The 72,089-nt window shown below is 37.8% G+C and overlaps 1 protein-coding gene across 1 annotated transcript; it reads right to left on the bottom strand.

Annotated features, from left to right (window-relative positions):
• Positions 1–25,739: 25,739 nt before the first annotated feature.
• Positions 25,740–69,745, bottom strand: LOC137236284 (putative nuclease HARBI1). Its single transcript, XM_067758833.1, has 4 exons — positions 69,196–69,745; positions 26,156–26,475; positions 25,991–26,094; positions 25,740–25,934 (listed from the first exon to the last, which is right to left on the bottom strand). The coding sequence occupies exons 1-4, from the start codon at positions 69,207–69,209 to the stop codon at positions 25,740–25,742; spliced, it is 633 nt and encodes a 210-aa protein (XP_067614934.1). The 5' UTR covers positions 69,210–69,745.
• Between the last annotated feature and the right edge of the window lie 2,344 nt (positions 69,746–72,089).

The following is a 72,089-nucleotide window of genomic DNA, read 5'->3' as shown; positions in this document are numbered from 1 at the left end:
TTTGAAATTTTCTTTTATTTTTGTATTTTGTTGCATCATATCATTACAGGAGTTGAATTTTGACTTAATTTACTTATATACAGTAAAGATTGTAAATTTTTTGTTAAAATTTGAATTTAAAAAATTTTTTTTTAAAAAGTGGGCGTGTTCTTCATCCAATTTTGCCAATTTGTATTTAGCACATATATAGCAATAGTAGTAGCGTTCCTACCAAATTTCATCATGATATCTTCAACGACTGCCAAATTACAGCTTGCAAAACTTTTAAATTACCTTCTTGTAAAAGTGGGCGGTGCCACGCCCATTGTCCAAAATCTTACTAATTTTCTATTGTGCGTCATAACGTCAACCCATCTACCAAGTTTCTTCCCTTTAACCGCCTTTGGCAATGAATTATCGCATTTTTTCGGTTTTTCGAAATTTTCGATATCGAAAAAGTGGGCGTGGTTATAGTCCGATATCGTTCATTTTAAATAGCGATCTGAGATGAGTGCCCAGGAATCTACATACCAAATTTCATCAAGATACCTCACAATTTACTCAAGTTATCGTGTTAACGGACAGACGGACGGACGGACGGACTAACGGACATGGCTCAATCAAAATTTTTTTCGATACTGATGATTTTGATATATGGAAGTCTATATCTATCTCGATTCCTTTATACATGTACAACCAACCGTTATCCAATCAAAGTTAATATACTCTGTGAGCTCTGCTCAACTGAGTATAAAAACAAGTAACGAAGGCTAAAGCGCCAAATACACGACACGAACATTTCCGCGAACATTCCCGTTATGTCATGTTTCTGCGACCTTTGCTGTCGTGTATGGTGGTGTTTGCCAGTTCGCGCAAATGTTCGCCAAAAATCAAAATATTTCAATTTTTGGCGAACATTTGCGCGATCTGTTCGTGCGTGTATGGCGAAATAGCTCATAATCGTAGTAATTTCTGAACGGAACAGACGTGCGCGGAAAAGTAAAATGGACAATAAAAAATTTCTGAGTGAATTTATTGAAATGTATAAATTTTTTTTACGCTTAATTGCCACAACGAGCAATATTGCTGCAGCACAATTGTTGTCCGTATTCATCGCTGTCTGAAAGAGAACTAATGTTCGGCCAAAAGTTCGTATGGTGTATGGCCAAAGCTGCGCACAAGATTGCGGAATGTTCGCGGAAATGTTCGTGTCGTGTATTTGGCGCTTAAGTTTGGGTGTAACCGAACATTGCATACTCAGCTGAGAGCTTTGGAGACAAAATAAGGGAAAATCACCATGTAGGAAAATGAACGTAGGGTAACACTGGAATGTGTTTGTATGACATGGGTATCAAATGGAAGGTATTAAAGGGTATTTTAAAAGGGAGTGGGCCATAGTTCTATAGGTGGATGCCTTTTCGAGATATCGCCATAAAGGTGGACCAGGGGTGAATCTAGAATGTGTTTTTGTACGATATGGGTATCAAGTTCAAGGTATTTATGGAGGTTTTAAAAGGGAGTGGCCCTTAGTTGTATATGTGAAGACGTTTTCGAGATATCGACCAAAATGTGGACCAGGGTGACCCAGACCATCATCTGTCGGGTACCGCTAATTTATTTATATATGTAATACCACGAACAATATTCCTGCCAATATTCCAAAGCTTTTGATTTCGCCCTGCAGAACTTTTTCATTTTCTTCTACTTCATATGGTAGGTGTCACACCCATTTAAAAAATTTTATTTTAAAGGTATATTTTGCGTCATTAAACCAATCCAATTACCATGTTTCATCCCTTTTTTCGTATTTGGTATAGAATTGTGGCATTTTTTCATTTTTCGTAATTTTCCATATCGAAGAAGTGGGCGTGGTCATAGCCGGATTTCGGCCATTTTTTATACCAAGATAAAGTGAGTTCAGATAAGTACGTGAACTAAGTAAAAATATATAGAGTTTTGCTCAATTTATCGTGTTAAAGGCCAAGCGGAAGGACGGACGGGCAGACGGACGGACGGATATGGCTCAATCAATTTTTTTTTCGATACTGATGATTTTGATATATGGAAGTATATATCTATCTCGATTACTTTATATCTGTACATCAACCGTTATCCAATCAAAGTTAATATACTCTATGTGCAAAGCACGCTGAGTATAAAAACTGTAAGCACTTCCTTTATATAAACGGACACAAATCAGCGAAAAATGTCTCCTTATATAAAGAAATATTGTTGCTTCTTGGAGCGCGCATTACTTGGATTGGAAAGTTGGTAGGAAAGGGAATATTATTAGTCAATCAATTTGAGGTATCTTGATGAAATTTGGTATGTAGGTTCCTGGGCACTCATCTCAGATCGCTATTTAAAATGAAAAACATCGGACTATAACCACGCCCACTTTTTCGATATCGAAAATTACGAAAAATGAAAAAATGCCATAATTCTATACCAAATACAAAAAAAGGGATGAAACATGATAATTGGATTGGTTTATTATTATTATTATTTATTTACGGTCTTGTAGACCTAAATTAGGTACATGTATGTATGAGACATTATCTAAATGGTAGTGCTTTGCAATAGTTATATAATAATTTCTTAAATTTATTGATATTTGGACATTGTTTTATTTCAGATGGTAGATCGTTGTACTCTCTCAATCCCTCGAAGTATATATTGTTCTTGTCGAATTCTGTTCGAACAGCTGGCAGACGAAAGTTATTCCTGTTTCTTGTGTGGTAGTCATGAACCTCGCTGTTGTATGTTACTCCGTCATTTAAATATTTCGGCAGGTTGCCTAGTTTCATGTTGTGTATGAATTTTAGAGTGTAGTATACAATGAGTTGCTTTACACTCAGCCAATTTAAACTTTCTAGCATTTCATGTATTGGGGTATCATATCGTTTTCTAAGAATAAACCGCATTGCTTTATTTTGTTTCACCTGTAGTTTTGCGATGTTCGAGTCGGCTAACATGAATAATATCGTAGGGCAGTATATGAAATGAGGTTCTATAATGGACCTATAAACCATAATTTTACAATATTTGCTGACGTGCTTGCATATCCAGAACATACATAAATCCAATTTTTTTTTTTATTTTTGCCTCTGTATATTTAAGATGCTTATCGAACTTAAGTTTCTCATCAATTATAATTCCTAGGTATTTAATTTCTTTGACTTTTTGTATGGTACTATTTGCTATTTTCAAGGCTATATTATTTTCTTCTGCATTCTTTCTTCTCATGGTCATCCATTTCGTTTTTTCAATATTTATTTTAAGCTTATTTTGACACAACCAGTTATAAACAGCATTCAAATCTGCTTGCATTTTAGATATAGCTTCTATCTCCGACGAACAACTTATTGTCAATAATGCATCAATTGCGAAGAGTCGTATCTTGCAGTGGCTAAGACAGCTCTTTATATCGTTTATATATACAATGAATAATATTGCAGCAAGAATAGATCCTTGTGGAAGACCTATGTCAACATCAACTTCCGGCGACGATGTGCTTCTAATTATGGTTTTCTGTTTTCTGCCAGAAAGGTAGCTTTTAAACCACCGCAGTGCTGTATTACGTACTCCAATGTTATGCAATTTCCTCAGTAGGATGACCCTGTCGATGGTTTCAAATGCCCTTTTTAGGTACAGGAAGACCGACACTGTTACTAACTTGTTTGATAGGCTTTCTTTTCATTCCGCTATAACCAGGTTTAGAGCGCTTTCACAAGAGTGTTTGGTTCTGAACTCTGATTGTTCACATATAATAATTTGATTTTTATTCAGGTAATCGAGAAGCTGGTCTTTTACGATTTTCTCTAAAATCTTTTCATCACTAGGCAACGTATTAATAGGCCGTATTTCCTCTGGTTTTTCAGTCCCTTTAACTTTTTCAACTGGTATCACTGTCGATGTTTTCCAGCATGCTGGGACTACACCTTCTCTAAAGCTCTCATTAACAATATATGTATAAGCGTATCCCAAATAATCCATACTGTCTTTATATACACCTCCTGTTACCAGTTTTTTTCTTCCATACTTATTTTTTAAATTAGTTGCTGTTCTCAACAGCTGTTCCACATTTATGTGCTTCAGTTTCAACTATAAGTCCTATATCACATTTATTCAGTTCCGATATATTGTAATTCCTAAGGAGAGCAACCAGACTTTCCTTTGTATAATTATCCCAGCATACGCGGTTTTCATATATTCTCATTTTGTGTCTTTCTTGAACGGGAATTTTGAAGCAGATCGTTTCATGGTCTGATATTCTATGGTTTTCTAGATTTTTTATTTCAATTTTATCATTGTTACTATAAAGAAGGTCTATTTTTGTCTGTAACACTTCTGTTACCCTTGTATTAAACTTAATTAGTTGGTGCATTGATGCTATCGCGAATGTATGATTTAGCTGGTTTGTGTACGTTGACTGTACATTCACATTTATGTTAAAATCGCCTATAATAATACTGTTTTCAGTTTCACAAAAATATTCTTCTAGCACCTCGCCCATATGGTTTATAAATTCAGCATCGCTTGTGTTTGGTAAGTGGTATACTACAACAATTTTCCATTTAATCGTATTTTTTAGGGTTTTAATCACAATACACCATAGGTTATTATTAATACTGTTATTAAATACTACTTTAAATTCGATCGATTTATGAATGTATATAAGGACACCACCTGTGTGTCGGCTATGCAAATCGCATCTAACGTGATTATATCCAATAATATTTATTTCTGTTTCCCTTATATTCTCTGTGGTGTGGGTCTCAGCACATAACACAATACTGGGATTTTCTTCTTCAACCTTTCTTTGGACTTCGGCATTGTTTGCCGTAATACTATTAGTATTGAGGTATATACACTTCAACTCTGCTTTCTCTTTATTTTGTACTTTTATATTGGTACCTTCATTATTTCTTAATTGCTAATAACCGAGCTTCTGTTTTTATACTCAGTTGAGCAGAGATCACAGAGTATATTAAGTTTGATTGGATAACGGTTGATTGTACATATATAAAGGAATCGAGATAGATATAGACTTCCATATATCAAAATAATCAGGATCGAAAAAAAATTTGATTGAGCCATGTCCGTCCGTCCGTTAACACGATAACTTGAGTAAATTTTGAGATATCTTGATGAAATTTGGTATGTAAGTTCCTGAGCACTCATCTCAGATCGCTATTTAAAATGAACGATATCGGACTATAACCATGCCCACTTTTTCGATATCGAAAATTTCGAAAAACCGAAAAAGTGCGGATAATTCATTACAAAAGACAGATAAAGCGACGAAACTTGGTAGATGGGTTGAGCTTATGACGCAGAATAGAAAATTAGTAAAATTTTGGACAATGGGCGTGGCAACGCACACTTTTAAAAGAAGGTAATTTAAAATTTTGCAAGCTGTAATTTGGCAGTCGTTGAAGGTATCATGATGAAATTTGGCAGGAACGTTACTCCTATTACTATATGTACGCTTAATAAAAATTAGCAAAATCGGAGAAGGACCACGCCCACTTTAAAAAAAAAAATTTTTTTTAAGTGAAATTTTAACAAAACATTTAATATCTTTACAGTATATAAGTAAATTATTTCAACATTCAACTCCAGTAATGATATAGTGCAACCAAATACAAAAATAAAAGAAAATTTCAAAATGGGCGTGGCTCCGCCCTTTTTCATTCAAAATGGGCGAAATCGGTTGATGCCACGCCCAGTTTTTATACACACTCGTCCGTCTGTCCTTCCGCATGGCCGTTAACACGATAAGTTGAGCAAAAATCGACATATCTTTAATGAACTTAGTTCACGTGCTTACTTGAACTAACTTTATCTTTGTATGAAAAATGAACGAAATCCGACTATGACCACGCCCAATTTTTCGATATCGAAAATTACGAAAAATGAAAAAAATGCCATAATTCTATACCAAATACGAAAAAAGGGATGAAACATGGTAAGGTACTTGGATTGTTTTATTGACGCGAAATATAACTTTAGAAAAAACTTTATAAAATGGTTGTAACACCTACCATATTAAGTAGAAGAAAATGAAAAAGTTCTGCAGGGCGAAATAAAAAACCCTTAAAATCTTGGCAGGTATTACATATATAAATAAATTAGCGGTATCCAACAGATGATGTTCTGGGTCACCCTGGTCCACATTTTGGTCGATATCTGGAAAACGCCTTCACATATACAACTACCACCACTCCCTTTTAAAACTCTCATTAATACCTTTAATTCGATACCCATATCGTACAAACTTATTCTAGAGTCACCCCTGGTCCACCTTTATGGCGATATCTCGAAAAGGCGTCCACCTATAGAACTAAGCCCCACGCCCTTTTAAAATGCTCATTAACGCCTTTCATTTGATACCCATATCGTACAAACATATTTTAAAGTCACCCCTGGTCCACCTTTATGGCGATATCTCGAAAAGGCGAACACCTATAGAACGAAAGCCCACTCCCTTTTAAAATACTCATTAACACCTTTCGTTTGATACCCATATTGCACAAACAAACTCTAGAGTCACCCCTGGCCCACCTTTATGGCGATATCTCGAAACGGCGTCCACCTATGGAACTAAGGATTACTCCCTTTTAAAAAACTCATTAACACCTTTCTTTTGATACCCATATTGTACAAACAAATTCTAGGGTCACCCCTGGTCCACCTTTATGGCGATATCTCGAAAATGCGACCACCTATACAGCAACCACCACTCCCTTTTAAAACCCTCATTAATACCTTTAATTTGATACCCATATTGTACAAACAAATTCTAGGGTCACCCCTGGTCCACCTTTATGGCGATATCTCGAAAATGCGACCACCTATACAACAACCACCACTCCCTTTTAAAACCCTCATTAATACCTTTAATTTGATACCCATATCGTACAAACTTATTCTAGAGTCACCCCTGGTCCACCTTTATGGCGATATCTTGAAAAGGCGTCCACCTATAGAACTAAGCCCCACGCCCTTTTAAAATACTCATTAACACCTTTCATTTGATACCCATATCGTACAAACATATTTTAAAGTCACCCCTGGTCCACCTTTATGGCGATATCTCGAAAAGGCGTCCACCTATAGAACTAAGCCCCACGCCCTTTTAAAATGCTCATTAACGCCTTTCATTTGATACCCATATCGTACAAACATATTTTAAAGTCACCCCTGGTCCACCTTTATGGCGATATCTCGAAAAGGCGTCCACCTATAGAACTAAGCCCCACGCCCTTTTAAAATGCTCATTAACGCCTTTCATTTGATACCCATATCGTACAAACATATTTTAAAGTCACCCCTGGTCCACCTTTATGGCGATATCTCGAAAAGGCGAACACCTATAGAACGAAAGCCCACTCCCTTTTAAAATACTCATTAACACCTTTCGTTTGATACCCATATTGCACAAACAAATTCTAGGGTCACCCCTGGTCCACCTTTATGGCGATATCTCGAAAATGCGACCACCTATACAGCAACCACCACTCCCTTTTAAAACCCTCATTAATACCTTTAATTTGATACCCATATTGTACAAACAAATTCTAGGGTCACCCCTGGTCCACCTTTATGGCGATATCTCGAAAATGCGACCACCTATACAACAACCACCACTCCCTTTTAAAACCCTCATTAATACCTTTAATTTGATACCCATATCGTACAAACTTATTCTAGAGTCACCCCTGGTCCACCTTTATGGCGATATCTTGAAAAGGCGTCCACCTATAGAACTAAGCCCCACGCCCTTTTAAAATACTCATTAACACCTTTCATTTGATACCCATATCGTACAAACATATTTTAAAGTCACCCCTGGTCCACCTTTATGGCGATATCTCGAAAAGGCGTCCACCTATAGAACTAAGCCCCACGCCCTTTTAAAATGCTCATTAACGCCTTTCATTTGATACCCATATCGTACAAACATATTTTAAAGTCACCCCTGGTCCACCTTTATGGCGATATCTCGAAAAGGCGAACACCTATAGAACGAAAGCCCACTCCCTTTTAAAATACTCATTAACACCTTTCGTTTGATACCCATATTGCACAAACAAATTCTAGGGTCACCCCTGGTCCACCTTTATGGCGATATCTCGAAAATGCGACCACCTATACAGCAACCACCACTCCCTTTTAAAACCCTCATTAATACCTTTAATTTGATACCCATATTGTACAAACAAATTCTAGGGTCACCCCTGGCCCACCTTTATGGCGATATCTCGAAAAGGCGAACACCTATACAACAACCTCCACTCCCTTTTAAAACCCTCATTAATACCTTTAATTTGATACCCATATCGTACAAACATATTCTAGAGTCACCCCTGGCCCACCTTTATGGCGATATCTAGAAAAGGCGAACACCTATAGAACGAAGGCCCACTCCCTTTTAAAAATACTCATTAACACCTTTCGTTTGATATCAATATTGCACAAACAAATTCTAGAGTCACCCCTGGCCCACCTTTATGGCGATATCTCCAAACGGCGTCCACCTATGGAACTAAGGATTATTCCCTTTTAAAAAACTTATTAACACCTTTCTTTTGACACCCATATTGTACAAACAAATTTTAGGGTCACCCCTGCTCCACCTTTATGGCAATATCTCGAAACGGTGTCCACCTATGGAACTAAGGATTACTCCCTTTTAAAATACTCATTAACACCTTTCTCATATTGTACAAACAAATTCTAGGGTCACCCCTGGTCCACCTTTATGGCGATATCTCGAAAATGCGACCACCTATACAACAACCACCACTCCCTTTTAAAACCCTCATTAATACCTTTAATTTGATACCCATATCGTACAAACACATTCCAGAGTCACCCCTGGTCCACCTTTATGGCGATATTTCGAAACGGCATCCACCTATAGAACTATGGCCCACTCCCTTTTAAAATACTCATTAACACCATTCGTTTGATGCCCATATTGTACAAACAAATTCTAGGGTCACCCCTGGTCCATCTTTATGGCGATATCTCGAAACGGCGTCCACCTATGGAACTAAGGATTAAAAATAAAAATAAATGTAAGGCGCAATAACCTCCGAAGAGATCTAAGGCCGAGCTTCTCTTCCAATTTGCGTCGTGCTCCTCTTGATTTTCCCTACAAATTGGCCGGACGGGACCTACATGTTTTATGCCGACTCCGAACGGCATCTGCAAGGCAGATGAGTTTTCACTGAGAGCTTTTCATGGCAGAAATACACCCGGAGCGCTTGCCAAACACTGCCGAGGGGCGACCCCGCTTAGAAAAATTTTCTTATAATTGAAAAACATTATTTCTAAAATTTTGATGTTGCTTTGCCCGGGAGTTGAACCCAGGGCATACGGTGTGATAGGCGGAGCACGCTACCATCACACCACGGTGGCCGCGGGAACTAAGGATTACTCCCTTTTAAAATACTCATTAACACCTTTCGTTTGATACCCATATCGTACAAACGCATTCTAGAGTCAACCCTGATCCACCTTTATGGCTATATCCCTAAATGGCGTCCACCTATAGAACTATGGCCCACTCCCTCATAAAATACACTGTATTACCTTTCATTTGATACACATGTCATACAAACACATTCCAGGGTTACCTCGGTTCATTTTCCTACATGGTTATTTTCCCTTATGCTGTCACCATAGCTCTCAACTGAGTATGTAATGTTCGGTTACACCCGAACTTAACCTTCCTTACTTGTTTTATTATACTCAGTTGAGCAGAGCTCACAGAGTATATTAAGTTTGATTGGATAACGGTTGGTTGTACATATATAAAGGAATCGAGATAGATATAGACTTCCATATATCAAAATAATCAGGATCGAAAAAAAATTTGATTGAGCCATGTCCTTCCGTCCGTCCGTCCGTCCGCCCGTTAACACGATAACTTGAGTAAATTTTGAGATATCTTGATGAAATTTGGTATGTAGGTTCCTGAGCACTCATCTCAGATCGCTATTTAAAATGAACGAAATCGGACTATAACCACGCCCACTTCTTCGATATCGAAAATTTCGAAAAACCGAAAAAGTGCGATAATTCATTACAAAAGACAGATAAAGCGACGAAACTTGGCAGATGGGTTGAGCTTATGACGCAGAATAGAAAATTAGTAAAATTTTGGACAATGGGCGTGGCAACGCCCACTTTTAAAAGAAGGTAATTTAAAAATTTTGCAAGCTGTAATTTGGCAGTCGTTGAAGGTATCATGATGAAATTTGGTTATTATAATGATACTCATATTGTAATGATATGGTGCAACAAAATACAAAAATAAAAGAAAATTTCAAATGGCTGCGCCTTTTTCATTTAATTCGTCTAGAATACTCTTAATGCCATAAGTCGAACAAAAATTTACCAATCCTTGTGAAATTTGGTAGGGGCATAGATCCTATGACGATAACTCTTTTATGTGAAAAAGGGCGAAATCGGTTGAAGCCACGCCCTGTTTTTATAATCAGTCGACCGTCGGTCCTTCCGTTCGGCCGTCAACACGATAACTTGAGCAAAAATCGATATAAAAAAAATAAATAAATAAATGTAAGGCGCGATAACCTCCGAAGAGATCTAAGGCCGAGCTTCTCTTCCAATTTGCGTCGTGCTCCTCTTGATTTTCCCTACAAATTGGCCGGACGGGACCTACATGTTTTATGCCGTCTCCGAACGGCATCTGCAAGGCAGATGAGTTTTCACTGAGAGCTTTTCATGGCAGAAATACACCCGGAGCGCTTGCCAAACACTGCCGAGGGGCAACCCCGCTTAGAAAAATTTTCTTCTAATTTAAAAACCTTATTTCTAAAATTTTTGATGTTGCTTTACCCAGGGCATACGGTGTGATAGGCGGAGCACGCTACCATTACACCACGGTGGCCGCCAAAAAATCGATATATCTTTACTAAACTCAGTTCACGTACTTATCTGAACTCACTTTATCTTGGTATAAAAAATGGCCGAAATCGGACTATAACCACGCTCACTTTTTCGATATCGAAAATTACGAAAAATTAAAAAAATGCCACAATTTGATAATTTAAAAATTTTGCAAGCTGTAATTTGGCAGTCGTTGAAGGTATCATGATGAAATTTGGTTATTATAATGATACTCATATTGTAATGATATGGTGCAACAAAATACAAAAATAAAAGAAAATTTCAAATGGCTGCGCCTTTTTCATTTAATTCGTCTAGAATACTCTTAATGCCATAAGTCGAACAAAAATTTACCAATCCTTGTGAAATTTGGTAGGGGCATAGATCCTATGACGATAACTCTTTTATGTGAAAAAGGGCGAAATCGGTTGAAGCCACGCCCTGTTTTTATAATCAGTCGACCGTCGGTCCTTCCGTTCGGCCGTCAACACGATAACTTGAGCAAAAATCGATATAAAAAAAATAAATAAATAAATGTAAGGCGCGATAACCTCCGAAGAGATCTAAGGCCGAGCTTCTCTTCCAATTTGCGTCGTGCTCCTCTTGATTTTCCCTACAAATTGGCCGGACGGGACCTACATGTTTTATGCCGTCTCCGAACGGCATCTGCAAGGCAGATGAGTTTTCACTGAGAGCTTTTCATGGCAGAAATACACCCGGAGCGCTTGCCAAACACTGCCGAGGGGCAACCCCGCTTAGAAAAATTTTCTTCTAATTTAAAAACCTTATTTCTAAAATTTTTGATGTTGCTTTACCCAGGGCATACGGTGTGATAGGCGGAGCACGCTACCATTACACCACGGTGGCCGCCAAAAAATCGATATATCTTTACTAAACTCAGTTCACGTACTTATCTGAACTCACTTTATCTTGGTATAAAAAATGGCCGAAATCGGACTATAACCACGCTCACTTTTTCGATATCGAAAATTACGAAAAATTAAAAAAATGCCACAATTTCATATCAAATATGAAACAAGTAAGGAAGGCTACATTTGTCTTTAATATTGATACAAAGATCGAAAGTATATTGATGCAATGCAACTCTGCTCTTCCTGCTGTCCTGCAGTCCACTCCATTCGACTGTCTTTATTTACTGCCTTTCACTCTATATTATCCGTCATCCCGTCGCAAAGATCCTGAGCCAGATAAATAATTTTGCATGTAAATGCAACAACAACGATTTAAGCCAAATAAATCCAGATAATTTGTTTATTTCTTGCCTTTTCTTGTACTTTTTCAAAAATATATGTCGCTGTTTGGCCTCTAGCCGCATGTGTTAGATGAAACACAACTGTGACTTCTGCCTATCACAACTCATGTGTACATAAATATCACGACCTCTACTTATCAAGTCTCCCAATAATCCAGAGCATTCCCGTGAATATTGAGCGTGATATGGAGCTAGAAAACTGACTGGATGATGGCTTATATTTCCATTGAAATATAAATAATAGGGGATTTGTGGCTTCCAACAAACGTACGGAAAACAAAATCGATTTAAACTATATTGTGAAAAAACCAGGAGAAACTTAACAATAACAGTAACATCGGAGATACTAGGACGACGAAGACTATCTCATCAGCCTCTGTCGGTATTGTGCTAGCTTAGTTATTCTTCGGCATAAATGTAACCAATAAGACCCAGGAAACATGTTGTTTCGACGAGTTGGGTTTAGAATGGTAAAGTTTGATTTCGGGGACATGGAAGGGTTATATAGTTCCATGACGAATTGGGTCGCCAGCTAATGTAACAGGACTCACCATGAGTAGGTAAGGTTTACAATTCGAGAAGTTATAAATTTCGCTGGGAACCCCTTGAAAGGGTCCTTTTCCGGATACAGATATGGATCAGTTACGTTCCGGTAACAAGCACTATTAAGGTACCAACCAGCCCGATCATCTGGGGAAACTTTAATATGACTACGTTCAATATTCTAAGGATCTTCGGTATTCGGTATGGTACGCTCAGCACACTGCCTCTATACCAGGGTTGCCGGTTTAACAATAACATTTATATTCATGTCCCCAGGGAGATTTATTTTGGAGACTCTTTTTCTGTCGATCATGTTATAACTAACGAGTTCATTAGAATTAACAACTGAATGACTTTCGTCACAACTTTTGTATTCAGCAAGAATATTTATTATTTATTTATGACTACATATTCTCATCTCTTTATTCATAAAAATTTAAATATGTTTATCAAGATTTTGTTATTGCAAATTCGTATGGAAATGTTATTTTGAAAAATTGTATACATCTTTACTGTTAGTTGTGTGGATTATACATTCATTTTTTTACACCGCCGAGCAGGTATTCCATTGTAAATAAACGTATTATACGCGATATATCTTCCGTAACATCGTACTCAATTATTGACTCGTTATCTTCTTTAGTAGATACGCGTGGGCCAAGCTCTGGTGTTAAGTGCATTATTGGTACGTTCTGTTGTAGGAATGGTTTATTATTACCCTCTCGAAAATGAGAAACTATTGGATTATTTCCAAAGTAGGGCTCTGGCTTTTTGCAATGTAACATATTGGCCTTTGACAAACGTTTTTCCAACGATATAAAACAATTAAACCATGTATTAGTATCTTCAAAGAAACTACGCAATGTCGTATCGGCTAAACCAATCATATCCAGTTCTACTAATACATATATCCCATTTATCTAAAGTACCATTCGCCTTAAAAATGTCAGCTAAATGATGCGCCCCATAAAGGTAATCGCTCCCGTCCCAGTTCTTTGTAGGCTCTCTTCCATCAAAGAAAATAAACATTAAACTGAGTTTTGTTCTACGAAACGGTTCAAGAGCGTCTTGTAAAACGTGCGCCATATTAGGTAGCATAGCGCATGGTACTGCGTCTAAAGCGCCTAGTAATATATGATATTCACAATATTGGCTATCATCGTGGCAGGCTAGCACAAGAAACCGTTCGCATTTGGATTCAGTTTTGCAATTATGTTATGAAAACGTACTTTGACCGCCGCATTATATTCATCATTCTCAACAGACCATCCCATCTGATGTAAACTATCAGTGATGTATTTTCGTACTCGCTTATGCCACAACGTGCCAACCGCACGTGGTATAAGTATTTTTATACTCAGTTGAGCAGAGCCCACTGAGTATATTAACTTTGATTGGATAACGGTTGGTTGTACAGGTATAAAGGAATCGAGATAGATATAGACTTCCATATATCAAAATCATCAGGATCGACAAAAAATTTGGTTAAGCCATGTCCGTCCGTCCGTCCGTTAACACGATAACTTGAGTAAATTTTGAGGTAACTTGATGAAATTTGGTATGTAGGTTCCTGAGCACTCATTTAAAATGAACGATGAAATGAACACACGCTATTTAAAATGACGATATCGGACTATAACCACGCCCACTTTTTCGATATCGAAAATTTCGAAAAACCGAAAAAGTGCGATAATTCATTGCCAAAGACGGATAAAGCAATGAAACTTGGTAGGTGAGTTGAACTTATGACGCAGAATAGAAAATTAGTAAAATTTTGGACAATGGGCGTGGCACCGCCCACTTTTAAAAGAAGGTAATTTAAAACTTTTGCAAGCTGTAATTTGGCAGTCGTTGAAGATATTGTCCCGGATATTAGCATCACTAAGCTATACCATTACTAAGGCGATGCTAAGGCCATGCTAAGCGATATTTACGTCAATAATCATATCATGTATACACATATATAAGGCAGCCGAGAGATGTCACACACAGATGCATTTACTTATACGCCTATGTGTGCGCGAGAGACTGTAAACCACAAACATTCACATCAATAATTCAATCAATATGTCCACACATATGTAGGTACACGCAGCTGAGAAGCAAGGCACAACCGTATGCAGACATCTTATTTGAGATGCTCCTAAATGTAGGCAATTATAATTGTGGAAGTGTCGCTCACACATACAAGCATGGGGTATGAGAGAAGCTATAAAATCGTGCAATTTTAAGCTGGAGACATTGGTGCTTTATCGGTAACCGTATCAGTAACCTTTTAACAGCTGATTCGACCAACCTTATGAGAATCAATGCAATCGATTATTGGTGCCGCTAAAGTCGTAACCGTATCGTAGCCAACCAATTGGGTTTTGGTTTACCGTCGTAACGATAAACAGCTGATTACGTTAGGGATACGGATACAGCGATACGACATACGGCACCAATGACTCCAGCTTTAGTTATAGCTGAGAAGAGAGCTCATGGACAATGCTAGTAGATTCTAGAAGATGCGAACGAGAAAACCAGAAAGTATAAAAGGCCGCAGATGTTGAGGCGCTGGAATTCAGTTTGATTTGAGTTGTGAAGCAGTTACGACTAAGACGATATCTAGCGAGCAATAGCAGTATTATTTTGAAAGTCAGTTTCATTTAAGCTATCAGTTTGGTTATTAAGCTATTCGTTGCACAGTTTGAGTGTTATTGTGAAGTATTTTAATAAAGGCCATTTTTCCATTATTCAATATTGGAGTTATTTATTCAACCGTTTAGCGATACGAACCTAGCAAAAGGGCAAATAAGAGGATTTGCACCAAATTCGTTACAATTGGTTTCAGAAGAGGAATTGTTGAATAAATTCCGAAGATTGGGAATACAACTTGGACATGGCAAAGTTCAGTGAATTGAAGATCCAGCAACTGAAAAAGGAGTTGGAGAACCGTGGATTAAATACAACCGGCAATAAGATCGAACTTCAAGCACGGCTACGAGAGGTAATGGAGTCGCAAGGAATTGATGTGGACGAGTTTGTCTTTTATCCTGATGGGGACGAAACAACAACAAAAATTGAAGAGAAAAACGAAACATCGCAGACAGTTACGAGCACAGACTTGAACATGATATTGGCTGCAATAACTGCTCAAACATCGACAGTGGCATCTCAGCTGGAATCGCAGGAGACACGTTTAACATCCAAGATGGAAGAACAGAAAACGTATATGTCATCACAGATGGAATCCCAAGAGACACGAAGATTGGAGCACAAGAAACGCGTATGTCAGAAATGTCGACACAGATTACATCGAAGATGGAAGCACAAGAAACGCGTATATCCGAAATGTCGTCGCAAATGTCATCTCAGCTGGAATCGCAGGAGAACCGTATAACACCGAAGATTGAAGCACAAGAGGCACGGATATCCGAAATGTTGGCTCAAATTTCAGCACAGATATCATCGCAGATCTCTGCTCAAGTTGGAGGCGCAAGATACAAAAATTTTACAGTTTGAAGAAAAAATCGAGGCCGAGGTGGATCCTTTGAGAGGACGTATCGAGCAGTTGCAACTAAATCGCCCAGCAGTTTCAACTAGTAATCCAAAGGTAAAAACACCATCCTTTGACGGTTCTGTTCCTTTCCAGGTCTTTAAGCTACAATTTGAGAAGACCGCAGCAGCGAACGACTGGAATGCTGAAGATAAAGTTGCTGCATTGTTCGTAGCTTTAAAAGGACCAGCTGCGCAAATCTTACAGACCATCCCAGAGTACGATCAGAACAACTACGAAACATTGATGAGCGCTTTAGAGAGACGTTACGGAAGCGAGCATAGGAAACAGATATTCCAAATTGAGTTGCAAAACCGTCACCAAAGAGCTAACGAGACTTTGCAGGAGTTTGCCTCAGATGTTGAAAGGTTGGCTCATCTCGCAAATGCGGACGCACACGTGGAATACACCGAGAGGGTAAAAATCCAGAGTTTTATAAATGGCATACGGGACGTGGAAACGAAGCGAGCTACATACGCAAACCCAAAGCTGACATTTGCTGAAACGGTATCACATGCATTGACTCAGGAAACGGCATCACTATTGAGTAAACCAGCATACAAAGCTCATCGTGTGGAAGTGGAAAGACCAGATTGGGTAGACACAATTTTGGAAACACTGAAGGGATCACAACAGAAAAACGCCGGAGTTATTAAATGTTTCAAGTGCGGCAACCCAGGTCATATTGCACGACATTGCAGCAGCGGTTCGAATAGCTCCAACAATGTGGGTAGCCGTAAACGCAGAGCTGAAGGAGATGAGCAAATTCCAAGTCCACTCAATCGTTAAACTAAAGCGAGTCAGCCGCAAGGGGCGACAGCTGGCTCCCGCAATTGAATGCCCCATAATCTCTATCTCACAAATTGGAAGAAGGTCAAACAATCTTACTGTCGGAGGACATGTGGATGGAAAGGAACGTTTACTGACTGTAGATACGGGTGCATCTCATTCCATCATTCGAGCGGATTTAGTCAACAAAAAGATAAGACCATTGCTGGGAGCAAGATTACGTACAGCCACGGGAGAGGACACCCAGGTAATTGGAGAAGTATAATGTGAAGTAGCAATTGGGAACATCACGGTACTACACAATTTTATAGTGGCAGGTATTGTTGATGAAATCATAATTAGAGTGGACTTATTAATCAACCAAGGCATCAAAATCGATATGCAAAGCAAGACGATGCGATATAAGAACAATTCGGCTACGAGAGAGGCTACAGCAGTAAACGAGTGCTGGTGGAAGAGAATCAGCAAATACCACCAAAATCAGAAGCAGTCATCTGGGCAAAGTGGGACAAACAAATTGTGGGTTGTTGAAGCAGCAAATAAATCAGCACTTAACATACTTGTAGGAAAAACCCTGGCTATGACAAAACAAGATGGACATATTCCGGTAAGAGTACTCAGTGAGTTCAAGTCACCATTCAATTTGACCAAAGGAGCTATTTTGGGAAGATGCCAAGAGGCCGAAGTAGTTACTAACTGTGAACAGCTCCAGGAACACGTTTCATCTAGTAATACTGATCTTTCAAATGACATCACGGCATCGACGCATGGGCTAGAGGAAGCCTATCAGAGTAAGGCAAAACAACTGCTCATAAAGTACGCGAACATATTTGACCAGGATGGTTTCAAACCAGGCCGCACCAACGTTGTGAAACATAAAATTCACACTGGAGATGTGAGGCCGATACGTCAAGCTCCACGTAGTGTTCCACTGGCGAAGCGGGAGTCAAATCATACAAGAAATGAGCGATAGCGGCGTCATCGAACCATCAGCTAGTCCATGGAGCTCACCGGTAGTACTTGTAAAGAAGAAGGATGGAAAAATGAGGTTTTACGTGGGTTACCGGAAGTTGAATGACGTTACGAAAAAGGATAGCTTCCCATTGCCAAGAATTGACGACACTCTGGACTCACTATCTGGTACGAAATGGTTTTCCACATTGGACTTGAAAAGCGGCTACTGGCAAGTTGAGGTGAAGGAGGAAGATAAAGAGAAAACAGCCTTCAGGGTCGGTGATGGTCTTTGGCAATTTACAGTGATGCCTTTTGGACTTTGTAATGCACCAGCTACTTTTGAGAGACTCATGGACCAGGTACTGAAAGGACTACATTGGAAAACATGCTCGGTGTACCTGGACGACATCATCGTATTGGGCAAGAATTTTGATGAACATCTTAAGAACTTGGAGGAAGTTTTCCAGAGAATAGCTGGCGCTGGTCTGAAGTTAAGTCCCAAAACGTGTACGCTGTTTAAAAAGGAAGTAAATTATTTGGGCCACAAGGTAACGACAGAAGGTATCTGTACAGCGAATGAAAAGATAGAGGCAGTAAAGGATTGGCCAAGACCACAGAATCTGCATGAATTGAGAAGTTTCCTTGGGCTGTGCACATATTACCGCCGATTTGTACCAAATTTTGCCAGCGTAGCCCATAGTCTCCACGAGCTAACAAGAAAAAATAAAGCTTTTGAATGGAAGAAGGAGCAAGAAGTAGCTTTCCAAACATTGAAGGAGCGTTTGTGCACTGCCCCAATTTTAGCATATCCGATTCCAGGAGCAACATTTATTCTAGATACAGATGCGAGTGGATATGCTATAGGAGGCGTTTTATCACAACTGGTCTATGGACAGGAGAAGGTAGTTGCATATTACAGCCGTTCGATTGAAAAACCAGAGAGGAACTACTGTGTTACGCGGAGAGAGCTGTTGGTATTGGTGGAGTGCATTAAACATTTTCACAAATACCTCTACGGCCAGCGATTCCGTGTCAGGACAGATCACGCAGCGTTGAAATGGCTTCTGCAGTTCCGTAATCCGGAAGGACAATTGGCACGGTGGATCGAGCGACTACAAAGCTATGACTTTTCCATTGAGCATCGAAAAGGTAGTACCCATGGAAATGCCGATGCAATGTCACGAAGGCCATGTAGTTTGGAATGCAAGCACTGTTCAAAGGCCGAGGCTAAAGAAGACATTATAGATGTCCGGCTAATGACTATAACGTGTACGGATGAATGGGACAAGGAACAACTAAGAAAGTGTCAGCTGGAAGATACAGATCTGTCACATGTTATGCAAGGGCTCGAACGAAACGAAAGACCAAGCAGAGAGGAGATGTCAGCAAGAGAGTCCCATTGCGAAGTCATATTGGGCACAGTGGAACAGTTTAGAATTGATATCCGGTTGCTTGCATCGAGTATGGGAGAGTGAGGATGGTCAATGCAAGAAGAAACTGATAGTTGTTCCCAGAAAGAGGATTCCTGACGTGGTCAGCGAGCTGCACAATGGTCCAAGTGGAGGTCATCTTGGAATCACGAAGACACTCAAGAAAATTAAGCAGAGATTCTATTGGGTTGGTTGCCGTCAGTCGGTCACCGAGTGGATTGCCAATTGCGAGGTATGCAACAGAGCGAAAGGGCCCAAAAGCCGAAGTCATGGCCAGATGAAGCAGTATATTTCAGGTGCACCATTTGAAAGGATCGCCATGGATGTCGCAGGTCCATTTCCTACTAGCAACCGCGGAAACAAATACGTACTGGTGGTTATGGATTATTTCAGTAAATGGCCAGAGGTATACCCAATCCCAAACCAAGAAACAGAAACAGTAGTGGTTAAAAACGAATGGGTTGCAAGGTATGGTGTACCAATAGAGTTACATTCTGAACAAGGCAGGAATTTTGAATCAGCTGTGTTCCAAGAAATGTGCAAGAGGTTGGGCATTCGAAAACCACGTACAACTGCATTGCATCCTCAGTCTGATGGTATGGTGGAACGTTTCAATAGAACATTGGAGGAGCATTTAAGGAAAGTTGTAGACAAGTACCATAAGGACTGGGATACACACATATCATTATTATTGATGGCATACCGATCGGCAGTACATGACACAACGGACCAAACTCCCGCAAAGGTAATTTTTGGCAATGACCTTCGACTGCCAGCTGATTTGAAGTATGGGATAGATGCCGATGCGGAGAGGAATGTCAAGAAATCCACTGGTGTCTTGGAAGAAGAGCTGAGAGAGAGTGACAAGATGAAAGCGAGGTACGATAAAGCAATTAATTCAGAAGGGTTTCAGGAAGGAGATTTGGTGCTGCTATACAACCCACAACGAAAAAAAAGGTTTGTCCACGAAATTGCAGTGTAAATGGGAAGGCCCATACAAAGTTGTAAAACGGATCAACGATGTAGTGTACCGCATACAAACCACTACCAAACCACGAACTAAAATGAAAGTGGTTCATTTGGAGAGATTAGCAGCATTTAGATCGAGAGATTTGTCTGATCGGGACGATCAGACTTAGGTGGAGGGCAGTGTCACGGATATTAGCATCACTAAGCTATACCATCACTAAGGCGATGCTAAGCGCTATTTACGTCAATAATCAAATCATGTATACACATATATAAGGTAGCCGAGAGATGTCACACACAGATGCATTTACTTATACACCTATGTGTGCGCGAGAGACTGTAAACTACAAACATTCACATCAATAATTCAATCATTATGTCCACACATATGTAGGTACACGCAGCTGAGAAGCAAGACACAACTATATGCAGACATCTTATTTGAGATGCTCCTAAATGTAGTCAATTATAATTGTGGAAATGTCGCTCACGCATGGGGTATGAGAGAAGCTATAAAATCGTGCAATTTTAGTTATAGCTGAGAAGAGAGCTCATGGACAATGCTAGTATATTCTAGAAGATGCGAACGAGAAAACCAGAAAGTATAAAAGGCTGCAGATGTAGAGGCGCTGGAATTCAGTTTGATTTGAGTTGTCAAGCAGTTACGACTACGATGATATCTAGCGAGCAATAGCAGTATTATTTTGAAAGTCAGTTTCATTTAAGCTATCAGTTTGGTTATTAAGCTATTCGTTGCACAGTTTGAGTGTTATTGTGAAGTATTTTAATAAAGGCCATTTTTCCATTATTCAATATTGGAGTTATTTATTCAACAGTTAAGCGATAGGAACCTAGCAAAAGGGCAAATAAGAGGATTTGCACCAAATTCGTTACAATATCATGATGAAATTTGGCAGGAACGATACTCCTATTACTATATGTATGCTTAATAAAAATTAGCAAAATAGGAGAACGCCCACGCCCACTTAAAAAAAAAGTTTTTTTAAAGTAAAATTTTAACAAAAAATTTAATATCTTTACAGTATATAACTAAATTATGTCAACATTCAACTCCAGTAATGATGTGGTGCAACAAAATACAAAAATAAAAGAAAATATCGTCGATCCGCCCTTTTTCATTTAATTTGTCTAGGATAATTTTAATGCCACAAGTCTAACAAAAATTTACCAATCCTTGTGAAATTTGGTAGGGGCTTAGATTCTAGGACGATAGCTTATTTCTGTGAAAAAGGGCGAAATCGGTTGAAGCCACGCCCAGTTTTTATACACAGTCGACCGTCTGTCCTTCCGCTCGGCCGTTAACACGATAAATTGAGCAAAAATCGATATATCTTTACTAAACTCAGTTCGCGAACTTATCCGAACTCACTTTGAATTGGTATAAAAAATGGCCGAAATCGGACTATGACCACGCCCACTTTTTCGATATCGAAAATTTGGAAAAATGAAAAAACTTCCATAATTCTATACCAAATACGAAAGAAGGGATGAAACATGGTAATTGGATTGGTTTATTGACGCAAAATATAACTTTAGAAAAAAACTTTGTAAAATGGGTGTGACACCTACCATATTAAGTAGAAGAAAATGAAAAAGTTCTGCAGGGCGAAATAAAAAACCCTTGAAATCTTGACAGGAATACTGTTCGTGGTATTACATATATAAATAAATTAGCGGTATCCAACAGATGATGTTCTGGGTCACCCTGGTCCACATTTTGGTCGATATCTGGAAAACGCCTTCACACATACAACTACCACCCCTCCCTTTTAAAACCCTCATTAATACCTTTAATTTGATACCCATATCGTACAAACAAATTCTAGAGTCATCCCTGGTCTTTAATTTGATACCCATATCGTACAAAGTCTAGAGTCAACCCTGGTCCACCTTTATGGCGATATCTCGAAAAGGCGTCCACCTATAGAACTAAGATCCGCTCCCTTTTATAATACTCATTAGCACCTTTCGTTTGATACCCATATTGTACAAACGCATTCTAGAGTCAACCCTGGTCCACCTTTATGGCGATATCTCGAAAAGGCCACCACCTATACAACTACCACCACCCCCTTTTAAAACCCTCATTAATATCTTTAATTTGATACCCATATCGTACAAACACATTCTAGAGTCACCCCTGGTCCACCTTTATGGCGATATCCCGAAAAGGCGTCCACCTATATAACTAAGGCCCACTCCTTTTTAAAATACTCATTAACCCCTTTCATTTCATACACATATCGTACAAACAAATTCTAGAGTCAACCCTGATCCACCCTTATGGCGATATCTCTAAATGGCGTCCACCTATAAAACTATGGCCCACTCCCTCATAAAGTACTTATTTATTTACTTTCCCTTATGTTGTCACCATAGCTCTCAACTGGGTATGTAATGTTCGGTTACACCCGAATTTAACCTTCCTTACTTGTTATCACTACTTTACGTAAATGTTCCTCGTCTTCAGGTATTCGATATTCTAAGAATTCTGATTCAGATAGCAAGTTAACTGGATGCATTATCTTTAAGTAAACATTTTAGTTAGTCAGTGTCCTAATTTAAATGGTAATAGTATAGAAAAAGAGTCGACTACTAATACGCGTCAACAAATATCGAGATAGGTGTCAAAAGGCACGTATTGACCTCGACAACGATAATCTGAAAAACCGACAACAAAACAACAAAAACCGAAAAATTACCCCGGAGTGGGATCCATAGAATTTTTGCGCAGACCACCTTTCTGCGTTGGCGGCCTTCGGCTGCGCTTATAAACAATTGCCCTGGCCAGTCGACCAATGGGGTGGGATCAAAATTAAATGCGTGCAAAATCCCTTTGTATACAAAATTTTTTTCAGTGCACATTACAACAACCATATGAAAATTGCCAGCTTCAACTGCAAATATATCCGGACAGAGATGAACATTTTCTTTTCCGCCTTCGGATTATTGCTTTCGAGATTAATACGCGTCTTTTAACACCTCTCTATATATTAGCAGTCGACTACTGCTCAATAAAAAAGTCTCAGTGCAACATATTTCATAATAGGTCGGACACGTAAGCAGTTTTTCATATAGATGAGTTTAACACATGCTTATTTATGCATTATGAGTAGATTTCAAGAATTTTTATGGAGAACGGTAGAATGACCGACACTGGCGCCATCTGATTCTGAAAAGTAGCCAACTCCCCAAGTTTGTTCCAAGCAAATCATAAGAAGAAGAATTTGACATTTGCTTTGGCTAAGGGTGCTGGCACACTCTGCAAGTGAAACTATTTTTCCCACTGGTTGGTAAAATTTCTAAAAAATTTTCGCAATTGAAAACTGCAATATAACAATCGAATACTACATAAAATATGCTAGCAAGTATTTTTGTTGTATAGGGAGAATGTTTACAACATTGCTTCGCGAAATTTTGTATGTGAGTGGGCAAGGTGTAATAAACTTCAATTGCCAAGTCTGAAGTTCCTTCATATTTACAAACGCAACATCTTGGTTGATTGTGGCGATGTTATTGGAATGCATAAGCTTGTGTTAAACGCATCTATATGAAAAATGTCGTTGTGTCACCGCCTTTAAGTAGAGCTCTTATTTCATTGATTATTACCTGACAGCGTCCCACAGGATAGCCATTATTCAAATTCTGCTGTGTAGCACATACACTGATGCTTAGTATGAAGAAGGTGATAAAATTTGGGCTGCCTGCCATGTTGAAGCTTATTTCTTAAATAGTTTTAAGTACTTTGTCACAGTTGAAAATGGTTAACTAAACTTGCTATTTTCTTTAATTATATGAAGGTAAATGTTTGCCCCACAGAAGCAGCAAGTCGTTTGTGTAAACATTTTTTTTTTGATTTTTTCCGTTTTATAACGTTTTTCTTCGGGTTCCTTATATGCTTGTTTATTTGGTTAGTATTCGTGTGCATATTGCTTGTTATCGTTTTTATACTCAGTTGATCAGAGCTCACAGAGTATATTAACTTTGATTGGATAACGGTTGGTTGTACAGGTATAAAGGAATCGAGATAGATATAGACTTCCATATATCAAAATCATCAGGGCCCGAATCGCCACATACGCTATCGTATAACTCGTCACGCAAAAACTTGTTTTTCGGATTTTGACATACGTGATCGTACGATCCGTCACGTAAAATGTCACTTTTTTGGATTACTACATACGTGAACGTATTTTGCGGATCGTAAATCGGTATCGCGACAACCGTGAACGAGAGACAATTGCACCCGATCGTTCGTATTGTTATTCGATTACAAACCGGCAACCAAAAGCGAGTACAAATATATAAATATACAAAAATTTAATACAAATATAAGAGAAAATGTAAGTTATTTCTCAAATATGTGTTTATATTATTGTTGAACTATATTTTATTATTTAAGGACGAATTTTAACAAGCTAAACCCAAATCAAAAGGAGTGCATGGCACAGTTTATGGCGGAACACCCGAACTTGGCGAAAAATAAATTTCCCAATTCCGCACAAGGTAGAGCAACGTCCAATAGACTGTGGGAGGAGCTTTTCAAGCATTTAAATGCTGACGGGCCACCAGTCAAAGACGCCAAGATGTGGAGGAAGGTATATATATATATATATATATAAAAGTGCAACCATGGTACTTATAAATATTTGCTTGTAGTTTTTCGCGGATCAAAAATATTAGGCGAAGAAGAAACTTTCCCACAATAAATTGTCCAAAAGACAAACTGGAGGAGGTGCTTCTAACGAAATTCCCATCAGTGCAACTGAGGAGTTAATTATAGAGGCAGCCGGACTTGAGGTTGCAGTGGACGGGAATAGTCCCGTTCGCACTTTTGGAAATTCACCCACTCAAGGAAGCAGCACCGAAAATAGTGTTAGTGGGAGCAATAGTGATGGTGGAACAAGTAGCGCATCAGCCAACGCTTTTCCTGGGCCATCTAGGTGGGTTACTAACCCAACACCACGAGTAACCTCTCGGAGCAATACTCCATGGCGAGTAAGTAAGGGTGCCGAGAAATAGTCCCTGCTCCAACAAAATTTAAGTAAAGTGTCTGATTTTCAACGCGATTTGGGGGAGAAGATTGACCGGTTGGTGCAGGTGCAGGAGAGGTTATTGGAAGTGCAGGAAAAGATGCTAACTATTAAGGAGGAGAAGCATGGACTGCAACGAACTTCCCATGGACTTGATTTACAAATCAAAAATTTTGAATTAGAGTCTCTAGCAATAAGTGTAAATAGAAAAAGGAGAAATTAAAATTTTAAGTTAGTTTGAACAAGTTTGTACCTGAATTTTTTTTATTTTTGTAATTTCAAGCAATTCAACGAATATCCATTTCATTTAACCACAAAGCATACACTTTCGTACCTAATAGCCACGCATTGCTCCGCCTATTAAGTTCAAACCGCTCTTGCAATACCCGTCTTTGATCTGAATGCCTCCAAACGAAGGAATCATGAGCCGCACCACCGTATTGACAGTTGATGGCCAGAATTTTATAGGTGTGATCGCACATCTGCAAAATATTTATATAGTTAGTACAAAGAATACCGAAGATGAGCAACAACTCACTATCATGGCATTGATACTATGGTATCCTTTCCTATTAAAGTACGTATGCTCATCCACAGATGGTATTTGCAAGCCGTTGTGTGTGCCATCAATGCAACCGATCACTGTAAAATAGATATTTAATTAAAAAACTTAATTTATAAATGTAATTGAACGTTTGCCTACCTCCAGGTTGTTTGTATTTATCCATAAACCATTGCCTGCATTCCGAAGTTTCGATTACATGAAATTGTATATATTGCGGACACAACTTGGTCTCCATTTCGAGAAGAACGTGGGATGTTATCTTTGACACAGTACTCTGGCACATTCCAACCAAATAATCACTGCCAACACAATGCTGATATCCGCCACTTCCTAGAAGAGAAAGTGTGGCAGCTAGTTGTAGAACTGGAGGCACCGCTTTTGCAGCTGACTGCTTCAAATCTAAGACATCAAGTACAAACTGGAAAGCCTCTTTGGATAATCTAAATCGTTTCAAGAATCTGCAAAATAAACATTTTTGTATATATGTAAAACTTTATTTGCCACATACTTACGCAGTTTGTGGTAAAGCTAAAGGATCACTTTTATCTCAAAGTAACCTCCGTGCTATGGTTTCATCTTCCTCACTATCGCTTGAATATATATATATATATAGAAAAGTAACTACACATCCATTTTGAAATTTCGTTTGTTTATTACAATTTTTAAATATTTTGACATTTCCACATCTTTTGTGACATAAAAATTAAATCCACAGTGATGTGGACCTTAAAATCTATTGTGAATTGAGAATGAATTACGATACGAAAGCTTTCGTATGTGGTAATGCCAATCGACCCATACGTCTGACGTATCACGTAATTGTCTTTCGTATAGTTTTCGATCCGTGATCGTATGTGGCGATTCGGGCCCAGGATCGAAAAAAAATGTGATTGAGCCATGTCCGTCCGTCCGTCCGTCAGTTAACACGATTACTTGAGTAAATTTTGAGGTATCTAGATGAAATTTGGTATGTAGGTTCCTGAGCACTCATCTCAGATCGCTATTTAAAATGAACAATATCGGACTATAACCACGCCCACTTTTTCGATATCGAAAATTTCGAAAAACCGAAAAAGTGCGATAATTCATTACCAAAGACGAATAAAGCGATGAAACTTGGTAGGTGAGTGAGGATGACGCAGAATAGAAAATTAGTAAAATTTTGGACAATGGGCGTGGCACCGCCCACTTTTAAAAGAAGGTAATTTAAAAGTTTTGCAAGCTGTAATTTGGCAGTCGTTGATGATATCATGATGAAATTTGGCAGAAACGTTACCCTTTTTACTGTATGTATGCTTAATAAAAATTAGCAAAATCGGAGAACGACCACGCCCACTTTTAAAAAATTTTTTTTTAAAGTCAAATTTTAACAAAAAATTTAATATCTTTACAGTATATAAGTAAATTATGTCAAAATTCAACTCCAGTAATGATATGGTGCAACAAAATGCAAAAAAAAAGAAAATTTCAAAATGGGCGAGGCTCCGCCCTTTTTCATTTAACTTGTCTAGGATACTTTTAATGCCATAAGTCGAACAAAAATTTACCAATCCTTGTGAAATTTGGTAGGGGCTTAGATTCTGGGACGATAACTTATTTATGTGAAAAAGGGCGAAATCGGTTGAAGCCACAGCCAATTTTTATACACAGTCGGCCGTCTGTTCTTCCGCTCGGCCGTTAACACGATAACTTGAGCAAAAATCGATATATCTTTATTAAACTAAGTTCACGTATTTGTAGCATTAGCAAATTATAATAAGGTATCTTATGTGGTTGGGGCTTCAGTGGTACTTGACAGGCGCACGCAGTGGCAACACGCATGTCAAGTAAAACTGCAACCAACGTCACACAAAACAACATGTAGATAAGATAGATAAAAGAAACGAGTGACATTACAATTTTGACCGCCTTTGACATCGCGCACAGTCCTTTCTAAAATAAATTAAAACCAAGTGGAAAAAAGTTGTGGTTTCTTTGTTCCTATCTCGGAAGCAGTGAGTATTTGATGTTCTGGAGGAGAAGGCCCCCTCGGCGGATATAATTACCTAAACCCAAAATAGCAACAATTTGGAGGCAGCGCCCTCCAAAAGCAAGCAGCATTTAAGAAGGTAACGTCAAATAGCGGACACAAAGAAGGCTTCCATTTTGGAACGCCACATGGCGACCGTGAGGCTGGAGCCTCCCTCGGTCATTTGAAATTTGGCAGTCTAAATGTGAGTAGAGTGGAGTGAAAAAGTGAAAAGTGGTGGTGCAGTAAAATAAAATTTACAATATACAATAAAATTTAACACAACTTAATACATTTAAAATAATCAAAAATAATAATACCAACGACTAAATTTTACAGAAATAAAAGAATATAAATTAATCTATAATATAGAAACCTAAATTCTACGGAGATAATCAAAAAAATTAATACCAACGACTAAATTTTACAGGAATAAAAGAATATAAATTAATCTATAATATACAAAAAACCTAAATTCTACGGAGATAATCAAAATTTTACAAAACTAAAGTACAAAATCTATGTACGGCAGAAATAAGCCAATTATAAACGAAATCTTTAATGAGAAAGGAGGTAACAAAATTTAACAAAAGAGTAAAACCATAATACAAAATTTTAATTGAAACGGAAATAACACAAAATCTTCGATATAACAAAACCAAATAAAACAAACAGAGATAATACAAAATTAAGAAAAGCAGAAAAATTTTCAATATTAATTTAAGAATACGAAAATAATTCGCAAACTGTACCACCAGTCACCAAATTTCATAACGGCACTCCTCCACTTGCTCACATAGCGGTACAAAAACCACGCCATATACATAAATACATATAGACGCATAACGGCGCGAAAACGACGCCATATAAAATTTGTACACCAGCAGCGCAGTATCAGCAGCAGGACCAACATCGGGGCAGCAGCGCAGCAGAAAAAGCAGCGGCGGCTAAGGCAGAACCTCGGAAACAGCACTTAAGTATATTACTTTCATATGTATATGTAGTTTTTGTGCAAATTTTTTTCTACATACACACATTTACGTATATACATAAATTATTTTGGATTTCGATTAAAACGGTGGTACTGTTGAACAACCAAATACATTTTTTGATTAAAGCGGTGCGTCCGTCTAAACTTAACAATTAATACTTTTTCAGTTTTCAACAATTCTAAAATTTTAGAACCATTTTATAAAATTCAACATTTGCATATTTACATTTAAATTTCTTTCTCAAGTTTCAACTTATTTTACGAATCCACATTTTCTTCAAATTTTTAATATTTTCAAATTTCTAATTTAAAAGCTTATCAATTCATTTTACAAATTTCCATACTCTCAAGCTTCAATTTTAATTTCAAATTTTCAAATCATTTCACACATTTTTCATTCAAAGTTTCACATGTCTGTATTTCCATTTCTCAAATTTTCATTATACTTCAGTTTTTTAATACGTACATTCTCCAAAAAATTCTTTTTCACCATATAAGACTCAGTGAACTAGATAAACAGTTCACGTGTAATCTATAAATTTTGGAATTTTGATATAAATGTTGGTTTGTGGAAAACCAATTGAATTTTTTTGATATAAACGGTGGTTACCTAAAAACCAAATGAGATTTTTTTAAACAAAGCGGTGCGTCCGTGATTACCACATTACTGAGATTTTTTGCCATTCATACTTTTAAATTTTTGAGCCCATTCTAAATTCAATTTCTTCTTTCAGCTTTCTAGTATCAATATTTTTGTTTCAATTAGATTCTCCAGTAAATTACAAATATTTCGTTAGCGACAATTCACTGTCCCTTTCCAATTTTTTTTTTTCCTTTCAACATTTCAGCTTCAAGTATACACCCAATAAGTGCTTCATTAATTTCATAGTAGTTTAAACTTAATGCTTTTGCTCTTCTTATAACTACATGTACAACCTTAGAGATAGGAAGGGAGTTCACAAAACTTCAGATTCAGAACCAGATTCCAATAAATTAACGTCAAGCTCGGAAAGTTTAACTTCATCGTCGACCGAAAAAGTTGCAAAACAGGAAAATAAATCAACTTTGTCAGCAGATTTCCCAGGCTTCGAAGATTCTTCTAGCAAAAATTTAACTTCTAATTTAGAGTCAAATCTCAACGATTCCAATAGTGCAAAATTAACTTCAACTTCTTCTCACTTAAACCCAGATTTTAACGATCCAATTAGTCCAAACATTGCCTCAACTTCTTCTAATTCAGCTTCAGATCTTAACGATCAAATCATGGCAACACTCGAGCAAAAGAGATCTTTCATTACCATGTGTGCTACTTCTATTAGAGAAAACTACAGCGGCGATCCGTTAGCACTTGAGTCCTTTATAGACAAAATTGAATTACTTGAAGAGTTCGCCGATGAAAATTTAACTGGTACTTTCATATCGTTTCTAAAATCGAAGCTCGAGGGTAAAGCACGCGAAGCAATTCCAACTGAGGTAAATTCCGTTAGTCAAATTAAAGCCGCGTTACGAAGTAGAATTAAACCCGACAATTCAAAAGTTGTCGCGGGTAAAATCGCGTCTTTACATGTGGTAAACAATAACTACTCGGAATTTGCCAAGCGTGTTGAAGAATTGTCAGACTCATTAGAGCGTTCCCTGATCATTGAAGGTATGACGCAAGCGAAAGCTCACGAAATGGCTGTAGAGCAAAGTCAATTTTAGCATCAACTACTTTCAGCGACTCAAAGGACGTAGTTGCAAAAATGATAGTAGAACGTAATAATGAGGTTAAAGAACGTCAAGTGCTAGCGTTTCAGTCGCGTGTTAATAGGGCAAATAGTTTTCGAGGCGGATTTAGGGGACATAATTACAGTAATAGGTTCAATAACAATAGCAGTCGTTTCAATAACAATAACAGCCGTTTCAATAACAATAACAGCAGATACAATAATAATGGAAACAGTTATAGGTTTAATAACAATAGTAGAAGAGGCCACAGTAATAATTCTAATAACAATAATTCGGGCAATCGGTCTAGTTCTCGGGGAAACAATAGTAACAGACGTGGAAATGCGAGTAATAATGCTAATGTGCGTGCTTTAAACGCGGATGCCCCTCAGGAGCGAACACTGGGGGAGCAAGAGCTAGAATACTAGATGAAAATTTTCCTAAAAACGCTGTTTACTGTTTGAATCTCAACTATTCCGATTTCATCGAATTAAAATGTAGTGATTCTTATAAGCCATGCACTTTTATCGTAGATTCTCAAGCTGATATTTCCTTCATTAAATTTTCAAGTTTAACAGATAGAGTACAAATTAACGGTAAAGATATTATTAACATAACAGGTGTAACAACAGATTCGGTTTGAACGTTAGGTACAGTAAATACAAATTTAATTGCATCAAATTTTTTCATTCCGCATAAATTACACGTAGTAAGTGACGATTTTAACATACCTTCGGACGGCATACTCGGCATGGATTTTCTAAAAACATATAAGTGCATAATCGACTATGCAAACAATAGCATAACAATTAGCATTGGCACAGAAACTCATAATATAAAAATTTGTAGTGGTTTTTTTTACCGCAAAGTGCATTGTTGACACAAATAACCCAATTTTAAAAGTTTTAAATATAACCGATGAGGTAAAATATGTCAACAAATGCAATATAGTAACCGAAGAAATTACCAACTTCCACGTATACAAAATCAGTGAAACTTCAGAAAATACAAAACGTCTGGAAGAATTAAAAAGTGTTCTACAAAAACAAATGCCAAAATATGACCAATGCCAATTGCTTGATTTATGCCTAAAATATGCCGATGTATTTGCTTTAAAAACGGACCGTATGACTCTTAACAACTTTTACGAACAGAAACTTAGATTGACTGACAAACACCCGGTTTACATTAAAAACTATCGTTTGCCTTATTCACAACGGGAAGAAATAAATAGGTTGATAATTTACTGCAGAACGATTTAATAGAGCCAAGTTTTTCAAATTACAATAGCCCACTAATTTTAGTTCCAAAAAAAGATACCACAGGTCAAAAGCCATATCGTATGTGCGTAGATTTTAGAGCGATTAATAAAAGGCTTATCGCTGACAAATTTCCCTTAGCACGAGTGGACGATATACTTGATAATCTTGGTAGGGCAAAATATTTTTCAACTTTGGATCTTTTTTCTGGTTTCCATCAAATTCTATTGCATCCTAACTCCAGGGACGTAACATCTTTTAGTACTGATAGAGGAGTTTTTCGGTGGAAAGTCTTACCTTTTGGTTTAAATGTAGCACCCAATTCATTTTCGCGTATGATGTCACTAGCATTTTCAGGCATCGCGCCTATTCAAGCATTCATGTATATCGACGATATTATCGTCATAGGGTGTAGCGAGACACATCATTGTAAAAATTTAGAGAAAGCTTTGAAACTTGTAAAAAATTCAACTTAAAGCTGAATCCCAACAAATGTAATTTCCTTCGTTCCGAGGTAACTTTCCTAGGACACAAATGTTCCTCGAAAGGATTGTTGCCAGACGATTCTAAAATAAATGCGATTAAAAAATATACAAAGCCTACTGACAAAGATTCCGTTCGGCGCTTTGTCGCCTTTGCAAACTATTATAGACGATTTATTCCGAATTTCGCATTGCTGACAGCACCTCTCAATCGTTTAAGTAGAAAAAAAGTGGAATTTGTTTGGGACGAAGCTTGTGAAGTTGCTTTTTCGAAATTAAAATTAGCTTTAACGTCTCCTCAAATTTTACAGTATCCTGACTTTAGTAAAGAGTTCATAATTACAGTTGATGCTTCAAAGGTGGATGCGGTGCTATATTAAGTCAAAAGCATGAAGATGCTGACATGCCAATCTGTTTCGCTTCAAAATCTTTTAACAAAGCAGAACAGAAAAAATCTATCATTGAGTTAGAACTTTTAGCAATATATTTCGCAATTAAACAATTTCGTCCGTACGTTTACGGTACACATTTTATAGTAAAGTCCGACCATCGACCATTAGTTTATCTTTTTAATATGAAGGATCCGTCATCCAAACTTACAAGAATAAGATTAGAACTTGCAGAATATAATTTTACAATAGTATACGTTAAAGGCAAATCGAACGTTGTGGCTGACGCGCTTTCACGAATAACAATAGACGAAATAAAAGACTCGACGAAACATGTTTTAGCAGTTACAACAAGGTCAAAGTCAAGACAGACAAAACCACAAAATGACGACAAATCCAAGACAGACGAAACTAGTGAAATACAAGCAGTGCAGGTTTACGACAAATTTTCGTACGACTTCTCGAAGAAAACACCGCAAGTTAAAACACAACTAACCTACGATAAAAGCGACCAAATATCAAATTTTCAACTATGTGCACATTTAAAACACAAAAAAATCGAGTTACTTAATTTTGCGAATGCCAAGGAAATAACGAATTTAGATTGTTACTTTTGAGGCTTGAAAAAGTAGCCGACATTCACAAGATTAAGCAGTTAGGATGGCCAAAAAATTATATATTTTTCAAATATTTCACGATCACAAATTTAAAAGATAGAGGAAATCAAATTTTAAAAAGTTTACAAATTATATTAACAGGCCCAGTAGAAACGGTAACAGAGACCGACAAAAAACAGAAACTGATGACAATTTTTCACGATGACCCACTTCTAGGCGGACACTGCGGTACGAAGAAACTATATGCAAAATTGAGAACTAAATACTATTGGAAATATATGAGTCGTGATATAGCTAAATTCGTTAAAAATTGCAATAAGTGCCTTTTAAATAAAGCGAAACCTAAAACAAAAGAACAATTAGTTATTACACCTACACCTTGCAAACCGTTTGATATTTTAATAATAGATACAACAGGACCTCTATCAGAATCAAAATATGGTAACAGGTTCGCAGTTACCATGATTTGTGATTTAACTAAATATCTGGTAACAGTTGCAATACCAGATAAGTCAGCTAAAACAGTAGCAGCAGCAATTTTTGAGAGTTTCATTTTAAATTACGGAATAATGAAATCCATTAGATCTGATTTAGGAACAGAGTTTAAAAATTAAGTATTTTTCGAATTAACCAAACTTTTAAATATTAAACATGATTTTTCAACGGCCTACCACCATGAAACGGTTGGTTCAGTTGAAAGAAATCATAGAGTTTTTAATGAATATTTAAGGGCATACCTAGATGAAACATTTTCCGATTGGGACACATACCAGAAATACTACACATTTTTCCATAACACAACAACACATACAGCTTTCAATAACCAATTTACTCCCTTTGAGGCTACATTGCCACACGAATTAAAAAAAAGAACAAATAGATCCCATTTATAACGTGGAAAACTATAGTAAGGAAGTCAAATTTAGAATGCAAAAATCACATGAATTGGCAAAACATTTAATAGATAAGCATAAAATTCAAACTAAAAGACATTTTGATAAAACGGCACGTCCGTTATCTATCCAAGTAGGCAACAAGGTTCTTTTACAAAAAGAGCCTCATCAAAAACACGAAAATATATATCAAGGTCCATTTATGGTAACTAAAATAGACGGGCCTAATGCAACAATTATTGACGAAACAAATAAAAAGGAAAAAGAAGTACACAAAAATCGACTTATAAAAATAAAGTAATATTTTATAAAAAAAAAAAAAACAAAAAAAAAAAATCCAAAATATTCTAATAATTTAAGTGTTAGGTAAATAAGCACTGTTAAATAGGCAAGAAGGCACAAAAAAAAAACCACAAAAAAACAAAAACTTGAAAAAAAAACTAATTTAAAATGTATATACTTATATTTTTCTAATGTAAACTCAAGAAAATGAAAATTCAAAGTTAAATTGTATTATCAAAAATTACAGAACCAAAATAATCACTAATGTATAACGTAATGGTAACTATTTAAATAGTATCTAAGAAATTTATTTTCCTATGAAAATGGAAAAATTTAATATAAACCAAATCGTTATACTAAAATGAATATGTACAATTTGTAAAATTTTTTTCTAATATATGTATATGTTAATATAAATGTAAGAAGAGGAAATTCATACAATCTGATTTATATATGTACCTAAAAGAGAAGAAAAAAAAAAAACAAAACGAAAATTCAAAAATCCTAATATATTCGTTCATTCCAACCAATTAATTATATAGAATGCAAAAAGAAGAATATGGCAAAAATGATCAAGTTGCCAAATTCTTCTTTTTTTAAAGGAAGGTCGATGTAGCATTAGTAAATTATAATAAGGTATCTTATGTGGTTGGGGCTTTAGTGATACTTGACAGGCGCACGCAGTGGCAACACGCATGTCAAGTAAAACTGCAGCTAACGTCACATAAAACAACATGTAGATAAGATAGATAAAAGAAACGAGTGACATTACAATTTTGACCGTCTTTGACATCGCGCACAGTCCTTTCTAAAATAAATTAAAACCAAGTGGAAAAAAGTTGTTGTTTCTTTGTTCCTATCTCGGAAGCAGTGAGTATTTGATGTTCTGGAGGAGAAGGCCCCCTCGGCGGATATAATTACCTAAACCCAAAATAGCAACAATTTGGAGGCGGCGCCCTCCAAAAGCAAGCAGCATTTAAGAAGGTAACGTCACATAGCGGACACAAAGAAGGCTTCCATTTTGGAACGCCACATATTTATCTGAACTCACTTTGTATTGGTATAAAAAATGGCGGAAATCGGACTATGACCACGCCCACTTTTTCGATATCGAAAATTACGAAAAACGAAAAAAATGCCATAATTCTATACCAAATACGAAAAAAGGGATGAAACATGGTATTTGGATTAGTTTATTGACGCAAAATATAACTTTAGAAAAAAACTTTGTAAAATGGGTGTGACACCAACCATATTAAGTAGAAGAAAATGAAAAAGTTCTGCAGGGCGAAATCAAAAGCCCTTGGAATCTTGGCAGGAATACTGTTCGTGGTATTATATATATAAATAAATTAGCGGTATCCAACAGACGATGTTCTGGGTCACCCTGGTCCACATTTTGGTCGATATCTCGAGAAGGCGTCCACCTATAGAACTATGCCCCACGCCCTTTTAAAATACTCATTAATACCTTTAATTTGATACCCATATCGTACAAACACATTCTAGAGTCACCCCTGGTCCACCTTTATGGCGATATCTCGAAAAGGCGTCCACCTATAGAACTAAGCCCCACGCCCTTTTAAAATACTTATTAACACCTTTCATTTGATACCCATATCGAACAAACATATTCTAGAGTCACCCCTGGTCCATTTATATGGCTATATCTCGAGGCGTCTACCTATAGAAATAAGGCCCACTCCCTTTTAAAATACTCATTAATACCTTTCGTTTGGTACCCATATTGTACAAACGCATTCTAGAGGTACCCCTGGTCTACCTTTATGCCGATATCTCGAAAAGGCGACCACCTTTACAACTACCACCACTCCCTTTTAAAACCCTCATTAATACCTTTAATTTGATACCGATATAGTACAAACACATTCTAGAGTCACCCCTGGTCCACGTTTATGGCGATATCTCGAAAAGGCGTCCACCTATAGAACTAAGCCCCACGCCCTTTTTAAATACTCATTAACACCTTTCGTTTGATACCCATATTGTACAAACGCATTCTAGAGTCACCCCTGGTCCACCTTTATAGCGATATCCCGAAAAGGCGTTCACCTATAGAACTAAGGCCCACTCCCTTTTAAAATGCTCATTAACCCCTTTCATTTGATACCCATATCGTACAAACACATTCTAGAGTCACCCCTGGTACACCTTTATGGCGATATCTCGAAAAGGCGTCCACCTATAGAACTAAGGCCCACTCCTTTTTAAAATACTCATTAACACCTTTCATTTGATACCCATATCGTACAAACGCATTCCAGAGTCACCCCTGGTCCACCTTTATGGCAATATCTCGAAAAGGCGACCACTCCCTTTTAAAACCTTCATTAATACCTTTAATTTGATACCCATATCGTACAAACACATTCTATAGTCACGCCTGGCCCGCCTTTATGGCGATATCTCGAAAAAGCGTCCACCTGTAGAACTAAACCCCACGCCCTTTTGAAATACTCATTAACCCCTTTCATTTGATACACATATCGTACAAACAAATTCTAGAGTCAACCCTGATCCACCTTTATGGCGATATCCCTAAATGGCATCCACCTATAGAACTATGGCCCACTCCCTATTAAAATACTCTTTAATACCATTCATTTGATACACATGTCACACAAACACATTTCAGGGTTACCCTCGGTTCATTTTCCTACATGGTTATTTTCCCTTATGTTGCCACCGTAGCTCTCAACTGAGTATGTAATGTTCGGTTACACCCGAACTTAACTTTCCTTACTTGTTTATGTTGATATTCTTTAACACAGCTCATAGTGTACCACGTATTCTCAATGATACAGTTTGCTTACTATATCAACTATTTTTATACTCAGGTGAGCAGAGCTCACAGAGTATTTAACTTTGTTCGCATAACGGCAATCCGTAACGGCATAAACTAAACGAGATAGATATAGACTTCTATATATCAAACTGATCTGGGCGAAAAAAGAAATTCATTTAGCCATGTCCGTCCTTCCGTCCGTCCCTAAACACGATAACTTGAGTAAATTTTGAGGTATCTTAATGAAATTTGGTATGTGGGTTCCTGGGCGCTCATCTCAGATCGCTATTTAAAATTAATGAAATCGGACCATAACCACGCCAACTTTTTCGATATCGAAAATTTCGAAAAACAGAAAAAGTGCGATAATTCATTACCAAAGACGGATAAAGCGATGAAACTTGGTAGGTGGGTTGAACTTATGACGCAGAATAGAAAATTAGTAAAATTTTGGGCAATGGGAGTGGCACCGCCCACTTTTAAAATAAGGTAATTTAAAGGTTTTGCAAGCTGTAATTTGGCAGTCGTTGAAGATATCACGATGAAATTTGGTTATTATAATGATACTCATATTGTAATGATATGGTGCAACAAAATACAAAAATAAAAGAAAATTTCAAATGGCTGCGCCTTTTTTCATTTAATTCGTCTAGAATACTCTTAATGCCATAAGTCGAACAAAAATTTACCAATCCTTGTGAAATTTGGTAGGGGCATAGATCCTATGACGATAACTCTTTTATGTGAAAAAGGGCGAAATCGGTTGAAGCCACGCCCAGTTTTTATAATCAGTCGACCGTCGGTCCTTCCGTTCGCCCGTTAACACGATAACTTGAGCAAAAATCGATATAAAAAAAAATAAATAAATAAATGTAAGGCGCGATAACCTCCGAAGAGATCTAAGGCCGAGCTTCTCTTCCAATTTGCGTCGTGCTCCTCTTGATTTTCCCTACAAATTGGCCGGACGGGACCTACATGTTTTATGCCGTCTCCGAACGGCATCTGCAAGGCAGATGAGTTTTCACATAGCTTTTCATGGCAGAAATACACCCGGAGCGCTTGCCAAACACTGCCGAGGGGCGAGCCCGCTTAGAAAAATTTTCTTCTAATTTAAAAACCTTATTTCTAAAATTTTTGATGTTGCTTTACCCAGGGCATACGGTGTGATAGGCGGAGCACGCTACCATTACACCACGGTGGCCGCCAAAAAATCGATATATCTTTACTAAACTCAGTTCACGTACTTATCTGAACTCACTTTATCTTGGTATAAAAAATGGCCGAAATCGGACTATAACCACGCTCACTTTTTCGATATCGAAAATTACGAAAAATGAAAAAAAATGCCACAATTTCATATCAAATATGAAACAAGTAAGGAAGGCTAAGTTCGGTTGTAACCGAACATTATATACTCAGTTGAGAGCTATGGAGACAAGATAAGGGGAAATAACCATGTAGGAAAATTAACCTAGGGTAACCCTGGAATGTGTTTGTATGACATGGTGGACCGGGGCTGACTCGAGAATTTGGTTGTACGATATGGGTGTCAAATGAAAGTTTTTAATGAGTATTTTAAAAGGGCGTGGGCCTTAGTTCTATAGGTGGACGCCTTTTCGAGATGTCGCCATAAAGGTGGACCAGGGGTGACTCTAGAATGCGTTCGTACAATATGGGTATCAAACTAAAGGTGTTAATGAGTATTTTAAAAGGGAGTGGAGGACGGCTTCTCGAGATATCTCCATAAAGGTGGACCAGGGGTGACTCTAGAATTTGTTTGTACGATATGGGTATCAAATGAAAGGTGTTAATGAGTATTTTAAAAGGGAGTGGGCTTTAGTTCGATAGGTGGACGCCTTTTCGAGATATCGCTATAAAGGTGGACCAGGGGTGACTCTAGAATTTGTTTGTACGATATGGGTGTCAAACGAAAGTTTTTAATGAGTATTTTAAAAGGGCGTGGGCCTTAGTTCTATAGGTGGACGCCTTTTCGAGATGTCGACATAAAGGTGGACCAGGGGTGACTCTAGAATGCGTTTGTACATTATGGGTATCAAACGAAAGGTGTTAATGAGTATTTTAAAAGGGAGTGGGCCTTAGTTCTATGGGTGGACGCCTATTCGAGATATCGACATAAAGGTGGACCAGGGGTGACTCTAGAATGCGTTGTACATTATGGGTATCAAACGAAAGGTGTTAATGAGTATTTTAAAAGGGAGTGGGCCTTAGTTCTATAGGTGGACGCCTTTTCGATATATCGCGATAAAGGTGGACCGGGGCTGACTCTAGAATTTGTTTGTACGATATGGGTATCAAATGAAAGGTGTTAATGAGTATTTTCAAAGGGAGTAGCCCCTAGTTCTATAGGTGGACACCTTTTCGGGATATCGTTGTAAATATGGACCAGGTTTGACTCTAGAATGCGTTTATGCGTTTGTACCATATGGGTATCAAACGAAAGGTGATAATGAGTGTTTTAAAAGGGAGTGGGCCTTAGGTTTATAGGTGGACGCCTTTTCGAGACATCGCCATAAAGGTGGAGCAGGGGTGACTCTATAATGTGTTTGTACGATATGGGTATCAAATTAAAGGTATTAATGAGGCTTTTAAGTTGTAGTTGTATATGTGAAGGCGTTTTCGAGATATCGACCAAAATGTGGACCAGGGTGACCCAGACCATCATCTGTCGGGTACTGCTAATTTATTTATATATGTAATACCACGTACAGTATTCCTGCCAAGATTCCAAGGACTTTTGATTTCGCCCTACAGAACTTTTTCATTTTCTTCTACTTAATATGGTAGGTGTCACACCCACTTTGCAAAGTTGTTTTCTAAAGTTATATTTTGCGTCAACAAACCAATCCAATTATCATGTTTCATCTCTTTTTTCGTATTTGGTATAGAATTATAAAATTTTTTTCATTTTTCGTAATTTTCAATATCGAAAAAGTGGGCGTGGTCATAGTCGGATTGCGGCCATTTTTTATACCAATACAAAGCGAGTTCAAATAATAACGTGAACTGAGTTTAGTAAAGATATATCGATTTTTGCTCAAGTTATCGTGTTAACGGCCGAGCGGAAAGACAGACGGTCGACTGTGTATAAAAACTGGGCGTGGCTTCAACCGATTTCGCCCTTTTTCACAGAAAACAGTTATCGTCCTAGAATCTAAGCCCCTACAAAATTTCACAAGGATTGGTAAATTTTTGTTCGACTTATGGCATTAAAAGTATCCTAGACAAATTAAATGAAAAAGGGCGGAGCCACTCCCATTTTGAAATTTTCTTTTATTTTTGTATTTTGTTGCACCATATCATTACTGGAGTTGAATGTTGACATAATTTACTTATATACTGTAAAGATATTTACTTTTTTTTAAATTTTGGTCGTTCTCCGATTTTGCTAATTTTTATTCAGCACACATATGTTAATAGGAGTAATGTTCCTGCCAAATTTCATCATGATATCTTCAACGACTGCCAAATTACAGCTTGCAAAACTTCTAAATTACCTTCTTTTAAAAGTGGGAGGTGCCACGCCCATTGTCCAAAATTTTACTTATTTTCTATTCTGCGTCATAAGTTCAACTCACCTACCAAGTTTCATCGCTTTATCCGTCTTTGGTAATGAATTATCGCACTTTTTCGATTTTTCGAAATTTTCGATACCGAAAAAGTGGGCGTGGTTATAGTCCGATATTATTCATTTTAAATAGCGATCTGAGATAAGTGCCCAGGAACCTACATACCAAATTTCATCAAGATACCTCAAAATTTACTCAAGTTATCGTGTTAACGGACGGACGGACGGACGGACGCAAAATATAACTTTAGAAAAAACATTGTAAAATGGGTGTGACACTAGAGATATACGCAGCCGATTAGGGTCGTTTTTCGCACGCCGCCGCCGAAAGTCAAAAATATCGGCGCGGCGGCGGCGGCGGCGTCCGGCGCGTTACTATATTGTCTACTCGTTTAAGACTGTTTATGCCATTTATTGTTCATGTCGAAAATTGGTCGGATATGGCCGAAAGTGGTATCAACGGATGAGCATAACTGCCAGTTATAAGAAAGTAATTGCGATATTTAACTTGTTCTAAATGTTCAAAAGTTATTTAAAAAAAAACAGGCGTTTCCGATGTCAGCTTAACACGGACTTTCCATTACCCAATTCGCCAAGTTATTAAAACAAAACACTAAAAGAAAAGTTATATAATAAACTAGCTTTACCAGGCGCACGTTGTAACGCCCGAGATCGAATGGATGTTGCGTTATTTTTTCTGTTTTGTTTGTTGATAATTTAATTTATTATTTTGTAAATTGAAATGAATTTTGTACGCATATTTGGTTAAATTTTCTGTGAAAACATTTTATTCTTGTATCTTATTTTATATTATTGTATTGCTTTTACCGCTGATGATTGTTGCTTTGATTACATTCCGAAGAAGCATGACTGGTGAGCCAATTTTCAAAGTTGATATATGCGCAGGCATTCCTTTTGGTTCTAAGGAGTATAGAAATTCATTTGGATAATTCACAATTTTAACTTCATGTGTAACGGTGTCGATCGATTTATATTTCGTCACTTCACCAGGAAATTGATTTTGAAAACGATCATAGATTTTGTTAACATGATCATTTTTGGGAGCTAAGATAGTTCTTTCGCATAGCCAAAAAACAAAAACATTTAAATTTAAAATTCTTAATTCTGAAATATGAAAAACTTTCGTCTTGATCGAAGGAACCTCGAGCCAAAATTTGGTGATGATCGAAGTATAGCAAACACGTTTTCATAGGGAACACACACACAGAATTTGATTTTTATAGAAGATGTAGATAGACTGAAGCTAAACAATTTTTTTAACAGCGGCAGATTACTAAACGTCCAAAAGGCATAACAGCTAAACTCAACAATGCAGTCACACTTTAGGTGTTAAAATAACTTAAGTTTGTACTTCAGCCATAGCTTTTCTCCATTCCACATTTTACTGGAGGTTTTAGGACTTAACGTCACATAGCTCCTTACCAATTTTAATTATCCTACCATTACGACATCCAGATATATGCAGTATAATATATTCCATTTGTATGGGAGGTGCCACCCCCCTTTTTCCCAATTCCATATTTTCTTGGTGGTGTTAAGGATTGACCTCAAATAACTCCTTACTGAATTTCAATGTTCTGGCATGTATACCTTCAAAGTTATGCAGTACCAAAGATTCCATTTGAATGGGAGGTTCCACGCCCCCTTTTTCCCAATTCCGAATTTTCTTGGTGGTATTAGGGATTGACCTCATATAACTCCTTACTGAATTTCAATGTTCTGGTATGTATACCTTCAATGTTATGCATTACTAAAGACTCCATTTGTATGGGAGGTGCCACGCCCCCTTTATCCAAATTCCAAATTTTCTTGGTGGTGTTAGAGTTTGACCTCATATAACTCCTCATTGAATTTCAATGTTCATGTATACCTTCAAAAGGTATGCAGTACCAAAGATTCCATTTGTATGGGAGGTGCCACGCCCCTTTTATATATCGAAATTATTTTTACCCTAAAATCTTTCCGTTGATCGAAGGAACCCATAACCAAAATTTGGTGATGATTGATGTGTGGGAAATACGTTTCCATAGCGAACACACACACACACAGAATTTGATTTATATACATATATGGCTAAGCCGATTTGAGATTTCAAAATCAGCTAACCATCACCTCTCCTTCCTGTATCTTTTCTAAAAATTTCATGGCAATCTGTCGAGCCGTTCTCGAGTTATGGAGTGACAATCAAAATATACACTTCTTTTTATACATAGATTTATATGCTCACTTTGCATATTTTTTTCAAAAAATTAATAATGAACAATGAATTCAAGTAAAATGATCCAAGGCGTTTCAAGTTGTTTTCAAATTGTCCTCAAGTTGTAATAATGTATATTGCGATTGCCCTCACTAGGATAGGCACCTTGTCGTTGGTGTGAGGGCTTAGCCGAACTCCATAGCGCCCGACTATGAGGCGGAGCTGTTTAGGACTGACATCTACGCCGTTTCGCCTCATACGAGGGCGGCGGGATGTCGGTGACCAAGAACTGCCAACCCCCTAATCCAGGGTGTTATGCGGACCGTGCCTATTGGACGATTTGCAGCCAGGGGATAAATTCGGCTGTATTCGAACGGAGCCTTCCCGATACCGGGCCACCTCGGGAAGTATTAATGACCTTACCACAGTAAGGGGCGCTGCTGTGGCGGACGGTTCTTTCCCCGTATATAATACTGGACCGCTGAGCCCGCCTTGTCGGGCAGGTGGTCGTACGACCAAGATGAACGACTCATTACCTGACTGTAATAAGGACGATGTAAAGAAGAGGACTGAGTCGCAATCCAAGGACGACAAATACGAATTAAGCGATGCGTCGGACTCGGGGAGCGAGAGTGGTGCTGATTCAATGAACTCCGTGTTGAGAAGCACACAAATGAAAACGGAGTAGAAGAGGGGAGAAGGGTACGGAGCAGAGGAAGTAAAAGAGCTCTCTCGCAGTACCGTGCAGCACTAAGAATTGTACAACGCTTGGGAGCAGTGGTCGACCCAACAGAAGTGGAGATCGAGCGCTTGGAATGGGCCCATGAAGCGGTAGAAGTAGGTCGAAGGCAGTTCAAAAGGTTTGCTGCGAGAAACCCTCGGTTCTGCAACCGGTACGAGGAGGAAGAAGCGTCGAATGGCAGAATGAAGAGGCAACGTTCGGCGGAAGGCGACAAGCCTGCTTTCAAGAGGCAGAAAGGACCCAGTCCTAGAGCCGCGAGGCAGGGAAGTCGCATAGACAAGACAAGTAGGCCCAAAGCTGTAAGACAGATGGGCTCCAATAGCGAGGTAGCAACTGCTTCGAAAGCTGCGAGTCAGAGGGAAGTTCCAATTAAGGAAGTAGGAGGTAAGCCAAAGGGAGATAATGCTAAGACTCCGGCTTTCTCGGAGGCGCTAAAGGAAGTTAACGCTAAGACTCCGGCTTTCTCGGAGGTGCCAAAGGGAGATAACACTAAGACTCCTGCTTTTCCCGAGAAGATGAGTGATGTGGCAAACAGTCACTGACTGTGGCGCTGGTTGATCGTAGCAGTCCTTTCGGACAAATGACTACTGAAAGGTGGAGATCTGTGGAAAGGGAGCTGATTAGCTTAATGCTTAAGATGATGCGGAAACAACCAAGTAAGCCCCTTCCAACCTTTGATTCGGGGGGATGGTATAATGGTGTGAAGATGATAGCGTGCGACAACATCGTGAGCTTGCGGTGGCTGGAGGAAGTGGTTCCAAACCTCCAAAGGCAAGGCACGAACGCGCGGTTTGAGGTGGTGGATAAAGCGCAAATCCCCATGGTACCCAAAGTTAAGGTATGGATACCATGCGTGATGAAGTCGGAGGATACACTGCGACTTCTGCAGAATCAGAATACGAACATACCGACACAGGATTGGAAGGTACTTACTGTATCTCGGCCTACCGAGGATGGTCAGTTCTACATCTTCCAAATAAACAAGCAGGCGGCGGATATTTTGTACACGCAGCTTGGTAAAATGTCCTTTGGCACTGGCAAAATTTACATGCGACTCAGGAAAAGAAGTCCCGAAGATAAAAACCCTAACACGCTAGAGGTGGGCGAAGTCGAAAAGGACCTCAAAAGCCTAAGGGAAAAAAGACAGGTGGAGGTCCCCGACGTCACCACGAACGTGCTAGAAGAGGACCAACCGCTAAATGGTGCTGTGACTCGCACAGAGGAACACCCTGTACAACAGTCACGAGAAGCTGAAGGGGACTCGAATACTCTAAACCAAAAGGGCAAGGGGAGGACGACGAAGGTGCTGGAGGGGGACAAACAGCCCAATGGTGTTGCGAGTCCTACAGATAAACCTCCAACACAGTAAAGTGACGTCGAGCGAACTCCTCCTAACCCTTGAGGAGGGTTCGTTTGGCGTGGCGCTGATCCAGGAGCCGTGGCTCTCATCGCGAGGAAAGGTTTCTGGACTTAGCGCGCGCGGGTTTGGCGTTTACTACGCGCAAACGGAAGGACGGGTGCGAGCTGTAATAATGGTAAGGAAACAGCTGCATTCATATATGCTGCCTAATTACACCACTGAGAATCTCGTAGCGGTGGCCGCTGAGCAAAATAATAAGCAGGCATTTATCCTGGCGTCCTGCTACATGGCCCAAGCTGCGGAGGTCCCACCGATGGAGTGCAAAAGACTAGTACAGGAGGAAGGGCGCAAAGGGCGGTTGGTCATAGGCGCAGATGCAAATGCGCACCACAATGCGTGGGGAAGAGCAGATACGAACGAGAGAGGCGAATCTCTGTTTTGTTACATCCTGCAAACCAATTTGCAGATAGCCAACAGGGGAAATGTCCCTACATACATTGGTCCAACATCCAGCAATGTTCTGGATATTACATTGAGCTCCGAGCGTGATATATCAAGGTATGATTGGATGGTTCTTGATAGACCATCCTTCTCCGACCATGGGTATATCAACTTCAACATCCCCCTAAAGAGGGTAGAGAAGGGAAGAACCTTTAGAAACCCTAGGTCAACGAACTGGACTAAATTCCAGAAACATGTGGAAACAAAACTGGGACAACCCAAAGAGGTTGCTAATGTAGAGGAACTGGAGGAGTCGAATGAATTCCTAACAAGGACGCTTATGACCGCGTATAACAAAGCTTGCCCTCTAAGAAGATTCAGAGGAAAAGCAAAGCCGCCATGGTGCAGCAATGTGCTGAGTCTTCTAAGAAGACAGGTAAAAGAAATGTTTAAGCTCACAATGACCGCGGAAAGCGAAGCGTGTCGGGACGAGTACAGGGATCTACTGAGGATCTACAAGCGTGAAATTACCAGGGCGAAGAGAAACTCATGAAAAATTTCTGTACGGACATAGAGTGCTCCAGCGAAACAGCACGGTTGAAAAAAGTCCTAGCAAAGGGAAACATAGTCCAGGGACTAATAAAGAAAGAGAACGGGGAAAGGTCACGTAATAGTGAGGAATCCCTTGAGGTGCTTCTCGATACACATTTCCCATCGGGAGACGGTTTAGAAGAGCCAGCAGACATCACTCACACTTCGATCACGGAGCTAGTAGTGCCGGGCTTGGTGACCGATACCAAGATCGAGTGGGCAGTGAAGACGTTTTTTAAGTTTAAATCGCCGGGTCCAGATGGTATATTCCCGGCCATGCTACAAGTCTCAAGTAGGGCGGTCGTGGAATGGCTTAAAATAATATTCGATGGGTGCATACGACTGAATCATGTACCGCACTCTTGGAGAACAGCTCGTGTAGCTTTTCTACCAAAGGCGGGGAAAATCGGTCACGTGTATCCCAAAGACTATAGACCCATTGACTTAACATCATTTCTGCTCAAAACCTTTGAGAGGCTGATAGGTGTGTACATAAAGACCAACGTGGATGAAAAGCTGCTCTCCACAACACAGCATGCGTACACCAAAGGCAAGTCGGTAGACACCGCATTGCATAGGGTGGTAATAAGCATAGAGAAATCCCTAGAATATAAGGAGTATGCTCTAGGAGTCTTCTTGGACATTGCCGGGGCTTTCAATAATGTTGCAAAATGGGCGATTATGGATGGTCTTAATTACATTAAAGTACATCCTGCCTTAATCAGATGGATCGGCTGCATGTTAAATTGCAGAAAGATTACATCACAATGGGGATTGTACGACGCCACGAAATCAGTGGACAGGGGCACGCCGCAGGGAGGGGTGCTATCACCTCTGCTGTGGAAGCTGGTCATCAACCAACTGCTAAGGCAATTCGATGAGGGACCCGTAAAACTTACGGCTTACGCAGATGACGTTGCAATTGTCATAAGTGGAAAATGCCTTCCAACGATTAGTTCTTTGATGGATCGGGCGCTTCGCGATATTCATACCTGGGCATCTAATGTCGGATTGAAAGTCAATGCGGAGAAGACGGATATGGTCTTGTTTACAAAGAGGTACAAGGTCCCAAATTGGACCAGGCCTAAGTTAGGAGGGGTGACCTTACAGGAGAAACCTTGCACAAAATATTTAGGAATCATCCTAGACAGTAAGCCGTCATGGAAGCTCAACGTGGAGGAGAGGGTCAAGAAGGCCTCAACGGCACTCTATGCAAATAAAAGAATGCTGGGGTATACGTGGAGCCTATCGCCCTCTCTTTCTCATTGGGTTTTTACAGCGATTGTAAGCCCTATTCTATACTATGGAGTTCTTGTTTGGTGGAAAGCCACACAAAAAACAACATACCTCAAAAAATTAGAGGGGGTATGCAGACTATCGATGCTTAGCATTACGGGAGCCCTGGAAACAACCCCGACGGCTGCACTGTATGCCATTTTGCACAGCCCACCTGTAGACCTGGTAGCAAAGAACAAAACGTTAACGACCGCAACCAGGCTCGGTGCTTCGGGGCAGCTTGAGTGCCGACCATATGGCCATAGTAGTATAGCGTCATCAATCACAAGACGAACAGACTACATGATTCCCTATCTGCGCTTCGAGGGAGATCTTAAGGCCACAATAGAGGTGGACGATTGGCGCAGTTCCAGTTTTTTCGCCTCGCGAAACCTGGCATTATCACCGACTAAATCTTCCGCGACCTTATTTACAACATGGACGCCCCAAATGTCGACCATTTTGAACATCCACGTCGATGGCACGATCGACTGTCCGACACCCCAAAATCTTGGGTGTGACGTTTGATCAGGATCTACATTTTGGTGAGCACGCAGCCGCAATTGTTCCGAGAATTCAGAGCCGTAACAAAATCCTCAAATCCCTCGCTGGCAGTACTTGGGGAAAAGATAAAGAAACGCTCATGACTACATACAAAGCAATTAGCCAGCCGATTACGTGCTACGCGTCACCCATATGGTCGCCAAGCCTAAAAATCACCCACTGGAAGAAACTACAGGCCTGCCAAAATACTGCTCTCAGAATCGCCACGGGCTGTCTTCTTATGTCCCCAGAACACCATCTGCATAATGAGGCGAGAATACTCCCCATCAGGGAGAGAAATGAGATGCTGACCAAACAGTTCCTGTTGAATACCCAGAAACCTGGGCATCCCAACAGACATCTGATTGATGAACCAGCACCGCCTAGGGGCTTAAAGAGTCATCTCCGTAAGCATTTTGAGGAAATACGGCACCTGAGAACCCAGCCGTATGAAGTGAAAAAACACAAGCAGGTCCTTGGTGAACTCCATAAACAGGCGTCGGACCTTTATGCCGGGAATTGCCCGGTGAATCCAGTACTTAACGAAAATTATCCAAAACTTGCGGAAGAGGAACGCATACTCCCCAGGGAAACGCGTGTCACTCTTGCTCAACTTCGTTCTGGATACTGTAACAGGTTAAACTCTTACCTATCCAGAATCAACCCCGACATACAAAATGTATGCCCCGCTTGCAATGTGTCCCCACATGACACCAACCATCTCTTCAATTGTAATTTGGAACCAACGCCTCTAACATCCCTTTCCTTATGGTCCACCCCTGTTGAAACGGCAAGTTTCCTTGGACTCCCGTTAGAGGATATTGATGACAATTTATGATCGGTCGCGGCTATTAGGTGGGGCGAGCATTGCTACAACAACGACAACAACAACGGTTGGCGCAAGGGTGCGCAAATGACGGACGAGGCGATACATGTGTACACCGATGGTTCCAAAGTAGTGGAAGGAGTAGGGTCTGCGGTATACTGCGCTGATCCGGAAATAAGCAGATCCTATAGGCTGCCGGATTACTGTAGCGTTTTCCAAGCGGAAATATTTGCCGTAACTAAAGCAGTAGAAACCCTGGAAGAGAATAGCTTAAGCTGCAACCGTGTTAACTTTTATATTGACAGTCGAGCAGCAATTAAGGCAATAATCTCGCATAGCACAGCATCTAAATGCGTGTTAGAGTGTAAGCAGTCTCTGGAGAGAATCGGGACAGGGAGAAGCATACATCTATATTGGGCCCCAGGGTATATGGGAATAGATGGGAATGAAAAAGCGGACGAACTAGCTAAAAAGGGCGCATCCCTTGAAGCTTGCTCCGTAGATGTCCCAATTAGATTGGGCGAGATTAAGCGAAGTCGAGAGGTGCACATGATCCACCAAGCGGGAAAGGCGTGGGTTCATGCTCGGGGCTGTAAAGTGTCGAAGATTATGTGTAGGTCTTACAACCTTAGACTAACACAGTTGCTCCTATCATTAAAAAGAGAGGACTGTAGACTCATGACGGGTATTCTGACTGGACACTGCCTGCTGGCGTCATATGCCTTTAAACTAGGCTTGGTCAGTGATAGCAGATGTAGGAAGTGCGGGTTGGAGGAGGAAACGATCGAGCACGTTCTGTGCTCGTGCCCTGCACTTGCCAGGCTAAGACTCCAGCTATTAGGAGTGATACAGCTGTCAGATCTAGAAGCAGCAAGTGGCTTAAGTCCTAGGAAGCTTTTAGTATTTGCCAAGAGGACGGAGTTATTTTATAACATAAGTCCTGGTTTTTGATAGGGTTTTTCAGTTTGGTCGTTAAAACAAACTTCTGGTAACACTACGGACTCAATCAGTCTATGTGAGGTCCTCATGGACCGGCCAGTTCAACCTACCTACCTATTGCGATTGGCTGAAAGAATAATCGAAATTAGTGATGCAAAATCCTTTAGTAGGTTCTAGGGGCATAAACAGTCCATTGAAATGATTCTTACCTCATACCTAAGTTGAGGATATATGTATGTATGAGAAGGGTTTGAAAAAACGCCTGGGCTTACATTCAAACATCTGTTGTTTATTTGCGGAATTATACAATAGCGTCTGAAATGTTAATTTTGATTTTCACACTTCATCCTTCAACACCCAGGTCTCCCGGTTTGACATTTCCTAAAGTTGGCGGCCCTATCCAAAACTAGTCCCTTGGAGTGAATTACATTGATTATAGCCTATCAACCAAGTTTAAATATCAACTACACGTTACGGCTCCTTTTGCAAATGTGAATACGTAGGCACATATATTTACCAGGTGAGGCTTTGTCCTTCGCAAGAACACTCAAAGTGGTGAAGCAAAAGCTTTCCGAAGACAGTCCGAAGACTAATGACCATGTCTGCTACTACCCTAACGTAGTGCACATTCGAACTAGTCTGAAAACTGAAGCTACGTGGTCATCCATAATGAGCTCTTATATCATAAGGCCGTAAAACAGCAGTAAACATCTTACAACTTAAAATGGGTCGACTTTCATTCTAAAATATCGTTTTGATTTAAGGAAGACTATTGAAATCAATGTTGTGAACACAAACGTCTGCAAACTTTGGTCTACATTTTAAAAATTGTATCCAGGGTCCTTGTAAAATTTTAATCATGCAGATGCGCCGAGGATTATACGATTTTCACCGATTACGCAATGACTTCCACTTAGATTGCTTATGATTTCGAAGGCGGCATCCTTGGCCGAATAGTCACTCCCTATCGTTTCATGGCGTTTCTCTGGTGTAGCTCGGCAGCATAGCGCGACAAAAGCATCCGTTGGAAAGGCTTCGGGGCTACACCTAGAACTTCTAGGAAAGTGAAGTCGACGAAGGTATGAGTTCGAAGTCGCAGTCCTATAGCTTCTGTACTGGCATATGGTGTGAGGGTCAGTAGGCGTGGTAGCGACTGGTTGTAGGGATTGCTACTGTTCGCACATCGGGAATTGTAGCTCTTAAAAATAGCCGAAAACACTGGAGGCGCCATGTGCTACGAGAGTCATGAATATTAATAGACCATTAATAGCAACCGTAAGTCGCCATTGTGCGTGACCGCAAAGTAGCCACAAATGATTTAAAGAAATTGTGTTCGCGACGATTACTAGGAGTTAACCCTAGCTGAAACTACGCTCTGCATGAGATATGCAGACAAAAGTGTGGCTATTTTATGTATCTCTATTTCTTTTCAGCAGACGCAGTAGTACCGATTCCAAAGACCGGGGTTAGGTTCGAAGCCTCTCTGGAGTAAGTGAACGAGGGACATTCCCTCCGCAAGGAGCTACTCCTGAAATTTTTGAACGGTCTTCGAGATCTTGAGGCAAAAACCCCAGATCTTTTCGAAATGGCCAACACGTTGATTTCCTTAAATACATACAAACAAAGCCTTTCCTAAATATTTTTTTTTTAAATAGAAAAATCAAGCTTTTTAAAGTAAGAACACCGGCGTACGCCGGCGCGCCGCCTACGCCGCCGCCACCGGTATATAATAGAGCCTACGCCGCCGCCGCCGATAAAGAGATCGGCGTAAACCTCTATGTGACACCTACCATATTAAGTAGAAGATAATAAAAAAGTTATGCAGGGCGAAATCAAAAGCCCTTGGAATCTTGGCAGGAATACTGTTCGTGGTATTACATATATAAATAAATTAGCGGTACCCAACAGACAAAACGCCTTCACATATACAACTAAGGGTCACTCCCTTTTAGAACCCTCATTAATACCTTTAATTTGATACCCATAACGTACAAACACATTCTAGAGTCACTCCTGGTCCATCTTTATGTTGATATCTCGAAAAGGCATCCACCTATAGAACTAAGGCCCATTCCCTTTCAAAATACTCATTAACACCTTTCATTTGATACCCATATCGTACAAACAAATTCTAGAGTCATCTCTGGTTCACCTTTATGGCGATATCTCGAAAAGGCGTCCACCTATAGAACTAAGGCCCACTCCCTTTTAAAATACTCCTTAATACCTTTCATTTGATACCCATATCGTACAAAGTGATTCTAGAGTCACCACTGGTCCACCTTTATGGCGATATCTCGAAAAGGCGTCCACCTATAGAACTAAAGCCCATTCCGTTTCAAAATACTCATTACCACCTTTCATTTGATACCCATATCGTACAAACACATTCTAGAGTCACCCCTGGTCCACCTTTATGGCGATATCTCGAAATGGCGTCCACCTATAGAACTATGGCCCACTCCCTTTTAAAATGCTCTTTAATACCTTCCATTTGATACCCATGTCATACAAACACATTCCAGGATTACCATAGGTTCATTTTCCTAAATGGTGATTTTCCCTTATTTTGTCTCCAAAGCTCTCACCTGAGTATGTAATGTTCGGTTACACCCGAACTTAGCCTTCCTTACTTGTTGGTAATTAAAACTGTACGTGCCTAGCATAGATTGGTGGCCGGTGTAGCAGAATCAAGAAAATTATGCTGCCATGAACCAATGAACAGATACCACATTAAACAAGTAAGGAAGGCCAAGTTCGGGTGTAACCGAACATTCCATACTCAGCTGAGAGCTTAGCTGCGTTGGTTTCGTAGGGTTTAGCAGACGGTCTATAAATGGTTTTTAATTCCATATCACATACGTTTTCGAGATATCGACCAAAATGTGGACCAGGGTGACCCAGAACATAATCTGTCGGGTACCGCTAATTTATTTATGTATGCAGTGGCGTTGTGGCACCCGGTGCGGAAGTTAATGGTGTCACCCCATCGAAAGTAAAAAGCATTAGATTGTATATGATAAAGGTCATGGATCATTTATTATTTATAATATTGAAGAAATAACAAAACACAATAATAATTAAGACAGAAAAGAAATTGTTATACAATTAAAATTTCTTCTTTCTAGCTTTGACAGCTGTAAACTTAGCAATTACTTCATCGAAATTTATATTTTGTATTGCCTCGTGGTCGATGGCTAATATGCCAAGATTGCTAAACCGCGATTGGGTCATTATTGCCCGCAAATATTTCTTTATTAATTTTAATTTACTGAAACTTCTCTAACACGAAGCTACCGACATGCAAACCGCCATGAACAATTTCAGTGCAATCATAATATTAGGAAGAGATTCTGTAAAATCCCATTCTTATTCTTGATAGAATATTAATGAATTCATTCTGTATATCTGGTGACATATATGATACTTTTAAAGTTTTATCTTCCTCCAATTTCATCATGTGTTCTTTCAACACTACATCATACTTTGACAATAGTTTTACTAATTCCAAAAAAATTGCCTTTATTTTTAGTTTTGTCCTTCATCATGTCCACGAAACGCCAAGTTTTGTTTAGCCAGAAATAAAGTTATATCTAGTAATGTAGTCAGAAGATATTTCCACTTCTGTTTCTCTATATCCATCAATTGCAAAACTGCGTCATCTATTGTTTTATTCAATTTATTCTCATTTCTAAAGTTTTCCATTTCTCAAGATTTTCTAGATGTTCATTTGAACAAAACAAAAATCATCTTTTGCATTTGTATCAAGGTGAAAATCAATTTCTTTTGATGAACTTGGGCTGCCATCAGTTTTTGTAACATACTTAAAAATCGATCCAGACATACTCTGAGTTACCACCAATCTAGCCCGTTTGACTTTCCTTTGCTGAAATCCACTTTTTCTTTTGGATGTATGCACTCCCCGGGGCATTTTTCACTTGATGTTTGTTTCTTACACTAAAACAAAAAGCCAGTTGTTATGGTCTATAATGTGAGAATATTTTCTCATAAACTAGTTATATGAAATTCAATTATAAAATTATCTTACCTGTAAAACATTCGATATGAATCAATCAATCTTTTTAATCTTCACAAAACAGCATTTAGGTTTCTAAAATATATTTTTTCTTTTTATTATCTATCACTACGGAATAATACACGTTTAACAATTCACGCCAACCAAAAACAACACACGAAACAAATGAGAAATGTTGCAACTGAGACGTCAAAGATCGCGAGTATCTATGGGACGGGGAATCCCAGCATCAGACTCTTTTGTGGGAATACCCGAATTATACATAGAGCTGATGTAGTGCTAGTGGGGTAATCCTAGAAAAAGACATTTTTGTGCTAGCGATTTTTTTTGTTCGTACATTGTTCTTAAAGGTGAGAGACCTGGTGGGTGTCACCCCAAAAAAGGGGACACGCGGTGCGAACCGCCCCCGCCGTCCCCCTTTTGCTACGCCACGTATATGACGAATTTAAAAGAATATTTTCCGGTGTACCTTGGCCCTCTTCCATTATTTTCAATTAATTGATTTCTCACCGAGCAAGGCCAGACAACGAATTCCCGAGTGCTGTTGGTTTCACGGTTCATTTGGTACTCCTCCTGCTTTTCTTCGCCAAGTGTCTATTCATTGCCGACAACCATTTGCAGGTTGAATTCGCCGCAAGTGTTACAGTTGTTATTGTCCTGCTCACTCAACAGCAATCGGGACTACGTTCAGCCACCGCTCAGTGTTGTCTCTTGCTACCACTCATTTATTTGTATAGTGTATGCACTCTCCCAAAACCCATTAAATAGAATAATCCCATTTGCACACAAAGGATAGCAAATCAACAGGAGTAAATAGAAGAAAAACCGAAACAACAGGTTGGCACACAAGTTAGTATAAGCCTGCACAGAAAAACTGCACTGAGAAAAATTATATATTCCGACATATATATGTAATACCACGAACAGTCTTCCTGCCATGATTCCAAGGGCTTTTGGTTTCGCCCTGCAGAACATTTTCACTTTCTTCTACTTAATATGGTAGGTGTCACACGCATTTAACACATTTTTTTCTAAAGTTATATTTTGCGTCAAAAAAACCAATCCAAACACCATGTTTCATACCTTTTTTCGTGTTTGGTATAGAATTATGGCATTTTTTCATTTTTCGAAATTGTCTATATTGAAAAAGTGGGCGTGGTCATAGTCGGATTTCGCCCATTTTTAATACCAAGACAAATAAGGAAGGCTAAGTTCGGGTGTAACCGAACATTACATACTCAGCTGAGAGCTTTGGAGACAAAATAAGGGAAAATAACCATGTAGGAAAGTGAACCTAGGGTAACCCTGGAATGTGTTTGTATGACATGGGTATCAAATGAAAGGTATTAAAGAGTATTTTAAAAGGGAGTGAGCCTTAGTTATATAGGTGGACGTCTTTTCGTGATATCGCCATAAAGGTGGACCTGGGGTGGCTCTATAATGCGTTTGTACGATATGGATATCAAGGTATTACTGAGGGTTTTAAAAGGGAGTGGCCCTTAATTGTATATGTGTTTCGTATTGTATGTGTTTTCGAGACATCGACCAAAATGTGGACCAGGGTGACCCAGAACATCATCAGTAGGGTACCGCTAATTTATTTATATATGTAATACCACGACCAGTATACCTGCCATGATTCCAAGGGCTTTTGATTTCGCCCTGCAGGACATTTTCGTTTTCTTCTAATTACTATTGTAGGTATCACACCCATTTTACACGGTTTTTTTTTAAGTTATATTTTACGCCAAAACAACCAATCCAAACACCATGTTTAATCCCTTTTTAAACGGTTTTATTTAGGTTGACCTGACAGGCTGCACGGTTGCACGGCCGGCCGTTGTGAACGAATTTTGTAATTAAAATTTAAGTAACTTCCCGATAAGCTACAAGCCGGAAACTTGGAATATAGTTCAGAACCCTATGACAGTGCAATAATACGAAAAAAATCGCCGCTAGGCGGCACAAGTTTCGAGATATTTACTTTTCGCTTTTATTTAATTGTTGATCAACGCACTAGATTGATGAGGAATGTGATTACTAGTACCTAGGACCTACCTAATTATTTTCTAGCTTTTACTATTATTATTATTTCATGTAAGTATTGTTTTCAATAAAACCGTTTAACTTAAAATTTGTTTAATTGTTTTATTTCGTATTTGGTAAAGAATTATGGCATTTTTTCCATTTTTCGAAATTTTCGATATCGAAAAAGTGGGCGTGGTCATAACCGTATTTCGCCCATTTTTAATACCAATATAAAGTGAGCTCAGATTAGTACGTGAACTAAGTTTAGTAAAGATATATCGATTTTTGTTCAAGTTATCGTGTTAACGACCGAGCGGAACGACAGACGGTCGACTGTGTATAAAAAATGGGCGTGGCTTCAACCGATTTCGCCCATTTTCACAAAAATCAGTTATTTTCCACTTTTATCAAATTTTACAAGGATTGGTAAATTTTTGTTCGACTTATGGCATTAAAAGTATTCTAGACAAATTAAATGAAAAAGCGGAGCCACGCCCATTTTAAAATTTTCTTTTATTTTGGTATTTTGTTGGGTCATATCATTACTGAAGTTGATTGTTGACGTAATTTACTTATATACTGTAAAGATATTAAATTTTTTGTTCAAATTTGACTTGACATTTTTTTTTTAAAGTGGGAGTGTTCGTCATCCGATTTTCTAATTTTTATTTAACACACATATAGTAATAAGAGTCACGTTCCTGCCAAATTTCATCATAATATCTCAGGATGCGGAGAACGCTCAAAATACGATCTCTAAAACAACCTATCGCTCAATTAAAATTGAGTGCTTGGTATTTCTCGCGAGTAAGAAATCGAATTTGCCTACGAATGAATAAACAATCTCTCACAAGATACAACAATTTTCACAAAACTTCTTTTCAAGCGTGGTGATTCGATTTTTCGGTATCGATCGTTATTTGCGAGCGTCCACTGCAAAACTCAAATATTTTCTCGTTTTAAAAAGATCGATCGCGCGATCGATCACGAGCGTTCGTTTGAAAATCAATATAATGTGTAAAATAAACAATCTTTTAAATAATGGTGATGCAATATATTTGAGTTTGCCCTTGATAAGTTGAATGAAAAGAATATCTTTTTTTATAAGTAATATGTGAAAAATTGAATTAATTAATTTTTAGATAAATTGTAAATAAATTAAACAATTTTTTTTTAAATGTTCTCATACATTAAGCCATAAAGGGTTATCCCCTCTTAACACAAAGAAAAGTTACTATTTTTGTAATAAGCATTTAACAAAACTGAACAATTTACTTGAATTTATTTCTAATTTATATGTATTGCGATCGTCTAGAGGAGTAGGTCCCAAGTACATACAAAATTATCAGTAATGAGAAATTATACAAATGCATATACATATGTACATTGGGGTGGGTTTTGTTATAATGAAAAAGTTTTTCAAGGCATCTAAAAATATAGCCGTATAAAATTTCAAATATTTATTTGTTGTTTTATGTTCAGAATAGTCTCATATGGACCTTATTTTTTCTATACAAATATAAAAAGTGTGGGTTAGTCCCGGGCAAAGCAATATCAAAAAGAGTTGTCTCAATTATACCTACATAGTTAGTTAGGGTAGTTTCGCAAACAATCTAAGGGTATTTCTGCGATGAAAAACTTAGACCCTGGGCCAATCGCATGAAAAAGTAAAATTTTGACAAACCCAAGGAAAATTTTGATACTTATCGTGGTGAATACGAACGTCAGATGTTTCCCTAGCCAATGAGCCTAGGTAAAATATTGATAATCGCTAGGTAAAATTTGACAATTACTTTTGTGTGCTCGTGATATATTTTGTTTCAGAAATGCAAAAAATAATAGCTTTTCAAGCAACAACATCTAAATCGAAAATTTTTCACCAAAATGGAAAATTTTTAAACCTCATTTTTCCATTGAGTAAAATGTTATCGATTGACACACAGCCTTATTAGCGAAAATTCATCTGCTGTGCAGTTCCCGTTCGGAGTCCCGCCAATTTGTAGGTAAAATTGAAAAGAAGCACGACGCAAATCGGAAGAGAAGCTCAATATAAATCTCCTCGGAAGTAAATCGAGTCAGGTATTTATTTTTTTTAGCTATTCGGATGTCCTGAACTATTTTTCACTATATCAAATGCAAATAAAATTTGTTTGGCACACCCTAATATACAGATATGCTACCAATGCGAATATGCAAGCATACTTATATGTATGATTCTAATATGTTTTTTTGAAATAAATTTATTTACCTAAAAGGTGGACCAGGGGTGACTCTAGAATGCGTTTGTACAATATGGGTATCAAACGAAAGGTGTTAATGAATATTTTAAAAGGGAGTGGGCCTTAGTTCTATAGGTGGACGCCGTTTCGAAATATCGCCATAAAGGTGGACCAGGGGTGACTCTAGAATGTGTTTGTACGATATGGGTATCAAATTAAAGGTATTAATGAGGGTTTTAAAAGGGAGTGGGCCTTAGTTCTATAGGTGGACGCCTTTTCGAGATATCGCCATAAAGGTGGACCAGTGGTGACTCTAGAATATGTTTGTACGATATGGGTATCAAATGAAAGGTGTTAATGAGTATTTTTAAAAGGGAGTGGGCCTTCGTTCTATAGGTGGTCGCCTTTTCGAGATATCGCCATAAAGGTGGACCAGTGGTGACTCTAGAATATGTTTGTACGATATGGGTATCAAATGAAAGGTGTTAATGAGTATTTTTAAAAGGGAGTGGGCCTTCGTTCTATAGGTGGTCGCCTTTTCGAGATATCGCCATAAAGGTGGACCAGGGGTGACTCTAGAATGTGTTTGTACAATTATTGGTATCAAATTAAGGGTATTAATGAGAGTTTTAAAAGGGAGTGGTGGTAGTTGTATATGTGAAGGCGTTTTCCAGATATCGACCAAAATGTGGACCAGGGTGACCCAGAACATCATCTGTTGGATACCGCTAATTTATTTATATATGTAATACCTGCCAAGATTTCAAGGGTTTTTTATTTCGCGCTGCAGAGCTTTTTCATATTCTTCTACTTAATATGGTAGGTATCACAGCCATTTTACAAATTTTTTTCTAAAGTTATATTTCGCGTCAATGAACCAATCCAATTACCATGTTTCATCCCTTCTTTCGTATTTGGTATAGAATTATGGTATTTTTTTCATTTTTCGTAATTTTCGATATCGAAAAAGTGGGCGTGGTCATTGTCGGATTTCGTTCATTTTTTATACCAAGATAAAGTGAGTTCAGATAAGTACGTGAACTAAGTTCAGTAAAGATATGTCGATTTTTGCTCAAGTTATCGTGTTAACGGCCATGCGGAAGGACAGACGGACGACTGTGTATAAAAACTGGGCGTGGCTTCAATCGATTTCGCCCATTTTCACAGAAAACAATTAACGTCATAAAATCTATGACCCTACAAATTTTCAAAAGGATTGGTAAATTTTTGTTCGACTTATGGAATTAAAAGTATTCTAGACAAATTAAATGAAAAAGGGCGGAGCCACGCCCATTTTGAAATTTTCTTTTATTTTTGTATTTTGTTGCACCATATCATTACTGGAGTTGAATGTTGACATAATTTACTTATATACTGTAAAGATATTAAATTTTTTGTTAAAATTGTACTTTAAAAAAAATTTTTTTTTAAAGTGGGCGTGGTCCTTCTCCGATTTTGCTAATTTTTATTGAGCGTACATATAATATTTGGAGTAACGTTCCTGCCAAATTTCATCATGATATCTTCAACGACTGCCAAATTACAGCTTGCAAAAGTTTTAAATTACCTTCTTTTAAAAGTGGGCGGTGCCACGCCCATTGTCCAAAATTTTATGAATTTTCTATTTTGCGTCATAAGTTCAACACACCTACCAAGTTTCATCGCTTTATCTGTCTTTGGTAATGAATTATTGCACTTTTTGGGTTTTTCGAAATTTTCGATATCGAAAAAGTGTTCCTGGTTATAGTCCGATATCGTTCATTTTAAATAGCGATCTGAGATGAGTGCTCAGGAACCTACATACCAAATTTCATCAAGATACCTCAAAATTTACTCAAGTTATCGTGTTAACGGACGGACGGACGGACGGACATGGCTCAATCAAATTTTTTTTCGATCCTGATGATTTTGATATATGGAAGTCTATATCTATACCGATTTCTTTATACCTGTACAACCAACCGTTATCCAATCAAACTTAATATACTCTGTGAGCTCTGCTCAACAGAGTATAAAAATATGAATTCAAAGAAAATATAAAATATTTAAAAGAGATTCATGCGATGTAGTAAAACTTGAATAGAACTTTTAGAAATTTACTTTTTCCAGTAAAATATTATTGAGCTTAATCATAAGTAAATCATTTATTGTGTTACTGCTTAATCTGGAGCGCTGCTTAGTGAGAATTGTAGATAACGCACTAAATCCGCTCTCAACGGAAACTTGACTTGACGGAACAGCTAAAATGACTTCAGCCAGCTTATACTAGTGGTGGGATTATTTTCGAATTATATCCGAATAAACGTTATTCGAATAAACGAATAAATTTATTCGTTTCAAATAATCCGGATAATATTTATTCGGATTTTTTATTCGTTTATCCGGATAGTACTATCCGGATAATTTTTATTCGGATAATACTATCCGGATAGTACTATCCGGATAGTGCGCACTATCCGGATACTTGGAATAGTAAAATAAAAGACATTGCGTTTATGTACGCTTGTGCAGATGAGCATGCATATATATTTATACGTGCATATATTTATGTGTGTATAGATGCATATATGCATATATTTTTGTTTGTTTGGGGTTGCTTTGTTAATATTCATTTATTTAGTTACATATATTTACGTAACCAAAGTTGTGCTTGAGGCTTAAGCTAGAAATAGTTATCGGGGTCGTTTACAACTGTACTGATCATAGAACTTTGCTTATTAGTAAACAGGTGTGGAAATGGTAATATGGTAGGGATTTTTGTTTCCCATATACATACATATATACATATGTATGTATGTAAGTTGTATGGAAAATGTTTGTTTTGATATCGTTTGGTTTGTATAAACATCTAATTGGTCACCATTAAAAAAATAAGTTTACATGTCATTGTCAACATTTTTTGCGAAGTCTGATGGATCAAAAGTTATTTAAGGTCAATGTTAACTTAATGAAAACTTTTGAAAAAATTTCCTAAAATAAAGTTTGAAGCAATCAATTTTAAACGTAACAAAATTCTAGTGGAATTAGTGACTAGTTTCAAAAACGGCTGTCTGTCTGTTTTTGCCGCTCCTTAAAATTTTGATTGTCCTTGAACGCGTTAAACGCTGTAATATAAATACCCAAATGTGCATATAAGCATATTCTAACATATGTACATGTTGTATTCTTGCAGATTCCTTTGAAATTAGATTCATATACAAGTGCATGTGGGTATCTCTATGTGTATGTATATGTATTCAAGAAAATGCGCAAAGGGTGATATGAAATAAGAGTCCCACCTACTTTTACGGTTAGTGTGGGTATTATGTTTATTTTTTTTATTTAATTTTGTTGATGCTTGGACTAGCTGAGTATTTTTGCTTGCGAATGAAATTCTTTTCTTTTAAATCTTTTGGTTGTTGCAATACTTTTATGTGGGCATACTCGTGTATTCTACCTACTACTGACTGACCTAACTACTGCTACTGACTGATCACAGTCCTACAACCGGAAATACATACGTGTAGGTAATTCTAAAATAAATTTGCATATACATAGATGGAAATATTCAGGCAAACTTTTCCTTCGGTTTTTAGTTGTGGATTTTTAATCGATTATGTATATGTTCTTTGTCTTTCTTTAAATGCCGCGCTTGGAAATTTCGTTAACAATAAATATTAACCAGCATTGTCCTTTTATATCCTGCATCGCATTGTTTATATGTACATAAGTATGTACGTATTTCATGGAATAGAATAGAAAACTTTAACTGCTACTGAGTGACCTAACTACGAACGTTACAGCAGATCGCTTAAAAAAAAGATGCGTAAAGTAAAAGAGTTTTACACCTCAAGCAAGAACGTTCTGTTGATCCAAGCATAAATCAAGACATTTAAAAAATTACAATGCCCAGAAGCAAAGTTTGGCAACATTTTACAATCGTGGAAAACACTGGTGAAGCCGCCTGCAATTATTGTAATGCTGTGCTAAAACACATGGGATCCACTACTGGTTTATGGAACCATTATAACTTCAAGCACAAACTCAGTTTTGGAGTTGATTATCAGCAAGCAACTTCAAGCAGCAATGCTACTGATGATTTTAGAGAAATTTTGCCACCAAACCGGAAACGGCAGTCACGAGTTAGTACATCAATCAGCAATTCCTGCAATATCAGTCAAGACCGGCAGGAACTGATAACACAGGCGTTAACGAAAATGTTGACATTGGATATGCTGCCGACGTCGTTTGTTGAAAATGAAGGATTTAGGTCCTTAATGAGTACTTTGGAGCCAAGCTACAAAGTTCCTTGTCGGAAAACTATTCGGAAACGAATTGAAGCTCTGTACTTTGACGAATTAGCCAAAGCTAAAGATATCATTGGCAAGGTTAATGCATATATAGCCCTAACCACAGATGGTTGGACTTCAAGGGCGTTAGATTCCTACGTCACAATAACAGGTTAGTTGTCTACAATATATCTATTTATGGTTGGCTTGCGGCCAGTCTTATGTAAATAATTTTTTTCATGCGTGGCATTTTTTCGAGCGTTCTAAGAGTTATGCCAAAAAATAATTTCTTAAAATAAAATTTTTTATATTTTAATTGAAAAACTCTTTTGGAAAAATAAAAATTTATATTATATATACATTTTTTTTATAAAAATATTTGTCTGTAGCGCATTATTTTGATTCTGATTGGATCCTACATTCAATGAATTTGAAAACAGATGAATTGGGTTCAAGTCACACATCGGAAAACTTGCACAACTTTCTTCTGGACTCCATAGAGGAATGGGGAATTTCCGGAAGAATATCAGCTGTAGTGCACGATAATGCAAAAAATGTGACAAACGCGGTTCGGAATTTGCAAAGCAAGGAAATAGGCAACGTGGCTTGTGCAGCACATACGCTGCAGTTAAGCATTAAAAAAGCCATGGAGATGGAAGACTGTAGCAACCTCTTAAAAAAGGCATCAAATTTAGTAAGTGCCTTCAACCATTCATCTAAAAGAACTGCAGCACTAGAGAAACACCTTGAGCAACTTGGAAAACCCGCACTGTCTCTAATACAAAGTTGCCCCCCAAGATGGAATTCCAGTTTTTATATGGTCGAGCGGTTAATAAACCTGAGACCATCATTGGAAGCAGTGCTCGCAGATAGAGAATTTTTTGATGGTCGAACGGCCCAAAAAATGGAAGTTTTTGAGGGCGAATGGCTGAAGCTAATTGACGTCTGTAATTTGTTGCAGCCTTTAGAGAAAGCAACAACTGTGTTGTGCTCTGAAGCTATTATAACAATATCCTTAGTTCAGCCAATTATAAATAGTTTAGTATACAAACACCTCAGACCGAACTGCAATGATTCCAGTTTTGTAATGGATATCAAAAACAAAATTTCCGATGACTTGGTTCAACGGTTTGGGCTTTATACAACGTTGGAAACACGATCCGTCGAACCATGTCACATCGCATCATTCTTAGATCCGCGATATAAGAATTTACTTTTTGAAAGTTCAGAGGAGTTCAGAGCGAAGATATGTGCAACGGCAAAAGAACTATATAAATCCGGCATAAACACGCCGTCAACTTCGGTCGCTCAGGATGCACCAACAGTGATGGATATACTTCTTTGTGGCGACAACATAAATGAAATGCAGGATGAGTACGAAAGATGTATTTCAGAGCCTCAGATAAACCACAATTTAGAGGCAAGAATTTGGTGGAAGGATCATGAAAAGCAATATCGCTTACTTTCTATGCTGGCAAAGAAATATCTTGCCATACCAGCTACTTCAGCAAGTTCCGAGCGAGTTTTCTCAAGTGCTGGTAATATTGTTAAGCCTTAAAGAAGTAAACTTAAACCATATCTTGTATCAGCTTTAATATTTTTACACCAAAATAAGAAAAGTTAAATATTTACACAGATTTTAGAACTAAGTCATCATCTACATATATATAAATAAGAAAATCAACTTTATGTGACACTGAAATGAATAATTAAGCAAAGATTGTTTTTATTGTAAGTATGTATATAAAAGAAATAAATAAATAAAATTTTATCATGAAATTAAAAAAAATTGTTCACTTTGAAGGGCAAAGGTTAAGGTTTTTTGCTTTTTGAATGTCTTATAACTCGAAAAAAGCCTCAAAATACTACTGATTATTTGTGATAAGTGATTTGTCTTCTGTTCAATACGGAGTATAGGCACCCACACCATCAACAAAAAGAAGATGGTATCCTCATTTTATACTTTCCATTGTTTCGTTTTTTATTTATGAATAAGTTACGCGATGCAGGATATAAAAGGACAATGCTGGTTAATATTTATTGTTAACGAAATTTCCAAGCGCGGCATTTAAAGAAAGACAAAGAACATATACATAATCGATTAAAAATCCACAACTAAAAACCGAAGGACAAGTTTGCCTGAATATTTCCATCTATGTATATGCAAATTTATTTTAGAATTACCTACACGTATGTATTTCCGGTTGTAGGACTGTGATCAGTCAGTAGCAGTAGTTAGGTCAGTCAGTAGCAGGTAGAATACACGAGTATGCCCACATAAAAGTTTTGCAACAACCAAAAGATTTAAAAGAAAAGAATTTCATTCGCAAGCAAAAATACTCAGCTAGTCCAAGCATCAACAAAATTAAATAAAAAAAATAAACATAATACCCACACTAACCGTAAAAGTAGGTGGGACTCTTATTTCATATCACCCTTTGCGCATTTTCTTGAATACATATACATACACATAGAGATACCCACATGCACTTGTATATGAATCTAATTTCAAAGGAATCTGCAAGAATACAACATGTACATATGTTAGAATATGCTTATATGCACATTTGGGTATTTATATTACAGCGTTTAACGCGTTCAAGGACAATCAAAATTTTAAGGAGCGGCAAAAACAGACAGACAGCCGTTTTTGAAACTAGTCACTAATTCCACTAGAATTTTGTTACGTTTAAAATTGATTGCTTCAAACTTTATTTTAGGAAATTTTTTCAAAAGTTTTCATTAAGTTAAAATTGACCTTAAATAACTTTTGATCCATCAGACTTCGCAAAAAATGTTGACAATTACATGTAAACTTATTTTTTTAATGGTGACCAATTAGATGTTTATACAAACCAAACGATATCAAAACAAACATTTTCCATACAACTTACATACATACATATGTATATATGTATGTATATGGGAAACAAAAATCCCTACCATATTGCCATTTCCACACCTGTTTACTAATAAACAAAGTTCTATGATCAGTACAGTTGTAAACGACCCCGATAACTATTTCTAGCTTAAGCCTCAATCACAACTTTGGTTACGTAAATATATGTAACTAAATAAATGAATATTAACAAAGCAGCCCCAAACAAACAAAAATATATGCATATATGCATCTATACACACATAAATATATGTACGTATAAATATATATGCATGCTCATCTGCACAAGCGATGAGCGTAACATAAACGCAATATCTTTTATTTTACTATTCCAAGTATCCGGATAGTGCGCACTATCCGGATAGTACTATCCGAATAAAAATTTTCCGGATAGTACTATCCGGATAAACGAATAAAAAATCCGAATAAATATTATTCGGATTACGAATACCTGGCGAATAAAAGAGTTTATTATTCGGATAATTTTTATTCGGATAGTCCCACCCCTAGCTTATACAAATCCTTTTCTTTTGTGGACAGATTTTTCCAATAATCAAGTATATTAGCCGCAAAAGGCTTCATTTCGCCGTATGCTAAATTATCGAGCTTTTGGCGGATACTAGCATTGCGTTCAGTTGTCAATGTGCACCTGGTCATGATGTTGAACTCCTCTTCTAAAATACTGTAGGGATCATTAAGCAAACCTAGCGCAGTATCTTCTGATGAATTTCTTTCGTTAGGCGAATTGCATTCTCCATTCAAGGAATTAAGGCTTGCGTTTGTTCGTAATATATGCACCTGAGGAAATGACAATTTTCAAACAAAAGCACATAGTTAGATTTTTTACACATACCACTGCACTTTTCTTCTGCTCATCAGTCATATACGGTGAATCTAAGAAGTTAAGTCTTGGATCGAGGTATATACCAGCAAGGAGTGCGATGTTGTTCATCAATATTTCTTTTCTCTTTTCCATAGATTTTAACAGTTTGGCAGCAAAAGCATTTCCAGTCATTCTTTTTAATTTGACTTCACATATTAGCCAATCTCTGCAGAAATCACCAATGATGTATTGCTCAGTTTGAAGTTGCTTTGTACATTGCGCCATTGGTTTGAATGCATCGGCAAAGCTTTCCACAAAGCTCCAATCAATTTCAGTATCAATAGGAAACTCGATCTCGTTCCTATTTATGTGATCTTTTAAACTCAACAGGGACTCCATCATTTGGTTGAGTTCCAGCGGGTGATGTTGTCCAGAGGTGGCATACGTATGTCCGCAGTGTTACGACCACGCCTAATGCTCGCCCTTAGGAGTTTCACAATTTTTCTGCAATCTTCTAATTTTCCTTGCATATGCTTGAAGAAATCATGAGCTGCAAGTTGAATTGTATGCGCATCACATCTAACTATGGCCAGCAGTGAATTTAAGCGATCGTGTAACTGATTCGCAGTCGTCATCCTCGTTTTCTGAAGGAACCTCCAACTCATCATTTTGCAAGTCTGACATTTCCTGCTGGAGTAGTTGGGAGGCTTTTATCATGTTTGTCAGTTCAATTTGATATTCCCGTAGGCATTTTAATATTTCCTCTTTTAAGAAATATGCCGTATGCCTCTTTTTCAAGTGTATCATACCAATAGTGTTTATCACAATTTTAAAATCTTTGGTGTATTGAATATTTATACCCAATATACTTTTTCCCATTCTTGTAGCAATATCAATCTTTAAACAACATTTTCTTGGAAAAGTTTTGTTTCAAAATATTTTTTATGTTATCTGCGATAAGGTTCACGTGTTCAACGATATTTTTAGAATTCAAATTTAAGTTAAACTTTTTTTCATAGGGTGCAATCATTTGCTTAAGATATAGTTCGTCGTTGAAAATTCGAAAGGGTATGTTTTTTACAGTTACCAGTCCAACACAACATTTTATAAACTCGGTTTTATTTAATTTTACACGACTTGAGTCCTTACTTGCACTTGTGGATGGTTCCACTTCACCAAAGCTATGTTTATGTATGGACTCGTAGTGTCTTTTAATGTTTCCTAATATATGCCCTTTAAGTTTTTTTTCGCATAAAAGGCATTTTGACAAATTGGTATCTTTATTAAAGGCCACAAGTTTTGCCTTGTCAATATTCCACGTTTTCCCCATCTTTTTTTTTATTAATATAATACTAATAAGATTAAAAACAATCTACCACGTATATATAACTTTTTTTCGACTGATTAAACTCAAGTTTTTGCATTCGCACCCTAGGAAGAACAATCGCGATTGCTCAAAAACTCGATCTCTCACGATAAATGCTAAGTTCAACGAACGTTCGTTAAAATATTTTTCGTAGTTGAGAGACCGCAGGCAATACACATCGAAAACGAACGAGCGTACAAAGCGATCGATCGCGGCAGAAAGGCTGGTGTGAAAAGTTGTTTATCTAATCTCTCAAAAACGAAAAAGGTATACATATTTTGTTTTGGAATCGTTCGTCCTTATAAGTATTTATCGCGAGAAATCGGGAACGTAAAATGAGATAATACGAGAAAATCATGTTTTTGAGCAATCGCGATCGAATTTTTGCGCACCCTGTAATATCTTCAACGACTGCCAAATTACAGCTTGCAAAACTTTTACATTACCTTCTTTTAAAAGTGGGCGGTGCCACGCCCATTGTCCAAAATTTTACCAATTTTCTCTTCTGCGTCATAAGGTAAACTCATCTTCCAAGTTTCATCGCTTTATCCGTCTTTGGTAATGAATTATCGCACTTTTTCTGTTTTTGGAAATTTTCGATATCGAAAAAGTTGGCGTGGTTATAGTCCGATTTCGTTCATTTCAAATAGCTATCTGAGATGAATGCCCAGGAACTTACATACCAAATTTCATTAAGATACCTCAAAATTTACTCAAGTTATCGTGTTTAGGGACAGACCGGTCCGGCCGGCACTTCCACTTTTATCAATAAGTGGTTTTAAATTTTGGCAGGCACACGGTAAAAACTTTGACCCCAAATCTGAAATATTTTGGCCAAATTTTGTTTAAATATAGATTATAACGGTCTTGACTATCTTTCTCCTCCTCATTGTAAATTGAATGCTTCTGCTGTAGCTGTTGAGTTGAGTGAGTACGTTTTCAATTTCTTCCGTTTTTACAATGGCAAATAAGTCATATACATACACACTTTGTAAGTAAAACACTTTAAACGAAAATCGGTTCGGATGTATACATTTAGATAAGATTAAGTAATTTATAATAAAAAATTAGTAAAATATTGCTAGACTTCTCGCTAACTATGCAAGGAAATATTTTTGGGACACCGGTGTCGCATATGCGTGAAAGGGTTAAAAATACGGTCATATTGTACACGTCTCTTAACGTGAACTTAATACCTCAATTCAACTGTACAAATATAGAAACGAGCAATTAAGTAAAATTATATTTGTTACTTTGGTATATCAAAAGCTATTTGTTTAACTGATTTAGAATTTGTATTACGCTTGACGCATTAACCATTTTGGCAGGCACACGGTAAAAACTTTGAGTCTAAATCTGGACGTATAATCAAACCAAATTTTCATGTTGTTTTATTTGGAGCTTTTCGGCCGGTTTATCTCAATAAAATCTACTTTTTTATTTCAATCAACGCGTTTCGATGCATATTCGCATCTTCATCAGGCTTCTAATTTATTTTTTAGAAAATACGAAAAACAAAGTTATTAAATGCAGGCAAATTAATATGTTACATATAAAACTGATTTTACATTTCACTAAACTTACATTATTGACAACATTAAATTCGTCTAGTTGTTGAGCACATATAAACATATATACACATAACATTAACAAACAGATACATTTTGTAAAAAAAACTAAACCGCACAACACGTCTTTATTCGTCAATCTTTTGCATTGACTGTGATCGTTGTAGCATAAGCGCACTTTATGTTGTCGACGTCTTCTTTGAAGTTCATCGCTGTATGTATTTGTTGCTGTATGCGCAACCCTTCTAATGTCATCCTTCTTCTGATTCTGTTCTCCACGTCTAATACTTTTGTTTCATCAAAATTGGCTGTGTGTTTACTTTCCGTCAGGTGTTGTGATAGTGCCGTGGAACTTTTTTTGTTTTTAGCATCTTGCTTATGCTCGTATATTCTCGTCCCTAACGATCTTTTCGTTGTTCCAATGTACACTTTACTGCATTTTCCTCCTTCTTTCCCATTGCACTTTATTTCATATACTACATTGTGTAGTTGTTCCTTGTGAATTTTGTCCTTTGTTCTTGTATAAACGTTTTGGATTGTGTGATGTGGTTTGTGTGCATATCCAATATTGGTATTTTTTATTATCTTCCTCAAAGTGTTGGTGTCCGTTATCTTTGTATATATGTAAGTCCGATGTATATTTTCTTATTGTTTTCGTTTACTTTTGCATTATCAATTTTAAGTTTAGTTTTGTTTCTTGCTGTTGTTTTTAGTGCGTCGATTACATTATTAGGGTACCCATTATTTCTTAGTATGTTTTTTATTTGCACCTCGTTGTCTTTCATGAACTCCTGATCACTCAAGGAGTAAACTTTATTTATAAAGTTAATAGCCGTATTCCTTTTTTGAGTCCATGGGTGATTTGATTGAAAATGTATCATTCTTGATGATGCTACGGCTTTTTTGTACCAGTTGATTTTTATATTGTTATCTGGACAATTGTGAATCTCCACATCTAAAAAAGCTAATTTCCTGGACTTTTCTGTTTCGAGGGTGAATTGAATTTTCGTATGTTGTCCATTGAATGTTTTTAGAATTTCTTCCACGTCTTTAATCTTAACTATAGCGAAGATATCATCTACATATTTGGTTATGTATTTGATATGTATGTCTTTGGATCTCAGTTCCGTGAGGCTGTCGTCTATAATTTTATCTAAAACTATGTCAGCTATAGTCGGTGACAAGGGATTGCCCATCGGCATGCCATACATTTGCTGGTAGTACGTTTCATCGTATAAAAAGTAATTATTTTCTCTCAAACAGAACTCTAAAATTTTAAGAAACTGGGTTTTGGGTATTTTGGTTTGTGGTTGGAGAATTGGCCACTTCTTCATTATTGTGGCAATTGCCAGGTGTATCGGTAGGTTGGTAAAAAGAGATACAACGTCTAGTGATATAAGGATTTCATCTTTATCAATGACTGTATTCCTTAGGTGGTCTTTTAGTTGCAGAGAATTTTGTATGTTGTATTCTTCGGATACAATATTTTTTAGGATCTTTCCTATGAATTTTGATAACTTCGAGCATGGTACATTTAACGACGAGGATATCGGTCGAAGTGGAGTGTGCTCTTTATGCACTTTTGGTAACCCGTATAGTCTTGGTGCTCCAACGACTGGACATGCCAAATATTGCTTTTCCTTCTGATTTATATTTCGGGCTTGGTAGAGGTCATTTACAATTTTGTTGTTCTTTCTTAAAAGAGTTTGTGTGGGGTCAGTTTTAATAGTTTTGTATGTGGTTTTGTCGCTCAGTAGGTCTTTCATTTTTCCCTTGTAGTCAGATCTGTACATCATGACTGTCTTATTACCTTTGTCTGCATTTGTAATTATGATAGATTCTTGGTGCCGCTTTATGAATTGTTTGGTTTTTTCGTATATTTTAAGAATGAATTTTTCTTTGGGGCTGTTTTTAGCTTGTTTTTATACGTATTAACCCTCGTTGCGAACTTGCATCTAACCATGTCTTTTTCTTTGTCATTTTCTATTGTTTGTATACCTTGTTCGATGTCTGCTATGAGGTGTATGGGGGAAAAACTTTTTCCAGAAATTGGGAGAGCGAATTTATTTCCTAGGGAGAGTAACCACTGGCACTCTACTGGAATCTCTATTTTGGTTTTATTCATAAACCACTCTTCGTTGTATTTTAGGTCAAATTTCTCAAAATGGTCTCTTACCGATTTTTGCAGTTTTCTATTAAGATTCTCTTCTGTTTTCCTTTTCATATCCTTTAAAAATCTGTTTTGGGTATCCACTACTGAGGTAAATTCATTTTCTTCTAAAATTTCGTATAACCTTTGCCTAATATTTCTTATCTCGTCATTCGCGGTTTTAACCCTCGAAACAGAAAAGTCCAGGAAATTAGCTTTTTTAGATGTGGAGATTCACAATTCTCCAGATAACAATATAAAAATCAACTGGTACAAAAAAGCCGTAGCATCATCAAGAATGATACATTTTCAATCAAACCACCCATAGACTCAAAAAAGGAATACGGCTATTAACTTTATAAATAAAGTTTACTCCTTGAGTGATCAGGAGTTCATGAAAGACATCGAGGTGCAAATAAAAAACATACTAAGAAATAATGGGTACCCTAATAATGTAATCGACGCACTAACAACAACAGCAAGAAACAAAACTAAACTTAAAATTGATAATGCACAAGTAAACGAAAACAATAAGAAAATATACATCGGACTTACATATATACCAAAGCTAACGGACAACACTTTGAGGAAGATAATAAAAAATACCAAGATTGGATATGCACACAAACCACATCACACAATCCAAAACGTTTATACAAGAACAAAGGACAAAATTCACAAGGAACAACTACACAATGTAGTCATTGTACTCATTCAGTCTATGTCTGGTTCTCATTGACCTTCCAGTTTAACCTAACCTA

The sequence above is a fragment of the Eurosta solidaginis genome, unplaced genomic scaffold, assembly GCF_040869045.1.
Source record: "Eurosta solidaginis isolate ZX-2024a unplaced genomic scaffold, ASM4086904v1 ctg00001675.1, whole genome shotgun sequence".
NCBI classification, from domain to species: domain Eukaryota; kingdom Metazoa; phylum Arthropoda; class Insecta; order Diptera; family Tephritidae; genus Eurosta; species Eurosta solidaginis.
Note: the sequence above shows the minus strand (reverse complement) of the source record. Positions and strands in the feature narration are given on the sequence as shown.

Excerpts from the sequence above, each read along its gene's own strand:
- LOC137236284 (XM_067758833.1), bottom strand. Across the intron at positions 26,095-26,155 it reads TAAATACAAACAACCTGGAG|TGATCGGTTGCATTGATGGC; the intron begins GTAGGCAAACGT and ends TCTATTTTACAG. Across the intron at positions 25,935-25,990 it reads ATAGTATCAATGCCATGATA|ATGTGCGATCACACCTATAA; the intron begins GTGAGTTGTTGC and ends AATATTTTGCAG.